Consider the following 72,089-nt stretch of genomic DNA (forward strand, 5'->3'; position numbering starts at 1 on the left):
AGGATGGGTCCCCCTTGTGAGTCTTGGTTCCTCCCAAGGCTTCTTCCTCCAGCTCTGAGGGAGTTTTTCCTTGCCACTGTCGCCGTTGGCTTGCTCACGGGGGTCTTTGACGCTTCATGTTATTTCTTCTTTCTTCTCTGTCTCTGTTCTTTATTAAGTAATAATTATGTAAAGCTGCTTTGTGACGACAACAGTTGTAAAAAGCGCTATACAAATAAATTTGACTTGACTTGACTTGACTTCATCTACCTTGCATGCTTAGGTAGGTAGTGCTGATTACATGTAGGTTCTATCTGTTCTCTTATGTGTACATTAAAATCTGAATACTAGGCCAACATTTTCAAGTGTTTCTTGAATGACGGTACTGAGCCTGACTGCCTAATTGAATGTGGTATCCAGTTCCTCAGTTTAGAAGCATCTTAGCAAAACAAGACCTCCTCAGATTTTCTGTTTTTCACTCAAGGAATTCAAAGGGGGCTGGTATTTGCCAATCATAGATCATATGTTGTAACTTAAACAGACATCCAGTGAGGTACACCGGTGCTAGATCATTTAGAACACTCAGAACAAGTAAAAGAAACTCCTAATAAGTTCTAGATAACGGAACTACAATGGGTCTCACTAGCATACTGCTTGGCTACTCTCTCAGGTCAACGGAGAGCACCACAGGGCGAGGATGAAGTAACAGAGAGAAAAAGAGAGAGAGGGAGAAAGGAGGGGGAGATGGTGTGCAGCAGTCGAAAATCAACAAATGACTGTAACATTATTCTCAGCTCCAGCCCCCCTCATTAAAACATTCCCCAAACTGCCCACGTCCCCTATAAAGTCCCCTCTTTATTTTTAGGTGCCTAATTAAGGGCCTTTGGCTCGGGCTCCTTGCGCTGTGTGTCGACTTTAAAGGGGGTAATTAGGGATATTGTGTCTAGGCCATTGCAAGAGCTTAGAGGAAACAGAGCAGAGGGGATGGAGGGATCGGGGCCGAGGGACAGAGTGTGTGTGCGGAGGAGTGTAAGGTAGCGGCCATGCTGGCAAGTGAAACCAAGCGGGCAATCTCGAAATAACTCCTTTTTCCATGACAGAGTTGTTTTGGAGGGCTGTTGGCATGAGAAGAGAACGGCTGGTGGAACTGAGATGACCTCCCCGCCTCTTTAATGAGTGCTGTTAGTATAGTAGTAATGCTTTTAAGACCGATCCAAAGTTTAGAATCAGCATATCACTTATGATCTGTGGATCACTTATGATGATGGTCTCGAAAATTGGCTATACAGAGGAAAATGAGACAGAGAGACAGCTGGCGAAGTCCAGTAGCATAATTGTAAAGTGAGACTTTATCAAGCAGAGAACTTAGTGACTACTTAAAGCGGAGAGGAAGGGGTTCAGGGTCAATGTGCTTAGTGATATTTCTAATTAAGAGTGACAGACTGTATGTTAGTATATAGATAGGAAATATTTTGAAGCACATAGCTAGCAATTATTGGTTAAGTGGGATGTTACACTGGTGTCTACAGGAAATACAGCTGCAGAGCAGCTCTCATCATTATTACCATTGTTTAAAGCAACATTATGTAGCATGTTTACCTTAAAATAACAGCTTCAAAATCATGATGATGCCCCACAGACCTGTGAGAGGGAGAGTAGCATCTTCATCATTCCTACTTCAGGCTTGGCACAGGCTTGCTTGGCACAGGCTTGCTAACTGCACAACATGTAACTTTGGTGGACCTGCACAAAACCTCTCACAGGAACTGCGTACACTGGACACTGAATTACCCCAGTCATATTAATGTAAAATCCTGTAATATTACTCTACTGCCTCAGTCCACATGCTGCTTTCACTTTCAGTGATGGGTCTGTACCTCTCAGCTTGTCCAGAAATGTGCTTAACATGTATAAAGTGTGAATAACACTTCTCTACTGCAGAGGACATTCTACCCAGGAGAAAGAAATACCAATTCTCACATAATGCTACTTTAAAGGGTTAAAAAGGTAAAAATGAATAAAAGGATAAAATATGTGCTTGGTTTTTGTACGTCATGTGATGCGTTACTCTTCATTCTACATTACATCCAAGCTTGCATTTGGATTTGCAGTTGCAGTTACATGCAACTGTGTTGAATTTTTTTAAAGTGGTGATCAAATATCCAGACAACACAAGATAATGAACTACAGCATTATGAGAGTGTTTATACCTACTGTGGTTTTCAGCTGTGAGATGTGTCCCTACTTGAGACAACAGGACAAACTGTATATCTATTACAAACATATGGCTTAAACTTATCAGGCCTCTGAATGTAAGTAGTTCTTTTCTCTAGTTAACTGGTTCAGTTGGCATATTTTGCTAGGTGGCACGAATACCATCTGAGACACTAGCAAAAGTCAACGAACACATCCATTTGTTGAAAAAAATATTATGAAGGAATGTGAAAGTTAGTTGGCTCAATTGTTCATAACCAGAAGTTTTGGAAACAAACTTCACATTTTCTTTTAAAACAAAGATGCTACATTAAAGCATAATTTTGTAGAATTTTTACCTTAAAATAGCAGCAGCTTCACTAATGTGTAAAATGGAGGATGGCATTTCCATTTCTGCCACTCCTCACTGCATCCGTCCACACGCTTCCGTCAATTTTAGTAAAGGTTCTGCCTTTCATAGCTTATCCAGAAATGCACGTGTAAAGTGTATCCCTTCTGGTGGGTCAAGTTGTGATTTAAACCTCTGGGACTGTAGGGGGAGCCCTAGAGTTAGAAATACCAATTCTCCATAATGCTGCTTTAAGCAGTCATTTTAAATAGTATACATAGTACAATTTTTTTTCTCTTCACACCTTAGAAAGGGGTCTGCCAGGCTACAGAGCCCTGAACTAAGAGGGCTCCATTCCTTGCTCAAGGGCCCAACAGTGGCATCCTATTAGACACAGGTATTAATTGTCATTAATAGGGTTCTGTATGTGTAGGCTGTTTGTGTAAAAATATCATTAATCTTGCTCAAAGGTGTTAGGCTGCGCCCCTCTCTCCCCCACACCCGTGCTGATTGCGCTTGAGCGTACATGTAGCGCTACATGTGCTGAGTATTATCAGCAGAGCATATTAGATTTAGGGATGCAACTGATGTCTTCATTCGCAGCTTAAGAATAAATCAGAGGTTTGGTTCAAGCAGCATGCATGCTGTTTTCAAACAGCCCAAGAATCCCAGGAATTTCCTTTAAATTCCCATAGGGATGTCTGTGAAGGCATTCAGTACCCTCAACCCCCTCAACACACACACACACACACACACACACACACACATTTCCAAATAAGAAATCTGAGCTTCCATGATAAATCTAATCATGACAAAAACATGTTTACCAATTTCTCCAGTGCCAGGTTTGGGTCCTCTGAGAAAGGAGCTATTCATTGTGAGTTAATGCTGGGACTGGCTTTAGGACAGAAGTGTGTGTGTGAGAGAGAGAGAGAGAGAGAGAGAGAGAGAGAGTGAGAGAGAGAGAGAGAGAGAGAGAGAGAGAGAGAGAGAGAGAAGATGATAGAGAAGCTTGGTCTAATGGACTTGGAAGTGTTCTTAATTACACATATGGCTATGAAACCATGAGGGTTAGGCAAGGGGGAGAGAGACAGACAGAGACAAAGACATGAAGAAGAAAATAATCGAGATCGATATTCCTTTGGAGAAACATCTGCATTATGACGAGTGGATATTTTGGAAAGTGATGGTCGAGAAAAGAGAGAGAAAAGGAGAGAAAGAAAGCATGGAGAAAGTAAGCTTCTTGGGTTTCACCGATCGACAGGCAGTGAAGAGAAAGCAAAGAAACCGAAACAGAGTGCAGAGAAAGAGAGAGAGAGAGAGAGAGAGAGAGAGAGAGAGAGAGAGCAGGAGAGAAGAGTGCTGTGTGGCGTTGGGCCCCGTGCTGTAAATTGCATCTGTTCCTAATTAGGGAGTGCTAATGAAGGCCCATGTTCGTCCTGATCCCACTGAGAGACGGCCTGGCACACAGCCTCTGTCACAGAGAGAGAGAGAGAGAAAAGGAGAGAGAGAGGAGAGGAGAGAGTAGGGAGAGAGATGCATAATATCATTGGGTTAGTTAACTCAATAGCACTCTTCGTATAAAACTCTATAATTGAATATGACTGTAAGCATAATTTAGGAGCGTCAACTAAAGCACAACCAACCCGTAGCAAAGTGGTGCATAGATTTTTTTACGTTGCTCATCCAAGAAAGGACACAAGCCTGTAAAAGTGATAGTTTGCACGATGCTAAATAGCACTTGTTGGGATACATTGGCCCAGACATCCCACCCTGGATTAACTCATTTTAATGAGTTTTTTTTTTTTTTTTTCTATTACAGCTTCAAGCAAGTCTACAAGACGTTTGGCCTCATATTAAAGTGCATCAATAGTGTGGCTATACAGTATATTGCATCTCCAAATGTATCCAGATACCCCTTCTACTGAGTGAATTCAGCTACTTTAAGATGCACCCATTACTGACACAGGCGTTCCTTTGACCACATCCAGCTAGTATATACTCCATATATAATTTCCAATAAAAGAGGAACACTGTAAACTTGGCCTCAAAGGAGCCCACGGTCACCATGTCTAATTCTAAGCTTTGCCTAGAGGGGTAGAAAGCCCCCCAGCACTGGGCTGTGGAACAGTCCGAATGCATTCTGTGGAGTGATGGAGCTTCTTTGAATACCCTTGGGGTGAGCTTGAGTTATCCACAACTAATCATCCACCTTCAGTAATTCCGCATGCAATCCTGAGCAATGCAGAACAGCAATGTCCCAACATCTAGTGTAAAGCCTTCTCAGAAGAGTAGAGGCTGTTATTGTAGCAAAGGGGGGGAGTCAAATTCCCTGTTAATACCCTTGATTTTGTTACAAACGTCAGAGCAGCAGGTGCAGGGAAAGTAATATGACGATTGGATCTTGTTTGGTCATACATAGCATTATGATACATCACAATACATGTATATTGTGGATTACTGGTACATCTAAAACGATGCATGTGCCATTAGAGAAGGTTGATTTAGACCTATTATAGAGAGTATGTAAACGATAACAACCTGTCCAAATGTTTGTGGACACCCCTTCTAATGAATGCGTTCAGCTACTTCACGTTGCACTCATTGTTAACACAGTTGGTATAGTCCCTGCAGAGAGGTATTGCCAATAAAACAAGACTCACTGGAGCAGATGAACATGAACCTGTTGGCACCATGCCTAATTCTCTGGAATGAAGGTGCTCCATTGGGTGTGAGGTGGTGTGGTGATTATCAAACATCCTTATCTCACTAACGCTCTTGTCAAGGAATTCAATCAAATCCTTACAGCAATGGTCCAGAATCTAGTAGAAAGCCTTCCCTGGGCTGTAGAGACTGTAGTTACCCCAACAAAAGCAGTATAAACTCCCCAATAGAAACAATGAATGAGCATATGTCCCAATAATTTTGGCCATATGATATATTTTATTCTCATTTCTTAATCAGTGGTGTTTGGATTTTTACTATTTATTAAAGTAATAATTGAATTGAATTGAAAGGTGCATTGGCTCTATCATTGGATCATAGTTGGACTCCCTAATGATGAGTTCCAAAGTGCATAATCAGCTGTACTCTCTCTGGGTACATAGGATCACTTTTCGTCACCCCCATCATTCAGCAAGATGCTAGCCAGTGTGGCCATCTGCTAGCTGATGTGACAGAACGGGTAGTTAGTGCTCTCCTCCAAGTGTGTACAGCTGTCCAGTGGTGTTGTGTTAACAGCAGGTCACAAAGAAGCTGTTGGCTTGCTTCATGCGTCTTGAAGGTGTTAGCCTTCACCCTCCCAGCACTGGTAGCTTTGTGTGATAGGGGTAATTCCTTGCTAGTGGATATAATAATAATAATAATAATAATAATAATAGCTTTTAAAAAAGTAGCACCACAGTTTTTTGATCAGTTTCAGAAAACTTGAGACAGCCTTAATATTGTGTTATATAATGTGTCTCATAAAAATGCCTTCACATATTGTGATGTTATATTTTTAGCCACTTCACAGAAAAGAGCTTAAGGATTACTTCATCTGTAATCAGTATTTTAATAAACGCTACATAAAAGTTAAAAAGGAAAACCCTCTCATGCAAATTCATGTGCACCAGTGACCCTCAGAGGAAATGTATTTATATCTAATTTGTAGCATAGACTAAAAGGCATGGGCCCTTAGTTATGTGTCTTGTGTTTGCAGTGTGTGTGTGTGGGGGGGGGGGGTTTAGTCTGTGTGTGACTAAGCAGCAGGCGTAATTAGCAGAGATTTCTCAGATAACGAGTTTTTCCTCCAGCAGTGAGGGACACAGCGAGGTCAGGCTGCGCTGGACATTCCCACACCCTGTGGCGAATACAGGTGGCCTCTCTATCCACCACACCTTTCCCAGCACAACACAGATCACACACACACACACACACAAACACTTATGGTCATTCAAATGACTGCAAACACATGTACACCCATATATTACAACCTTGCATTGCATATAATTGCATATGGTGCATTACAGTAATAGTTCAAATACACTAATTAAGGCATTTGAGTCAAATTTCAACAGTACAGCTTATGCAGTCCTAGTCAAGTGACTGTGCCTGTACAGTCATTAAGTAAGGATAGCCATTCAAAGTTGAAACATACAGATTCTGCAGTTTCTGATTCTCTTTATAACTGTCATGAAAGGAATTAGGGGTAATAATGGCTACAAAGCAAATGTTGATTACTTTGGGGACTATTTTGCCTTACAACACCTTCCATGCACCCCTTCGCCATGAATCAACTTAAACAAATACATCGGGCCAAAACCTTCTCTCAGAGTTAGTATAAAACAATGTTGTGGCCGTCAAGCAATGGATTTCATGCAATAACATCCTGTGAGGTAGCTTTTAGAGGCGTTGAGTACTTTGAACATCTGGTTCCTATCACCACCAGTCTCGCAAGCTGGACTTCTGCCTATCGTCAGAGAATGTAGTGCTTTAAAAAAAATACTTCTTAAGTTGTGCTTTCGGTTAATGAAAACAAAATGCACAGAAAAGAATATAATGAAGATAGCAGTCCTGAAAATTAGGCTACATAGGCTAGCTTACTGTACAATACAACTATTTATGTGTTGGCAGGGCTAAGCCTAAGTTTACAAACACCATGCCAATAGCAAAGACGTTTAACAGCAATAAATATGCACATGCTCCATGTTCTAAGCAGAAAATTATGTTTTTTTGTGTGACCAACATTCAGCCCAATACTGTGAGTTTCCACTTACTGAATACATTTCTAAGATGTGTTGTCTTCTTAATTAAGCAAAATTATCAATATTAAACAGTAATATGATACTGAAATTCCTCTTGTCCCACTACTAGATCCAGTATATAAAGCCTGCTTTGCCTTGTGTGAGCTCACTATAGACTGATGGTATTCAGTCAGTCATAAAAACAGCAGCATGTTCCACTCCCCTCCCAATTACTGACCCTGACAGGGGTAAACACGACCCCTCCCTCACCCCCTCAACCCCCTCCCCCCTCCCCCCACCCAACCACAGGCAGGCTTGCCTCCACAGCCCTTTGATCAGACTGGAGTTCATTAATGCTCTTATCTCTTTTAATTAGCTCCCGGGGTCGGCGGCCCCTCTAATGCTGACCTCAGGCCAGCTGTTCCAGAACTCTGCCCACATCTCCATCGACACGGCCTGAAGCTGGGGAGCGGAAGTCACTCCAGATCCGCCAGTCCAGGATCGGCTCCCCTAAGGCAATCCGATCGCAGTCTGGAGCACTGTGAGATAAGAAAGGGACCAGTGTTAGAGTCTAGGGTCACCCTTTTCCAGCATCAAGGTCTCTCTCAGCGAATCACAGACTTTATCTAATCTCTGCCATAGTTCTTCTAGATAACGTCCACTCTGCTCATTATGACTGTTGTATTACGCTGCCTTCTCTTTCTCATTAGATGGCCCTGTTTCCACTGACGAAGTTGTAATTAAAAAAGTTAACTGTTCTGAAAAAAACACTTCACTTTGCCGGCTGTGATCTGATCCCCAGTAATGCATCAGTTTCTGTTCCTCCTATTATAACAAAAAATGACCAAAAACACAAGAGGGTGCTCACAAACAAGTCCTAATAGAATGGAGTGGAGTAGGGTTGAAAGGCTAAATATGTAAATACAATTTAATACTTTCAGTTTTCAACTTTCAAATTTTCTTTCATTTTGTGAAGAAGAAACAACGTATTACATTTAAAAATCTGTACATTAAGTTTTACAAAGTTTACAACAGACAGAGGCTAGTATACTATAAGAAAGTCATATAACTGGAGTGTAAAGAAAGTCACAAATATGACAGCAGTGAGAAAACGAGATTTTGAGATTTTGCCAATTTCAGTTTTGCACAAAAGCTTCATTCCGATCCATTCATTTTAGACTTGCTTGGAAGCTCCCTTTAGTGTCTGGTATAACTGGAAGATTGGACATAATCGGTAGTTCACCTCTTGCTTACTGGCTAAACATACAATTAGAGCAGCATTATATGAGAACCAGTATTTTTTTGGCTCCTGAGCTCCCCCTACAGTTGCGGAGTATAATTTACTTTTACACCACTGCTGTGAAGATGACAGCTGATGGACAGCTGTAGACCTGCATTTGTTGACAAGCTGAGAGATACAGAACCATGAAAGAACCATGTGGACTGATGCTGTAGAGTAATATAGAGTAATGTAGAGTAGTATAGAGGAATAACCGAGGTGTCATTCTCTCTATTACAGTATTCAGTATACCATCAAAATTATGCTGAAGCCCTAATTTTAAGGTAAAATTAGCTTTAATGCAGATTTGGTATGTACTGTGTCAGTTGTAGAAATACACATAATGCAACCACTGCTTACAAAGGTCAGCAAATGCTCCTATTAGTAACTATTTGGAGCACATGACGCTAGTATCATTAATAAAAGAGGTCAGTAACAGAGGACATCATTTCCAAAGGTAGCCCTTAGATTTATAGATTTATACAATTCATACAATGAAAGCACATGAACGCAGCAGCACACCACACGAGGAGCGATTTGACAGCTCAACAGAATAATCACTTAGACCCAGATGACATCATCTTCCCACCCAAAAGCTTAGGCCTCGATGTTGGCCAGAACTTGCATTGCAAAGCATGCTATCAGGTTTAATGAGCAGTTTCACAATAGCACTAGCGCTAGCTGTAAAATCTCTCACAGTTACTCATGCATTGAGCTGGACCTCCAAAAAACAAACATGTTGCGTTGTCACTTACTGCCTACAGTACAGGACAATGGAGTGTCCTTCCATTATTGTAAACTAGGACACGACAACACCGCTTGTCTTTTACACGAGAGGCAAGTGGCGACGCATTTGTACCAAAGCAATTAATTCACAGCATGCTCTCCTGCCGTTCAGCAGGACAAACCGGCTCGGAGGTAATCGAAGGCTAACCCACACAATTAGCAGGGAGGATTAGGTCTGAAAAAAAAGCCTCCAGATGCTACCACATGAGAAAGTGAAGAGACTAGCATCATGCTCTGGTCCAGAGTGGTCTAAAGCAGGCCTGGAGTTGAACATTATAGACTAAAGAAATGGTGGGATGAACTTACCTGTTTCTTGGTTTCGAATCAATAAAATACACTATATGTCCAAATGTTTGTGGACACCCCTTCTAATAAAAGCACTCAGATGCTTTACGTCACAACCATTACTGACACAGATGTGCTCACACATACACAGCTTGAGGTGTCTCAGTACCTTTGACGATATAGTGTATGTTACCTCAGACATTTTCTCTTTGCACATCCTAGCTTCAGAAACTAACCCCTGGCACCCCTGGAGGAGAGAGGGCTAAAGGCCTTGCTCAAGGGCCCAGCAGTGGCAGTGCAGTGTATGCAGGTGACCCTGTGATCAATCACACAGCACTCTAACCTCTGTCCCCCTATAAGAAGAATAGGGTCAGCTACAGTTGACATGAAAAGGGGCCAAGAGGAGCTTGATGACTGTATCATACTGATTAGACATGATAAAGAAATAGGGCAAGTAAAGTGTAGCCTATAGTACAGTATATGATACATATACTATAGTTCAGTATTGATTCATTCATGAGCTATGCATCATATTTGTACTTATTGGTAGTAGAAAGTATGTTCCTCTTGTAATGTTAAAAAGTACTGAAAATACAGTACTGATTCGATTCAAAAGGATAATAATAATACTGTAAAATGCATATGGTTGGTTAACATAGTGGAGAACACTACCACCCTCCTTGTGGCAGATTGGGTTTCAGTTCCACAGCCAGGCAAACATTGTAATGGGTTTGACACCCATGTCCACTTAGCTGCCACTACTGGCCCCTTGAGAAAAGCTCTTAACCCTCTTTACTCTGGGGTGCTGTAGCATATCTGACCTGGCTTTCTAAGCTGGGAAATGTGAAGAGAAGAATTCCGTTGAACTGCACGTACAAGTAGATATGATAATGAAAGCACTGTATTATTATAATATGAGTCCCTGGGGAAGACTCCTAATGCTACCTTCACATACCTGTGTAATAAATGTAAGAGCATTGGCCAAATGCCATGAATGTGAAGAAGAAACAGCTGGATGGGGAAATAACCCTTTTTAAATAAGAAACTCTCCATGAATTTGTTTCCAAAAATGAGTCATTTTCAGCAATTCTCATTGGGTGGGAGGACAAGCCCCATTAGGTGGGCACTGCCTACACCCCTTCATTTATTAAGATCATAGTAGTGCTCATACTCCAGTACTTAAAGCATAGGCTACATGAACCACTGTGGAACTGTGTATAGAAATGGAGCGAGTTACACACACACAAACACACCCTCGTAGCTATCTCTAGTCTATCCAATGCTTTGCTCATTTTGTTAGCCCCTGCCACAACCCCGTGACATTGTATCAATAATGACTCATTTCATTAACAGCAGACGTGTCGGGTGGTAAGAGGTGTGCGCACGCATGTGTATCTGTGTGTGTGTGTGTGTGTGTGTGAGTAACTGAGCATACAGCATGTGTACAAAGTTATTTAGGAAGTGAGGTGGTGGGAGGTGGGGTGTAAAAAAAAAAACCTCAAGTGAAGACCCTCGATGTTGCTAATTCATTTACAGATTTAATTAGATGGATGGAGCCCCTCACAGTTATTAAAACAGGGGGGAGAAAATGTTGCCAGCACCGCAGCACTTTTTAATTATGGCTCCAGATCCCTGCTTGCTGACGTCTGGGGAACTGCTTAATTAAAATCCTCATTATTTTACTTTTAATTAGTTCCCCCCTCTTTTGTTTCCTCTCGCCATATGGCCATGTTCCGTGGTCAAATCAACTTAATTGAGCTAATTAAGCTGATCAGTTTAATTATTCAAAGCGCTCTGATTGGACGGGATTGTGGCTCCCTCTTCCCTCCTCCCTCCTCCCCCTTCCTTCTTTCATCACCCCCTCATAAAGTGTTTTTGTCACTCCCTCCTCCTCCTCCTCCTCTTCTCTCACTGCTGGCTGTATTTCTTTCCCTTCTTTTCCAGCGTTAGGCAATGACATGTATGTGCAGTCAGACCAGCTTCGCTTCTCAGCAAGCTAGACCTGAGTCACCTTCAGTCTGAGGCTCTTCTGAGGTCAGAGGTATGAATCTCCACAGCAGGATGGCATGGAAAAACTCCAGAAGATGGCTGTGATGTGACAGTCCACTATTGGCTTTGGTCTTTAGAAGTTTATAGCAATTCAAGGGTTCATTCAAAGTTGGAATTTACACACTTTACTCCAAATGTGGAGTCCTAAATTAACTTATTTAATTTTACACCTGCACACTAACGGTGTATAGCTGTCACTTTAGCCATCTGCAGGCCTAAATTACCACACACTTGCCTTAAACCACATTATTCAGAATTTTAAATCATTCTCGGATGTCTAAATAGTATGTGAGTTTGATTGAGGCGAAAAATTTTGAAAGGATGGCCTATTTAGAAGGGCTTATGGAAAAGTTGATGAGCAATGCTGTAATTGTCTGGTTCACAGCAAGACACCGCAATGGCTTACACACAAGCCACATAGCATAGCATCACATTAAATAACTTAGCATAGCTTAGTTTTTAGCACTGTAACAAGAACACTGTGATTTCTTCTGGAAAGAAAAATTAGATCAAGTGTGAACAGAATCCTAAGTAGATCCAGATACTGTCCGGTTACAAAATACATGTTAATGCCAGGTGTAAACCAGACCATCAGGTTGTGGGATCAAAACCTATGTCTTTAAAGCTGCCAGTGTTGGGCCCCTTACACAAGGCACTCAACTAGATGCATTTCATAGTTCTGTATAAGTAAAGTAGAGATAAAGGTACTTAACTGTGAGAAGTGTGTAAGCTATACTTTATCTGAGTAATTTTATATGATTTCTAATGTAAAACATGTTAAAAAGGTTGCAGAACAATATGAAGAGCAGTTAACTGTATAAATTAGTTCAAATAAACAGGACTGTACATTTCTTGCATTTTAAATTAAAAGCATTTACAGTAAAGATAAATAACTTGCATTTACACATGCCATCATTTGTATGTTTCTAAATAATAATAATAATAATAGCATTAACCTCAGCATTAGCTTTGGGTGACATCTGCCTACAGTTTTCCCTGGTTTACTGAATGTATACAACGAATTCTCTGGTTTTTTTTATTTAAATTCATCTACATTTATATTTTGTTGTTGACATGTACATTGCCATGCCAGTCAATTTGTCATGTCAGGTTATGGACATGTAAATGTTTCTTTCTACTGCTACAGATACTAGCATCTGGCCTGAGCTAAACATTTGATAAACATGGCAATAGTAATGGGCTAAGGGACCTGTTTCAATTTTACTTGCATGTTACAAAATGGCCACAACATTTGTAGCTCCAGTGCAAAATGTAAGATGCACACTTTGGACGCCCAACATGTCTTGGCTCGTAGATTATATTTACCAAAAAAAAAGGTTTTTGGTGGAACTGTCACTTTAAGACTAAGTTGCATTTATTTGGACACTGAATTTTGATGTCCTGTACTGAGCCTGATTAAGGCCAGCTGTTGGTCTCTGGCTCAGTAAAGTGGACGAGCCACAGCAGTGAGCTGTCCTAACTGCTCAGCCTCCTCTGGTCAGTCAGAGAATCCAGTAATAGAGTTACTAATGCAGACTGAGTCATCCCTTATGTTACCCAATTACACTGGACCCTTAATTCATTTCCATTTAAGAAAAGATGATTGACAGTTCATTGTTTGTATACTGTCTAGTAAGAGGTTATATAGGAGACCCTGAAAAAGACCCTAAACAGATTGCTAAATTTGGTCATTGAGGCCTTGATTTGTGAAATGCAACCCCCCAGTACTTACACACACACAGACACACATACGCTGGCAGTTTGGCAGTACTCCCTGCTGTTCTTCCGTCATTGGATAGCAACAGCTGTGGAGTTTAGAGTACTGGCGGCTGGAAAACGAAATCGAGTCATCCATGGAGGCATGGCCATCGTCAGGCTAGCGGGTGGCACACAGCCTTCTCAAACAATCAAAGGGACAAAAGTACAAGCAGCTGAAACAAAGATGGTGTTACAGAGAGTCTGTTCCAAAAGTGGGTTTGAGGTCAAAAATTACTTTAAGATGATGGATCAGATGTTCAGCTTTTCTGATTTTGCAATCTAGATCTAGTTACACAGCTTACAACATGGCAGAGCAACCAATTATTAGATTAAACAAATGATAGCAACAGATAGCCATAAGATAAATGACACCAAATATCTTGTGGCAATAAGATTCTGCTTTTCGAGGCTGTTACTGCAGCTTTTTTCAGTTGTTTGTTTTGGGGTGATTTTTCCCTTCAGTATGTACTTTATCAGGTGAAATGCATGCTCAGTTGGGTTAATGTCTGGTGATTGACTTGGCCAGTCTAAAACTGTCCACTTTGTTTCCCTGATGAAGTCCTTTGTTGTGTTGGCAGTGTGTTTTGCGTCATTGTCTTGCTGCATGATGAAGTTCCTCCTGATTAGATTGGATGTATTTTTCTATAACCTGGCAGACAGACTTCTGAATTCATTCTGTTGCTACCATCATGAGTTACATCAGCAATAAAGATTAGTGAGCCCATTCCAGGAGCAGCAATGCAAGCCCAGGCCATGACACTACCTCCACCATGCTTGACTGATGAGTATATCCTTTTGTTAGCTTTCTACTTTCTTTTGCTACACTGTGGTAGAGGTTCATCTTGGACTGGTCGACCCATTAAAAATAGTTTTATGATTCCAAGCTGGCCTTCTGATTCTTACTGCTGATGAGTGGTTTGCATCTTTTGGCATGGCCTCCATATTTCTGCTTTGTCTGCTGTTCTTCTTCAAGCAGTGGATTGTGATACCTTTACCCCTACCCTACGGAGGCCTGACAGCTCCTACAGTGTTTCTCTTATCAACTGCTGTTGTTTTCCTCATCCATCCTGTTTGCTGTCTGGATGTTAGCACACCAGTAACACACTTATGCAATGGCTTTGGCCTCTCTCAGCCTCAAACTGGCCTTCTTCTCTCTTTCATAGACAACTTAATACCCTTTATACAGTCTTCATGTTGGTTTATTCTTGTTAACTCTTTTACGAGAGTCTTCACTGCCAGACATTCAGGCTGTTCATTCATGTTCAGTAATGAAAAAACAATTGAGATTTCCATCTGTACGTTTTTGAAAGTATTTCTAGCCCTGTATGGAGTGACAGTACTTTATGAAGAGAAATATTAAAAAATATAGAAAAAGCAAGAAAACAGAGGGTAAAATTATGGATTGTATGTCTAAATAGAGCATTATATGTTTGTAATAGCAGTTTTTATATTTATTCATATGTCGAAATCTTAAGTCTACGTGTAGACATTGTAATTGAATGACTTCTAGTTCACTATATGGGGAGTATAGAGGTATTTGAGATTCAGTCAGAAACATAAATGCATTTTCAAAAATCCCCACATTTGAAAAGCTACATTTTCAATTACCAAAAGCTGCCTTTTTTGTGTGGATGGAAGGTCAAGGCGCATATTGGTGCTTTAGCACATCTAGATGTAATCATTACAATCTAAACATTAAATATCTGATCTAAAGTCTCATATTTACCTTTTATTATCTTTTTATTTATCTTTAGTCTTTTCAAACTGAAATGTCTTCTGCCGTTTCAATACTTTTAAAGGAAACTGTAAATACCTTGGATATGACACAATACCACCCCGTTGTTGTAAGATAAGATTTGTCATCAAACAAGATATTTGGACCACAATACAGATCCCATATAGACCACAGTTAAGCACATATGTGTAGACACCACATTGAGACAGTACTATACTTAATGTATATGTGATTAATTACTCACTCACTGTTTTATATATGCAAATCACTTCATGGATCAGGGAATAGGGAACCAATGAAATGTGTCTTGACTAATTTCAGTCTTTAATCCTAGCAGAACTGCATAAACTAGTATGAAAGTGTTCTATGTAAGCTCAGGAATGCAAGGCTATAGTAGGTCTGGGCTATATAACAATATATAAATATTGAAATATTCAAAACTATTTTATACAAGATATAAAGAACTACGCAGGTTATCATCTGTGTGGGATGTAATAAAAAAAGAATGTGCATGGGTTGTTTTTGTGGAAATGGCAAGGTTTCTGGAGGGATGACACCCAACAGAGTACAGTCTGGTGCAAATTACACTGTGGAAATGTTGCAGTTAAAAGAGCAGCACCATCTCAAACAACATAATTCAGTGCAGTGTGCTGAGTCAGTGAAATACCACAAACGTGCAATAGTCTTATGTTTGGTATTTAAAAAAATAATTAGGTGCACAGTTAGATTTTTACTGCTTAAATATACACCATGCTGTTGTTGGGATTACAAATAAATACTGATAGCACAATATTACACTGTGTGCAGAATTATTAGGCAAATGAGTATTTTGATCACATCACCCTTTTTATACATGTTGTCCTACTCCAAGCTCTATAGGCTTGAAAGCCAACTACCAATCAAGTAAATCAGGTGATGTGCATCTCTGTAATGAGAAGGGGTGTGGTCTAATGACATCAACACCCTATATAAGGTGTGCTTAATTATTAGGCAACTTCCTTTCCTTTGGCAGAATGAGTCAGAAGAGAGATTTGACAGACTCTGAAAAGTCAAAAATTGTGAGATGTCTTGCAGAGGGATGCAGCAGTCTTGAAATTGCCAAACTTTTGAAGCGTGATCAACGAACAATCAAGTGTTTCATGGCAAATAGCCAACAGGGTCACAAGAAACGTGTTGAAAAAAAGGCACAAAATAACTGCCCATGAATTGAGGAAAATCAAGCGTGAAGCTGCCAAGATGCCATTTGCCACCAGTTTTGCCATATTTCAGAGCTGCAACATTACTGGAGTATCAAAAAGCACAAGGTGTGTGATACTCAGGGACATGGCCAAGGTAAGGAAGGCTGAAAAACGACCACCTTTGAACAAGAAACATAAGATAAAACATCAAGACTGGGCCAAGAAATATCTTAAGACTGATTTTTCGAAGGTTTTATGGACTGATGAAAAGCGGGTGACTCTTGATGGGCCAGATGGATGGGCCCGAGGCTGGATCAGTAAAGGGCAGAGAGCTCCACTCCAACTCAGATGCCAGCAAGGTGGAGGTGGGGTACTGGTATGGGCTGGTATCATCAAAAATGAACTTGTGGGACCTTTTCGGGTTGAGGACGGAGTGAAGCTCAACTCCCAGACCTACTGCCAGTTTCTGGAAGACACCTTCTTCAAGCAGTGGTACAGAAAGAAGTCGGTATCGTTCAAGAAAAACATGATTTTCATGCAGGACAGTGCTCCATCACATGCATCCAAATACTCCACAGCGTGGCTGGCCAGTAAGGGTCTAAAAGAAGAAAAAATCATGACATGGCCCCCTTGTTCATCTGATCTAAACCCCATAGAGAACCTGTGGTACCTCATAAAATGTGAGATCTACAGGGAGGGAAAATAGTACACCTCTCTGAACAGTGTCTGGGAGGCTGTGGTGTCTGCTGCACGCAATGTTGATCGTAAACAGATAAAGCAACTGACAGAATCTATGGATGGAAGGCTTTTGTGTGTCATCGTAAAGAAAGGTGGCTGTATTGGTCACTGATTTGTTTTTGGTTTTGTTTTTGAATGTCAGAAATGTTTATTTCTAAATGTTGTGGTGTTATATTGGTTCACCTGGTGAAAATAAACAAGTGAGATGGGTATATATTTGTTTTTTATTAAGTTGCCTAATAATTCTGCACAGTAATAGTTACCTGCACAAACAGATATCCTCCTAAGATGACCAAATCTAAAAAAAACTCACTCCAACTTCCAAAAATATTAAGCTTTGATATTTATGAGTCTTTTGGGTTGATTGATAACATAGTTGTTGTTCAATAATAAAGAATCCTTTCAAATACAACTTGCCTAATAATTCTGCACACACTGTAAAATGTTATTATATCATATATCACCATTTCTCCTAAGCATATCAAGATAGGAGTTTTTAGTAATTTTGCCCAGCCCTAAATTGCATTAGGTGTAAAAACATGAAACATTTCTAATTGGTTCATACATTCAGGTGCTACAGGCATCTAATCTTCATAAACAAACACTGACAGTAGAATTAGGTCTACTTAAGAACAACAAAGTTCACCCTGTGCCACTACCATAGAATGATGCCACCTTTCCAGTAAGTTAGTTTGTCAATTGTGTGCTTTGAACATCCCTGGTCTCCTGCTGTTCCCAAGTCCAGTACCTCAGCCACAAAGTTGTAGGCTACACAGGCTCACAGAGTGGGACCACCACATAGTGTGTACAACTGTACACAAAACACAGTGAATGAAAATCTTACAGACCAGTGAGATTCTAGAGAACTTTCCGTCTCCTCTTTGGCACATTGTGGCAACAGTTTGAGAAGGTCCATAACTTGTTTTCGTGCCCCTGTGCCTCAGCTAGTTTGCCAAGCTTGGTGTGAGAGCTTGACGGACCTGCACAGAGCCCTGACTTCAACTGTCACATACCTTTGAGATGAACTGTGAGCAAGAGCTTTTTGTGAGGCCCAATATCAGTGTCCGACCCCATTCAAGCTTTTGTAGCAGAAGTCTTCACAACCATGATCCAAAAGCTAGTGGAGCACTTCATGTTACTGCCCATGGTTTTGGAATGAGATGTTCAAAAAGCACAAATAAATGTGATGTTTGGGAGTCCACATATTTTTGACCAAGTTGTGTTGCTCTGCAGTTTGTATTATTGAGTTTTAAGGGGAATTTTATTAAAGAAAGCGGCTTAGACTTTCAGTTGCAAGAAAAAGTAAGTAAAAAGGTTGGACCTACAACTAATCTAGTTGGACCTAGATTCCTGCATTGATTTATACTAATAAAATGTGTTCTGATCATTTTCTGTGTTCAAAACACAATTCCAATGAAACGCAATCAAACTAAACAGCTGTACTGTTCATTCTTTTATTGAGCACAGTGAGTAAACATCCAAAGTGCAGGCTAGAAAAAGTAAGTGACCCTACTACTTTAGACAGAAAACCATAACAACATACATTAACATACCCTTCCACCTATAACCGGCAGCAAACAAAAAGTAAATGGTCAGAGGTGATTACAGAAGAGCCTTGACTACAGAATACTAGGGAACTTTTAGCGAGAACTACCACTTAAGAATGTCTTCCAGATGTTGTCAGACACTAGAGGGTGCTACCAAGCAAGTCCAAAATGAATGGAATATGAATGAATGGGACGATGGGATTTCCTCAACACAGAACAGCACTGAATGTAGCCTCAGTGCCTCAGTGCATGATGTCGTCAGTAAGTGCGAATCTCTTTACAGCAGACAGGGGGGTGTTTACTAGAGTTTAGATTCTCTGCCCGGCTCGGGTAGGGTCGGGCTGGATTTTTTTGGGGCGCAATCTAAGTTTTAGATCTTTTTTGTTGCAAAGGTCGCATTAATCATTAACATTAAACATCCCACCTTTCAACAAAATGAGCCAATCAGCTTGCACGTTATGTCACGAACGGAGGAACCTCCCCCCCATGTGGAGATTGGTGCAAGCGTAGTAGCCAAAACAAACCGAAAAATCATGTTCTTGTGCCTTTTTGAGCCAAGCGCTACAGACTTCATAAAGAGAGAAGCCTGGTTTCGTATGAGTGGTAATAACCACCCGACAACATTGCAAAGACTTGCCTGTAAGGACTTACCACCGAAGAAAGAGGTCAGCGTCAGGTCGCCAACCAGTCAGCACTCAGTAGCAGCAATGCAAGGGTCTCTATTGTCCAAAACCTGCTTGCTGTAGAATAATTGAAATATACAGGTATGTTTTCTTCATTCCATTTTCCAAAATTCAAGGCCCTGGACAAGTGAACAAAAGGTTGCACACTTTTTAAACAATGAAATTTTAGCTGCTTAGCTCCGCCATTTACTGAGAACTCGCTCACGGGCTCCCTCTGGCATTTTGGAGTCATTTTCTGATAAAGTGGGGGAAACAGGAGGGGGCTAGGCTTTCCATAAACCAGCTCTTAGAAGATCTCTAAATTGGCACTTAGCCCACAACAATGCACATAGGTTATGTCATCTGTCAATGACTGGTTAAAAAAGTGGCCATGTGCAATATGGCCTAGTTTCTCCTTCATGCACAATTGCCACTGTTATCACAATAAAAGTCCTGCATAATCCTGCTGTTTAAGTCTAATGCAGTTATTGGAAGGTAGCGCTTAAGCCTCCTGCGTCAACTAACAGCAAAAAAAAAAAAAAACTACCTTTCCATCTTTTTTTTTCTTTCTTCACACACCATGAGGTGAGGAAACAATGCAATTACACCAATTTGCATGTGTTAATTTGTTTAATTAGTGAATTGAAAGAAGGCAGGAAAAAAATATTACACACACCTCCAGGAAGACATGGGCTTTTTGGAGTCAGCACACCTGAAAGAAAGTTTTTCTTTGCTCTGCTCGCTGGCAAAGCCGTACCACAGAGACCCGATTCCTGAGACCGTTAATTGGCTTTTGAATATGTCAAGCTAATTAGTAATGCACAGTTGAGGCTTGATTAGTCTGAATGCGAAGTGTAACTTGCATTGCCAGGGGATTTTTTTTGAGACCCTTCCACCTCCACCCTTCCCTTATCAAGATACGGAGATAATTGCAATTAAGATCATTTGCATACGTAAATGAATTTGTCTGCTGCTTGCTTTCCTCTCCCCCTCTCGTCCCCTCCTCCCACGATCCCAGGCCGTGAAATAAATCATTGATAGCGTATCAGCACACAGGCACATGTGTGGAAGCTTTTAAGCTGCCAAGCTGGGTGTGACGATCCCAGTTAAAAATAAAAACAATTCCTAGTTTCTTAAACGGACACATTCATTGCCCAAACAAAGACAGTTTAGGAACAACTGGTCATTGACAGAAGACTCCTACTCCAGTACTCCATGATCAATCTAGTTCTTAACTGTTGTCAACTCTGATTACTTTCTGGTTTCTTTTGTAGATGAACAACAAAAAAAATTTAATTAGTTTAATTAGCTAATAAAATAAACAAGATATAGGGAGAAGGTTAATGTCAAAAAGCAGTTAGAAAAAAAGCTATAGTGAGCAAACTTCTCAAACCTCAGTAAACTAACTAGTTAGAACAATATGATTGACTTGTGTGTTGGACTGGTTTTCTCTGTCTTCTAAAGTAGCTTATGCTAACATTATATTCATGCCTTATTTTGGATTAGCCACGCTAGCAAACAGGCGCCCACTCAAGGCACCAGAATCCGCCCCCATCTGGTCGTCTTGACGCTGTAAAATGTCATGCAGTCCACTTTCTGCTTTAACTTACTACTATGTTAGACATTGGTGTGTTTCATGATGAGGAGTTGCTCTTGTTTGCTTAATTATATGAATAATATTGTTGGTTTATTTTAGGACTAGATTATAATCATTTTAGCCTTACATTGAAATTTTTCTAAAATAACATATCGATATATCTTTGTAATACTTATCTTGCTTTAATGGGTGGACAATTGGATCCAAGCTACTAGTCTGAGCACAAGTTGCAATGATTACAGCTAAGATAAACCTCTATTGTGAGGGCTGTGTTGTGGTAGTACTTTGTTCGAAATGTAAACAAGTCGAAACACCCATGAAATATCTGGGGCTTCAAGGATTTATAGTTTGTAACCTGTTTACAGGTAAATGTGCTTATACCATAAACAATATAGTTGGTAATTCCAAAGTACAAAGTCGAATACAGCAGTGGTAAAAAAGATTCAGTGTTTATCGGTCAGGGTGTTTAGATCAATGTTAACAGATGACAAATAATCCAAATAACTTTGGCAGTGTCAAAGAGTTGATTGCTTCCCATCCTGGTGCATCCAAGACATTTAACCTAGCCTTCCTTTGTGAGTTTTTTCAGAGCAAACAATGACTGCATATGAAAAGGTAAGGTCAGAAAGGGCATTGGGTTGTGCTAACGAATGTCTTTCTCTGAGGACCTCATGTTTTGCATTAAGAAAATGTTTGCTGCTTTTTTAGACTTTACACCCTGCTCTTTCAACAGGACCACTCTAAAAAGAACTTTTTTAATTTAAGAAGTCGCAGCTGGCTTTTACACCCTTGCCCAACACCCCCCCCCCCCCACACACACACACGTACATACATAAAGAGGTATGCTTGTAACCCATTTATACTCCAAAGAAACGCAAGGGAGAACTTTTTTCTCCCCCTAATCATAAAATTAAATTGGAAAGGAACACCTTGTGATTGCGGGCCAAAGGTAGCAGTAAAAAAAGAAAGGAGAGTTTAATTAGCTAATTAAATAAACAAGATATAGGGAGGAGGTTAATGCCAAAAAGCAATTAGATAAAATGCCATAGTGAGCAAACTTCTCAAACCTCAGCAAACTAACTATAATGAATGAGCAGAAATAAAGGGTGGATGTTGAGAAAGTTATGGGGAGGGGTCGAGATGAAAGGAAACGTCTGGATTACGTCGTTAGCTATTGGAGCACGGTTAACAATGATGCAGGAGAGCTCTCTTTTGCAAGCGTCAGATTAAAGTCAAATTAGGTGGAAGGGGAGGGGAAAAAAAGAGGAGAAAATCCAAGCCTGGAGCACATCGCACTCTTAATTGCTTTCTGTAATGACTGAGGCTCAAGTGTTTGAATTCCATTCCCGAGGGTAATCGACCATGCTTTTCAAACCTGAGAGTTGCCCTTACCTTTCAGTGGCTCCTACTCATGTACGCGCACACAAACAGGCCTGTCTCATCACAGCAATGGTAATGGTATTTGATGATTGAAGAAAAAAAAAATAAAAAACATCCCAAACAATTTAAACTAAATGTTGGTAAGTAGCTGGAAATCTGCATGATGATGCATATTTAAAACCTCCCGCCTGTTTTTTTCTCAGAGCCTTTACAGAGGGCTTTCCCTCTGTTTTCCTCTGTTTTTATTATTTATCGTTTGATTGCATTTGGGTTTTTCTAGTAGTTGCCAAAATAATCAGTAAACTCCTAAAATAGAGGTGCTCTACAGGGTTCATAGAAGAACCACTTTTGGTTCCATCAGAACAATGTTTCTCATTTACCAGTATCTTCTCTATTGTTCACAGCTCTGCTCTTATGATTGATCCCATTGTCCTGGAACATGACCAAATCTCAAATAAGAAAACACTGGTGAACGACAAAATCTTTGAAAAACTACATTAGAATGGTTCTTCCTAAGAATAGCTGGTGAATAAGGCCTTATGATTGTAAAAGAGAAAGTGTGAAAGTAAAAGAACCTTTTCAAAAGGTCTAAAGAACCTCAACCTGATATAAATGTTTTTTAACATCTTAAAGGTTTTTCACACTCATTTCTTTTACCAACAGCACCTTTATTTAGGATGCTAGATAAAAATCTATTCTTTTTATAAAATCAACTGCCTTAGAATCAAGCCCACATTGTGTTACAAACACCACAAGACCCTTATATCCTGGTTATAGTTATTTAATAAGTACTTTTTTACTATACAGATATCTTATATCATTTTAAATGCACCTCTGCCTGCTTGATCAACAGAGGACACTGAAACACAAAAGAAATCAGCCATTGAAGCACACAATGTGAGAGCACAAGAAGGGGAATATATACATTTGGGTTCTCCTCTCCTTTGCTTCTCAAGCAGGACAAGTACATCAAACCCACCTTTGAAAGCGTGATTTCCAGTCAGTGAAACAGGCAACCACCAGCAGTACAAAACTTGAAACAACCATAAGTTACGCGAATAATGTCGTAACAGTACAAACCACAAAAAAATGAAGTCTCTTTCAGAGGGGGCGAGCGGAGGTGTTGGGAGGTGGAAGAGGCAATGTTCTGAATCATCCATGATGGAGAACGAAAGTACAGTAATGTCCACAGTGCTTCACTGTCCAGAGTGTTGCAAGAACATCCACATCCCTCAAAAAATGTCTTCATATCAAATGTAAAAATAGCACTGCTAGTGTAGATCCTTCTCATCTTCTGCGGTTAGGGCTTCTCAGCAGTCTTGGTTTACGGTTCACGATGTTTCACTTAGCAGATCTCCACCAGATGCAAACCACAGCAGTCATTAACAGTAAGTTCAGTCTTCTCTGCCCTCCCGCTCCGCTTGCTCAGCTTAGCCTGGACATTTGCGAAGGGTTTGGATAGGTTCACCTTGGAGACGTTTGCTCAGGTGACGAGGTCCTTTAAGGAGGGCTGATGCACAGAATGAGAGCGCCTTGTATATGAGTGGACGTTTCACAACGGGAAGATGAAGGAGAAGAGAGAGTGGGTTGAAGAAGGGAGGAGGACAGGGAGAAGGCACGCTATGCTGTGTGAAGTCCTTCTCCCCTCAGCACACCTACACAAAGAGAAAGAGCAGGTTTGTTTCGGTCAATAAATCAAGTCACATATGCTTCTCAATAAAACTGAATAAATCCATATATGGCTTGTCTGAGGATTTTCCTTCTAGACCATTCATTATATCACAGTGAGTATCAGTGAAAAATTGTGTGTCGCTGGTCCTAATATGAAGAACACACACCAGTCAGCCATAACAATTGCATCACCTGCCTAATATTGAGTAGGTCCCCCTTGTGTAACCACAACAGATAGACTCCACAACGAAACTACAACGAAACTACAACATAAGCTGCAGATCCTTTAAGTTCTGTAAGTTGTGAGGTAGGGCCTCCGTGGATCACATCAATGAGCCATAGATGCCCTTGACCCTGTGGCCGAATCACAGGTTGCCCTCTCGTTGACCACGTTTGGTAGGTACTGACCCCTGCATACCGGAAAACCCACAAGATCTGCCTGATGTTTTGGATCTGCTCTGACACAGTCATTTAGCCATCACAGTCTGGCCCTTGTCAAAGTGGCTTAGATCCTTATGCTCACCTATTGTTCCTGTTTTTTTAACATGTCACCTTCAACAACTGATTTTCACTTGCTGCCTAACATATCCACCCCTTGACAGATGCCACTGTAGATGTCATTAATCAAAGCAAATGCCTGTCCTGTTTGAACAGATAAATCATTTTAAACTTCAAGAAACTCCAGGTTATTGATCACAAGGTTGTGGGTTTGATACCCACTTACACCAAGCTGCCAGGCATGCCATAGCATGGCTGACCCTGCACTCTGAAGCCAGCTTTCCAAGAATTGTACTATAAAAGTATAATTACGATAAAGGTACCTAAGCAAAACACTAAAATTCAATCATTTCAAAGGTGGAAGGAACAAACTATCCTGAATATGCAAAAGCACTTCACTTCATGGTCTACTGGAAAGTCAGCAAATACATCTAGAGTTGAGTCTGCACTGGCATTCTCCATACAGGTTACTGTCAACCCTCATAGAAAAGCAAACACAGCAAGGTCATGTTACAGACAGCCATCTTTTACTCCACAGCAAGATGTAAAAATGTCTTTTTATTACTGACTTCTGTAGATTGCCAGAGTTTCACTAGTTGGAAAATGGGTGAGCCTTCTTGCATTCCAACAGAGAATTATAACAGAAGTCCATCTTAGACACAAAGTCTTCAAAGTTCCAAAGATTTTATTCAATTAGCTGAACGGTTCCCAATACTTGACTTGGACGGAAACAAAAACAACTGAATGCCATCAGTGCAGTAGATGGCAATTAGGCTTTAACCTATGGCTTTTCTTTACAAGTGACTTTGTTTAACAGACTCATTCCTTTAGGATGACAGCTCCTGCTTTTTTAAGCCATGCAACACGTGTGTCCGTATTTAGGAAAGACAGTATGTCATGCAGGTCAGAGACCACATAATCAAGCATATTTCAAACAAGAGTCTCTCACCTTCTGGTCAGGGAGGAGGGTGCTGTTCTGCAGCGGGGTCAGATGACTGCTGAGCAGGGCTCCACCAGGCCGGTCATGCTCACAAAAGATGGTGCCGTTGACATAGTGAAATCTGTCCCCAGGCATCAGACGGTTCCGACACGTGGCACACGTGAAACACTACAGTAAGGAGATGGAGCAGAGATATGTCAGGGTGATAAAGGTGAGTCAATGTACTTCTATACATTCTAGATTTGGCATTAAGACTCTAATTTTATTCAGTCTAGAGTGATTATTGTCATTTTGCTGAAAATAAATGCACAAACACAAATCTACCTCTTTACAAACCTAGAAGGTTAACGATCAATCAACTGTGTCATCTAAGCTGGTGTGAAACATTTCCCAGCTTTGTGAAACCCCCAAATTTTTAAAACATCCAGAGCCGAAATGGGCAAGTGACTCACCTTGAGGTGGTAGACGTTGCCCTGCGCCCTCATCACCATCTCACTGGCTGGAATCGACTGTCCACATGCACTGCAGGCCCCACTGTGACCAAACAGCCTGCAAAAATAAGCACAGCGTTCAGATAATGTTCTGCATACACAGATCAATCAGTGTGGAACTCCATAATGAGACAAAGAGGCAATATGGCTGTTAAGAAATGGTAACAGCTTCCTAATTATCTTACATTTCCTCTGGCTGACGCGTGATGCTCCATAAAACACTAATGTGAACTTGCTGTCCAAACAATATTGGTATTGCAAAAGAGCATTTTACGAAACCCTATTCCACACATCTTATGTAATCAACAGATTTCAGGTACCCCTTTCTAATTGGCCATATTAAATTGCATCTATTGAGACACCCTTTTCACCATTTGTGTTGCCTTTGCATTGAAACCATCCATCCAGTGAACACAGGCATACACCAGGCATACAGCAACAAACACAGTGATAGTGAGCACACATGCCCAGAGTGGTTGGCAGCCATCGCCATCGGAGAGCAGTGAGGGTTAAGGGGCCCAACAGTGGCAGCTTGCCGAGTCTGGGTATCGAGTCCACAAGTCATCAATGGCCCAGTACTCTAACCACAGAGCCACCACTGCCCCACAGATACAGGAGTCACTGATACAGGAGTCAAAGGCTTAAATAATCCCATAGAAAAGCATTCGAATGGGACATTCTGACACAATCATCCATAAGCCTAAATTCTCCTTGTCCAATGCAACGTGTCAGCTACAAGGGTATAAAGCCCCCCAGCATTGTGCCCAGCACGGATGACCTGCATTATTTAGAGTGATGGGGCAACATTGAATACCTTGAGTTTGAGTTGGAGCGGTGTTTCTGATCCAGAAGTAATCACCAATCAGTTCCTGACCTCTGAAATGCTCCAAAATCTAGTGTAAAGCCTTCCCAAACTTTCTATAAAGAAAGTTTAAGACGCAGATCCTGGGAAGCCACATTTTCGCTATAACCGGAATAGGTAATTTGAGTGTATGACGCAGTACAGGAGCCTTTCAGGCCTCCATGGCAGGGTACCAATGCCCTCCAGTCCTTGACTGCAGCCTATCAGCTAATGTGGAGTGGCAGTATAATTGGTGGCAGTGGGTGGGGGGTGGCTAAAGGGAGCCTCTGATCCACCCTTGGCTCCTAATTAGGGCGCACTTGATTACCCTGCTGCCTGGGCTTGAGGTTGTTATGGGCAATTTTGAGAGAATGCTCAAATGAGTTCAAGCCCTGCTCTTGACGATCTGAGGGAAAAAAAATATCATCTGCACACACGCACACACTTGCTCAACTTGCTCATATAATCAACATTAAAATGCCATTATGCACAAACAGCACCTGCGAGAACATCTCAATCATTCACCATATTTCATATACACTCAACAAACAAGCATAATTGTATGAAAATGATCAGTATTAAACAGAAATGATCACAGTTCCATATATGTTTAGCTACTTTTACTGCCATGACACACAATATACTATTATGCTCTCTTTGTAATGAAACAGTTGGTCAGTGTTGTAGAAGTTCTGACAATCACAATCTACACCAAAGAAAGCATTGTGCGACACGTTCATGTTACAACACTTTTCATAACACAATTCATAACGGAGTTACAGGTCTGCAGCTTGGGGCCAGCAGCCTATCAAACCTGGCACCTTATCTGCAATCCATTCAGAGACTTTTAATTATTCAAATCTGCCACAAGTGCATGAGATCACCAGTGCATGAGATCATAAGTGCATGAGGCACACGGCCACCTTTATTGTTGGATGCACTGTGATAGAGTGCATTATTATTCCCTTAGCTTTTTTATAATATATACTATATCTATAGCTATTATTTTTATAGGTCTTATTATCGTTTTTGTTTTTATTTCGTTTTTCGAGTGGCAATGAAACACACCTGCTGTTTGACTTATACAGTGCTTAGAAATTTACAGCAGAAATGTTTAGTGGAAATTGAGGCCAAAGGGGGGACTCACTTTTTCTAGCCTGCACTGGGGATGTTTACTTAATGTGCTCAATAAACGGCAGGAACAGTATAACTGTGTGTTATTAGTGTAGTTAGACTGTGTTTCTCTATATTTGTCATTTAGATATCAGACCACATTTTATTAGTAATCAATGCAAAAATGGGTAATTCCTAAGGGGTTGCTTTACTCACAACTGCATTCCTATGTATGTGTTTTCATTTTCAAAAAGTAGTTTGTGACAAATAAAAAAAAATGTATGTACAGATGTATAAATCTTCAGCTGTTTTGTTTTTAATCCTAAAATTACACCCCAGAGGACCAATCACAGTACGATATATGGTAATTAGACAAAAAGCTTGAAAAAAAAAAAAAAAACTTCATTCCACAAGTATAAGAATACATCTTTTAATAATCCAAAAATGATTTATTACACAACTAAGAATTGACCAAAATTGCACGATTGGCAAGGCCTTACTTGTATGAAACACCCAGAGACGACACTTCTAAACCACTCTTCCGCAGCTACTTTTCAATACTGGAAGCGTTTCTTCCACTCGTGGCCTTATTGTGATGGACCGCTTTGGCAGTCAGCCCATGCCATCGTCTTCTTCTCTCTTGCTTTTTCTCTCTCTGCTTTTTCTTGCCTGCTCTCTTTTGCCTCCCCCTCTGCTATCGCTGTCCTGGCACTGACTGACTCGCAGTAATGAATTTTTGATCTTAATCCAAACAGTAATTTAATAAGGGGAGGCAGAAAGCAGCGCTGTTCGTCCTAATTAATGCTCCTTTCTTTTTATCGGACCTCAGGCTCCGCACCGCGCCATTTGGCAATGAGGCTCTGCCCTTTTGATTAGCTACAGTACATTATACATATTTAATACACCGCAGATTGAATATACTTTACATCTAGCAAAGACTACCACACACACAACGTGCGAAGCCGTCACCATCTCAGCCCACGTCAGGAAAGTTAGAGAGTTGAAGGACTGACCTAGGTTTGTTTGGTATAACATACTGGAGTATGTTTTGCCAATAAATCTAATAAATAAGGGTTTGTTGTGAATTCTTCAGGTGACTTCAGGTCAATTTAAATGTTCACAGCTTTTAAAAAATAAAATCCAATTAGGAACTGGTCCATGGTCAGTCCTGCATTAGCTCTACTAATCGAGAAACAACAAACAAATGCATTATAACCCTGTAACCCTATTAGAGTTATCGTTGGCAATAACAAAGTTATGCTGTAATTTCATACTAATTACTTCTCATTAATTATAGATCACTGAAACAAGCAGAGAATGTTTGAAACCATGTTTGTTTTGTAAGTAGTAGAGGAGATAGCGCATATTATGATTTCAGCTTGGTAAAGTTGTTATTTAGGTTGGGAAAACTATGCTTTATGTTTAATTGCCATTTCTTGCCAATAAAATACAAGCAAAAAAAGTAAGTTAGTGAATTAATGTAATTACTATGTAATTAAATAAACAACTAGATAAATACTTTTCAAATGGTAGAAAAAAAACTAATGAAATAACTAAGTGCCTAAAATCTTTACTGCTTGTTTTTTACTGTATATAAGAAGTACATAATTTATAGTGTTTAAATCATTTACACTAGTCAAAAAAACCCTAATCTTAAGACTAATAACTTAATAATAGGCTTGCATTATACATGGCCCATGCACTTATACAAACGTCAAAAACTGGCCTCCCAGCTACAGGTAAAATAGCTTTTCCACTGTCAGGAGATGAAGCCATCCAGTCTAGTCAGACTGCCACCCTTTAAAAAACACATGATTATTTTTCATTAAGAGCCTCATTATAATCCTAATTAAGCTATTATTAATAACAATTTAAGGGGGTCCACATGTTGAAAGTTTATAAAAAAAAAATAAATAAATAAAATAAAAAAAAAAAAAGCCTGACAGGTACATGTAAAATAGCCTTGCCATTGGCCAAAGATGAGGTCATCCAGTCTCGTTAGACTGCCACCCTTCAAGAAAAAAACAAACAAACAAACAAAAAAAAAAACGTTTTTCATTAAGGGCCTCATTAAAATCATAATGTCAAGCTAATTATCAGTAAGCATGTGCATGAGTGTCCGGCATTCAGCCGTCAAAGCCAGTCTGGCATTAGCTTCGAGGGCTTCGTACCACTTTTGCTGTTTTTTTAGGGGTCTGCAAGACTTTTTGCCCTCGAGAACAAGTATGACCTGGCACGGAGACATCGGGCACATGCACCAAACCATCTGCGTGGCCCATGCCAAGCACTCTCAAACACGCTCTGTGCTCCGCACTTGGCACCAAGCGGGCAGTCTGGGCACCGATGCCGCATGGTCATGGGCCAACGCACCACCGCACACATCCAAACAAGCAAAGGTCAGTTTCAAAGCACCTCATAATCACAAACAAATCTAATCTGTTCACCTCTGGAACTCCTGGCATTATATACACAAAGGAGGGAGGGCCAAACACATGCAGAGAGCCGGGGCGCCACTATAGTGGCTTATAAACAAGGTGACACCGCCATTAAACAGCTAAATTCAGTACAAAAAAATTGGATTTAGAAACTATAGGTTCAAATATTTTGGAAGCGCATGCCAAGTTTTTTTTTTTTTTGGTGTAATTTTTCACTGGTTTATTGGGCAAACAGCATTTTCTATTATGCCAATTATGACTGCACAATATATTGCAAAAGGTGGCTTTCTGTGATTGTGTGTTTGGATGAATCAAGATCAAAATTAAGAAAGCCAAACTTCACCCACGTCTTCAGATGGTCACTAATATGTTCTGCCACAGTGTAACTAATCATAATCGCAATACACTGCAGTGTAATTGTGATTTGGTGTTTTGTATTGATGCACCGATCCATCTTTTTCTGTTCCGATACAGATACAGATACCGATACATTAATTTTGTGTATTGGCTGATACCCCATACCGATCTGATACCATTGTTAAATTAAAACTCCATATACCTGACCATCTTGGAGAGACTTAAGGTCTCAGGATTTTTATTCTGAAGTTCAAACTGTGAGACTAAAGCTAGCTGCTTCTCCCTTCTCGGTTCTCCTTATATGGAAGACAAGCTGGATTACTCGCTGATAGTTGAGGACAGGCCAAGGTTACTCTAATCTTGGGTTATAGAGCCTAGAATACAGACGGTGCGAGAATCGGTTTCCGGGAATGGAACGGCCCTTTGGGTCAGACTAATTATCCGATACCCGAGCCAGCTAATTTTGTTAGTATTGGGACCGATAGCAGAACCGCGGATCAGATTGGTGCATTCCCAGTATTTTTTATATATTGTAAAACCCTAACGCCATTCACTGCTTTAAACCCGTTCCTTAAGGGGAAAAAACACATGAAAGGCATGTGGAAGGCCTTTGAGGGATATGGCTGTTCCCAGTCCCATGTCACACACACCCACACAGTTCCTGTCATGACCGTGGTATTTTATACCCTCTTGTCCTGGCTACTGTATGCTCACACAGCTTGCTTCCCAACAGGCAAATAAGCTACAGATGGCTTTAGAAAGGCTACGCTCCTCTGCGTGCTACAACAGGGATGTCCAAGTTAGACATTCTTGTAAAACATCTGCAGACAATAAAAGTTTAAGAAGAAAATTCTTCTCATTTTAGTTTTATACAGTAATGAAATTAGAAGAGTTTACATTGTTCAAAGGTAGTATTAACTTTTTATCAGACATTTAAAACAAAGCATAATAGCATGATTATAGACTGGTCTGGGCAATAACTGTATGAACTACACCTTAGCCATTTTAATAGGGACATATTTTCTAAAAAACATGAATTTTACAGTACATTATAGAGTATAGGCCCTCCCTTTAACATTGTATTAGGCTAAGAATGTCGTAGCTCTACGTAGTATTAACTGAGGAAACATCATGGTCACTAATGGCACAGTTTGGAAATATACAGTACATAATCTCTGTGTATATATATATATATATATATATATATATATATATATATATATATATATATATATATATATATATATATATATATTTATTAGTTTAAAGAGGGTCACTGCCCGTACCTGATGTAGTCGGTCCTGCAGAGGATCATGCCCCCTTTGCTGTAGCAGGTGGTGCCGATCTCGCCCAGCTGGGCCTGGCAGCACGAGCACTTCAGGCAGCGTGTGTGCCAGTAGCGCTCCATGGAGAAGAGCAGGAAGCGGTCAGAAATGCGGCCACCGCAGCCAGCACACGAGCGTACAGCCCCACCATTGCCTCCTGTCACGGCCACGGCCGAGGACTCCACGCGGCTGTTCACCATTGCAGCCCTGTGACAGACGGTAGAGGAGCTATTTAAAAAGGAAATTTAAAAAAGCACATCTGTAAGAAAACCTGTGAGAATAAGGCATGTTTGGCACTGCCATTAAAGGAACAGCTTGATAAAAAAAAAATCTAATTTACACATTGCCTAACCCAAAATATGTGGTGCCTTAAGTTTTGCTCAAGCTAGAGAGAAGACATACTTTTAGTCACAAGTTAGCATTATACAAACATATCACTGGGCGATATGGTACAAATACTATATCATGATATTTAAAGACATTTTTTGGATACACAATATTTATTGCAATACTATTCAGCTATACTAAATGCAATACTAAATGTACTATTCAGATATTCTTCCGTACTAAGTAGTGATTTTTAATCTAATTTTATCTATTTACACTGTTTGTAAAGTATATTGTGTATCACAATAGCAAAATTGATCATGATACAAGCTACCTAAATCAGTAATAGAATCCACAGTAGACACAGTGTAATGTGTCTCCCATCTCTAAAATGGACAAATGTACTCAAGCATCAATAGAAGTCTGAATTTTACTCCAAATCCACTCAAACATGTATTTAAACTGTACACGATTATGATATTTATGTGATTCTTATGACCACCCTGAGGAGATCAAAAGTAAAAAGCAGCATATTTAGGCAAACCTCAAACCTCATCAAAAGACAGAATTCGTCCTGGGGGGCAAATTAGATAGATCCCTAGTTATGTAATCAAAGACATTTTGAGGCGTTCTAAACTAAGACTAGAGGATGGAAAAGAGGGGAATGTAAAGTGTGCTTTTATCTGCTTTTCTCGCTATGCTGACTATGCACTCAGCTGCTGTCCTAAACTATGCTCATTCTGGGTAAAGAAAAAGGCCTTGAGAGATATTTAATAAACAACTGTCAATGACAATAAATGGGTGACCAGGACGGACTGGGATGTTGATCAATTAAAAAAAAAAAAAGAAGATAACCAATATTAAATCAAATAGTCCAGTCAATAAACTCTAATAATTAATTGTCAAACTATTGTTTTAGGCCTAAATTGTGCTCATGGTTAGGCACTAGAGCTGGCAAACAACCAGAGAATCAGCTCTGATTGCCTGTTTTATTTATTGGCAGAGCTTCATCTCAGTAGGCTTACCATGCAGAGCTGGCTCGGTTTACCCAAGAAAACACAGAGCCATTTCAGGAAAAACACAAATACAAACATTTCCCTAAGGCTAACTTGCACAACTAAACGGTTTCAACTGTATCAACAGAACATGACCATAATGGTGCTTTAAGCCCCCAGTAAATATCCCTTTACCATGACTTAATGCCTTCGAAATGAGTTTCTACAAACTCTTAAAAAATAAATGTTACACAAGAATGTCCAAGGAAGTTCCTGCAATGTGAAATTAATGGCACAGTCTTGGGGGGGGGATAACTAGTGCACACACACAAACACAACATGCTGGTGGCAATGTGACCGACAGTGTCCAGCGAGATTGGTATATCGGTCTTGATGTTATCGGATCTGGAGCTCATTTCCAGGATTTTCCATTGCAAATGAGGGAGCAGTTCAAGTCCGACTTGAGGCGGTACAGCCTTCGAATGCCTGTAACTAGAACCATACGAGCTCCGATGAACCTGTTCCGTACATCTCAAAGATCAGTAGCAGCTCTGCTACGTGTAAGGACAGCTTCAGCTCATATCATCAACCCATCATCTTCAGCCCAGCGAAACACATCCAACAGAATCAGGCATCATCTATCATACTAGAACTAGAACTCAGGAGAAATTTCACATGCACATGCAATAAAATAATAGGCTCAGTTCACCAACCGTTCTGAAGAGGAAAGATCTATTTTAAAACTCAGTTTGCAAGTTTTCTGACGTTTTCCATTTAGGTCTTGCTTAATTACGAGGACACTGGGATTCATCATTATGAGATCAGAGCTGTGAACAATTCTGCTTTTTACAAACACATCATAAATATGACCTAGACCTTGTGTCAGCACTTTTTTCAATAACATATTCATTTTCATTCAACATATGATCCATGTTTTCTCACGTGTAACAATCAATGTTCAAACTATGCAGGCTTTAGACTACTTTTAAAAATGATAATACAATACATAATAGATGCAGAGTCATTAGGCACACAGAGCCGTTTGATTTTTTTGCCACGTGTAATATCATACAATATTCAGCAGTGAAATTCAAGTGCTTGATGTCACAGAGGTGTCAAATCGTACATGTGATCCACTATTGGTGCCATCACAGTCTAGAAAAAAACAACAGAAAACATGATCATGCACAAGGCTATCCAGCGTTAAGCTTTGATGCTGTGGGTAAACATCAGGGATGATTGAGTAGTACGCATAGGGTGCGTGAGTAGTATATTACTGTATTCAAAAGCAACAACAAATCACTATTCTAGTATCTCTTAGGTATGGTCACAAGAAGACTTAGAAAATGCCCAAGCCAAATACAGATATTACGTTTCCGAAGGATTGTAAAACGTGATGGCTTTGCTCGTATACTTATAATTAAGTAAGTTTAGCATTTTACACTTCGCACCCTTGAAACACGGGTGATTTAACATGAGCATGTTACCAAGGATGTTTAGGATGTTAATGGATGGCAGAGATAGCGCAGCAGAGACTACTCTAACTTAGAGCTGGTTATTGTTAGCTAGGTGTTAACTACTCAAGCCGACCCTAGCTAGGTTCGCTGCTGAGCTGCAGCATCAGCTCTCGGTTTCACTGACTAAACAGTTGTTGTTTTTTTTATGTATTCTTCTGTGATCTGCAAACTTGTGCTAATAAACGTTTCTGCCATTATATATCAGTGTCATAACCCAAAAATAAAGTCTATAGGCCCACATTCGCTTATTCCTTACCAACAGCTAATTGATCACCTGCTAACTTTTTATGGTTATTTGAATGTTGACCTTTGTCGAAATGCAAATCCATAGTGAAAAACTTTTAAAATGTCCCATCTCAACTGACTGTTTCTTAATTCACTGTTTTATTCAGCCTACAGTAGTTTATCCCCCTTTTTAAATATTGAAGTTAATAGGAGAGTTTCTACCTAAACTCCTTTTGGAAATGCACCACACAACCAAGCAGCCAATCAGGTGCGATCATACTTATGAATACCTTATCAATATCTTAAAGGCACAGTTACAAAAACAGCCTGTTTAATAACAAATACCTTAAACAAAGGTTAGAAAAACAGTCTCGTAAGTACACTGTAGCATTCTGGCTCTTTAAAAGTTGTGTATGGAGTTGTGTGTAAATGGTGCATTGTAACAGCACGTGTCAAGCGATCTACCAAGACATCAAGATGCATCAAGACGGGATTCCTGATGCATCAAGATTCTACAGGGTGTGTTAGACAGAGCTGAGGATGGCTGGGTTGGGGGTCATGGGCTGCTCAAGAGAATAAGCTTTAGCAAGTGTGAGCCACCTGATCTTATTTTGGAGACTAAGGATGACCTCTTTGCATTTCCTGTAATAAAGCAGCATCTTGACAAGTTTTATCTTGAGTGATGCTTTGTCTCTTCTGCTGGCTGCGGAAAGTGAGCCTATGTGCTGAGGCCATGCAGTTTTCCACAACAAGAAGCGCCGACATGAACCAGAAAACTGCAGGAAGGGAGCCAGGATCAACGTCTATCTGAGGTTCTTTCACATGTTATTTCCTCTCTCTGTTCTCCTGAAGGAAAGGTCAGCCGGCAGCAGACGGGAGATACTGAAGCCAGGTCAGGGGTCACGACTGGGCCACTCTGATTGGAAGGGTCGAGCGGGGGTCAGCAGGATGACGAAAGGCAGCAGGAAAGCCTGAAGTGTATGCGTCCTACTCCAAAAGAAAGGCCATTCTTTTCAGTTAGAATTCTCTTTTCACTTCGTCCTATAATAAGAGTTAAACGCTCACATTTGCTTGTTTTTTCAAAAATCAGAGTGCATTTCTGAATTACAACCACCAGCGGGTAAATTACTTTTGACTTGAGTGACCTACCACTTCATTACGGGGGAATCAACACCACTGGAAAACCAGAATACTACCATTTTGACAGGGAATCATTAAGAACATTAACCTACATGACTCCTCGCATGGGTCACAAAAAGCCCAACTAACCTGCTAACCAGGGATGAACTGGTCATTGAGAGAATCGAGCCCATGACATATCCATTCACCCATGTGCCTGAAAAACACCGTTTACTGACAAAGCGTCGACCGCAGTGGAGGGGGTGGAGTGGTATTTAAGAACTTGCTGTGCTGTGCTACCTGCTGTGGTCTCATGGCAGTGAAGGTAAATCTCACTCAAAAAGGTTTCACCACGTCATGTGCAGCTTCATCTCAGCTTATTTCACAGGGCTATTTGCCAACATCGCTCCATAAAATTAAAAAAGTAAAAAAAAAGGATGTTGATTTTGCACAAAGACAATTAAACCAGCTACAAAGCCAGTAACAGCTGCACCATTTAGGGTGGAACAGAAAAATTAAATAAGAAGCCAACTTCAGCTTCATAGCTGTGGTAGTGGTAGTTTGATATGTATTTGAACATAGGCTTCCTTTTAGTTATCCATTTATTCAGTGTCTGTTATGAGTTTTCATTGTGTTTACACCTAAAAGCAAGAAATGCAATTGGCACATTTTCTGGGTCAATTCTGAGACTAACTTGATAGTTACACAGATTCCTGGGATATATGGACTTTGCACTCCTCTAAATTGTCTTGGTCTTCCCATTGATATAGTCCTAGAATCACTACTGCTGACTAGCGGGATTTAAAAAGGAGTGAATAAAGAAGTTCAGATCATGTGCTTACAGATTGCTCTGTGTTCTTCTGTCTATTTCATATCAGGAGCACCAATGGTGCCTTGACCTAAAGCTTACTTTGAAACCCTGCTCCAGACTCATGCTGTGCACAAGGTTTCAGCTGGCCACATGCATTCCCACGACCACAGGCAACGAAAACCCATCAGACACACACACACACACACACACACACACACACACACACACACACACACACACACACACACACGTACTTGTACACTGCAAAACACTTCCATACACCCACAAGACATGTTACATCTACATATCTTTCAAAACAGTCAGAGTAGCATGCTGATCTAAAACTTTCTTTAACAATTACGAATCCCACTAATCTTTTTTCCCCTCAACTTTTCCTACACTTGTTTCCTGTGTTTCACAGGCCAAAATGCATCAAGTTCCTGGAGTGAAACGGATTGCCTTACCCAGAAATATTAGCACCATCCCCTTCCATCTTCAAACAACAGTCCACCAGACCAAGAAATCTGATCAAAATCAGATCAAATAATCGTTTTTTCTTTCTATATAGCTCGGATTTCTATCCCGTAGGTCTGTAAGTCTTCTTCAGTGGTGTGGGACTTAGCTTCCCTCACTTTCCACTGGTAAAACTGGCCAAACAGGTCTAATATCACTTCACAGTAGGGCTACGTAAGCGCTTCCTTTGCAAATAGGGCAACACGTTCTGAATATCCTAAACCTGACATGAAGCTACACGCCTGTGTTCCTGTTAGAGAACTGGCGAGCTGCCCGTTCCAGCCAATTCCGACACTCATGACTCCAAGGCGGAATCTGGCACGTCTGCTGAGGACCACATGAGCAGGCTGAATAGTATATTTGAAATAAGAATAATAATAATAAAATAATAAACATCTACCTTCATAAGATTATAAATGTTTAAGAGTGTGAGTTATTCTACGCAAGTTCATACGGCGATGAGCAATCAAAAGGATTTACTCTGTATAAGCCCTGTTCCTTTACATTGTGCCCCCCCCCCCTCCATACAGTCCTTTCAATGCACCTTTCAATAAACGCCCAAAAACTCTTACAGAGTGCCTTTCTAAATTTATTCAAGGCATAAACAGAATTTGCTTTAACACCCTTTTTCTGCAGCTGCCAACAGCAGCGAGCACGCTGCCATTTGCGCACACCTGCGCGCACCATTGAAAAGCAGGTTGCCAAATAACTTTGCCGCAGCTAATTTCATGAAAATGCAAATCCCCCTTCTTTTTAATCATCCTCTGCTGCAGACCTGAGAGTGAGAGACAATGCTAGTGAATAGGACCCTGGGGGAATATCACATGCTGTCGACTAGGCTGGGCTATTTCAATACAGAACAATTATATTATCCCTCTGAGAACTTAGGTAAGCTAATCCCCCTCTGAAAACGCTTGGCAACAACCTTTTTCGGGCTACGGCGCTCAATGTGGTGTCTTATCACCCCCTCACAGAACTTTGTGTGGCTTCCTATCTTAGGCATACGGGCGCTCACGACCAATTGCTGACACACACACACGCACACAAAAAAGAATGGTGTGGTACGCAAAAACCATGGCGCTTAAGCAGCAGTGATGACTTGGATTAACAGACAAAAGTCTTTAAAAGTCAGAGTAAACTTGGATACAGCCGTACATTGAAGTCATTTTAGTAGGGCTTAGGAGGCAGCGTTGAACACTTGGGACATAAATCAATCCGGACAGCTGGTAGGCTGTGTGGCATCGTTATTCAAATAAGGGTTGCAACTAGTTACGCTTAGTCAGTTTAGCACGCTTCAATGAGAAGCCCACAGATTTATCAACATTCCAGCATAATCTAATGGAGGAGATGGAAAAGTCAATCAGTGCAGTTTGATGACGTTTGAAATGGTTTATTATGGAGAAACGTATCGACTCAGATGTGGCGGAGGCGATAGGAACCAGGGGTCACAACGTCTCAAACCACAGATGAACATACATGTGTCTAAGCTTGAATGTAATTTGATAATAGTCAAAGGATGAGTAATTGAGGGGAAGAACTGAGGGGGGGGGGGGGGGGGTCTTGGGTGCTACTTTGCCAAACAACCCCCTACATGTCCCACTCTGACCTTAATGGGTTTTAAAACTCAGAAATCCTCTTAGAACTTGAAAGACGACATCCCAACTTTCTGTGACGTAGCTGTTAGAGGCATTACTACACGTTAGACGTCTGGTTCCCGTTACCACCACTGTTCTCAAATCTGACTCTGTAGATCAGAGGATTGCACACCAAACCACTCCTAACGACATCGTTTACATGTTAATTGTGCAGAAATGTGAAAAAATACAAGGAAAAGTTACATTTTGATGCTCTAATTCTGATTGATTGTGTTTATTTGGTAGAACATACCTCAGTTTTCTTTTTTTTTCATTTTAGACTATGCTGCTGGTTTTACACCTGGACTACTACTAGAAATGACAGATAATCATATGAGCTTCTACCCCAATTCTGTAGAAACTCTGTGGCCTCTTTGAGGAGTTGTTTGAGGGTTGAAGCTAGTTTTGGTTGCGTCTTGGACAGTTACTCAAGTCATTTTTCCACTCATCAGTGTATAAGGACAAACAGTTACCTGAGGATGGTTTTAGGCTAGTAATTCAATTTTGTTGTGGGGGAAACTCTGTGGCCTTTTTGCAGAGTGAAGATTTTTGGTAGCTCCTTTACCAGTTACTCAAGTCCTCATTTCACACAAGTACAAATCCAGTTACCTGAGGATGCTTTTAAGACTATTATTATACCACAAAAACTTATACACAAAAAAAGAAGAAATGAATGCTGTTAGTGAATATACAGAGGCTCCACTCCAGTTTCATTTACCTGAGGGTGGTTTCAGGCTACTCTAAAGTTTGACCGACCAACTCCCTGAAATCCTGAAGAGTCAACGCGCGCGCGCCTCGAAAAGTGACTCAAACTCTCTCTCGTGATTTAAAAGATGCCTTCAGTCTGGAAGGTCAGTGAGGGGGTGAGCCCTGCCTCGGTCCCTGCCGGCCAGCGCACTGATGGATGAACTAAGCAGGCGAAAACCTGGGGCTAATGAAGAGAAACACAATGCCGTCCCTGTCCGCGCGCCGCTCTCCAAGACAAATCACATTACAGTGATTGCAGCGCTAATGACGTCCGCTGCGCCTGAAACTTTTACCCTCGCACTGAAAGCCTTCTTCCGTCTGCTGGTGGACTGGATTATGCACGCACGCTGCAAATCGCTGGTCTTTTAACAGCCGGCGTGAGAGCGTTAGTCGACGTTTTCCCGAAACAGGTCTTTGCAAATCGCACTTCAAGGCGTAACGAGGGCTTGTTCTGAACGAGCATTAACCTCCCGTGGCAAGGAACGAACGCACGAACACCACCACCCCCTAAACCCTGTGCATGTGCAGGAGTGAAGTGACGCGTAATTAAAATAAATTAGCCTGCCCGCTCCGTGCACGCTCGCTATAAATAGCAGCAAGGCCGGCGTACAATGACCAGACCCTGTTGGCACCAAAGCAGTTTAGTAATATATCCTTCCCTTTTAATAATGCGCTCCGGGGCCATAACTGCACGCTTTGCCGTTTCATTAAAACGGCTCACTCTCGCGCGCTCCTTTTTTTTAATTAACACTCCGGCGCAGGGCTGTAGCTCCCTGTTGTGCACAAAAACAGAAATGCTCTCTGACAGAAGTGAAGTCTGCAAAACATCCGAAGTGGGTCACTCCGGTGCCGAGTTGCAAATGCACGAAAGACAAGTTGGGCTTTAGTTGTGAGGACTGGATACTAAAGTGATACTATAGAACCTTAGAGTCTATGGGAGTTTCTGGGACTTGCAGGTATAGACGTAGACGGGTCTGGATACATGCATGCATGCATCTGTATAGCAAAAGCTTCAACTTAAGCTAAAAGAAGTGAAATCGCAGTGTGATTTGGTTGGAAGTATATGTACGTATGTGTGTATGTGTGTGTATATATATATATATATATATATATATATATATATATATATATATATATATATATATATATGTGTGTGTGTGTGTGTGTGTGTGTGTGTGTGTGTGAATGCAATCACAAAACTCACCTTTTTCGCTTTTTCGAAACGCGTCTGGATGTCTAGTCTGGCACTAGACAAAACAAAAAAAACACAAACCAAACAAAACCAAAACGAGACGCTCCTCAAACTATCAGTAACTGATGTCAATAATCCCAGTTGTCGAGCTGTGAGCTTCACAGTGAGCTTCAGATGAACTGTCCCTCTTTGGCAGCGTGCTCGACCACAAACGACACACTCATGACTCTGGTGTCCGCACTGGTCTTCCTCTGCGACGGTATCTGAGACTGATCGCGCCGTTTGACACCTTTACAGGAAGTGAAAATGTACCTTTTTGTTCTTCCCTCGTCACTTCGCGCTTAAATCACGCAACAACGAGGAGAGAGTACGTTTCGAACGCCACGCCTATTGTGACGCCACAATCGCCGCGGCTAATGAGATTCGAAGGGGGCGTGGCACATGACAGCATGATGGATGGGTGCTGGAGGAACTTCTGCCTGCTGGAGACCGATTTCAATGGTCCGTAATCGCGTTAAGAAGACAATTTAATAACTTTCCCTTTCGGCCGCTTCAAAGTGAATCGGCCAACTGTCTCCTCTCCTCATTTCAGCCCAGCTTTCACGCAGATATTATTGGGACAGTCAGCGATACGCATTCTTTCTGTAATAGGCTGGTTTAGCAGATGTGAAAAGAAGAAAGCCCCTCGTGTTTTTAAGTGCGGCTGTAAACTGAAAACTGCACTGCTAGTGCTGGAGCTCCATCAGCATGGCGAACATCTGGCCTGGATGGCAAAGTCATTAGAGAGAGAGGGAGAGCAGTAAAGCTCCGTTTTAACTAACGCGAAGCTGTCACATTGGCCTTGATTTACAATAATGACCTGACAAAGGGGGGGAACTGTTTAATTTAGATATAGTCCCGTTGTCAGTATTGGTCACAACTTACACCTTATCGTACCACTCAGTTCTGGCCTCAGATTTGTTCACGCATTCGGATTTGGTCTGGTGTGGCCATGTTGACCACATGGTATGGGTTCCCATTCCTGGGGCTCAACATTGTGCACATGTTGTGCTGCTCATTATTCATGCCAGTACATTGCTGGGTCAAATGTTGGATGGGGAGAACTAGGTCTACAGAGCATGATTTGGGAACCCCTGGTCTACTGGGTCTACTTTGTTGATTATGTGGTTGATCGTAGGTCACTTTCTATAGAAGAACAACCTGGAAATGGTGTAGAAGTTCTAAGTTAAAAAAGCCAATAGTCTCGACTGACCTCTAGTGGTCGGTTTATAGAAGTGCAATGCTGTAAAAATGGGATAACCCCTGCTTCATCAAACCATCGTTAATTTACCCCACTTTAATGAACACAAATGTCACACATGCTGCGTTTGTTTTAGCTTGTGGTTTATGTATTCTTATTTTTAATAATAAATAATAATTGAACAATCGATTTGAAGGATCCCACTACAGCAGCAGTAGCATTTTGCTAACAAATACTTACCCTTTATTAAAATAATTGTAAAACTATGAGAATCAATAACATTCATAGTGCTACAATATCCTTTTCAATATCTTTCTCAGTCACTTTATTATTATATTACTGCTATGGACACCAACCAACTTTATTACTACCGTAAATGACTGTACTTACTGTAGCATTAAAGTGGATTGGTGTCCATAGCAGTATTTTTATTATTATTATTATGCACATCCACCTAGTTTACAAGCATCAATTTTTATATCTATAATTTTACAAAGTAAATAGTTACATACAAATGACCCTTACTCTGTAAATAAATGTAGTCTATTTGATGTATCCTGCTGTAAGCATTTCAATGCAAATAAACATTGACTTGACTTTTAACACTTCTATAATAATCTACAGCGCTTTCACATGCAACTTGCAAATTCAGGATTTTATCATGCTTGACAAACTAGTCATTCATATGACAAAAAGCTTTTGAATCCTGAATCCATCAATAACCCAGTAGTGCTGTTTTGTAGAGATCATATATGTGTAAAGCAGTAGTTTTCTGTAGTAAACTATAATGCTATAATATTATATAGGATAACTGTTAAACGTGAACAAGGGGTTAACTTCCTGATAAAGTCACTGATATAGTTCCTAATTAAAGTTTTGGTAAAGTTTTGTTCTGACAACTACAGTATATTTATATAACATATGTATATGTTTCTACGGTCTTATGCAAAAGTTTGGGCACCCCTGTTCATATGGCATATATCTTCTAAGTGAAATGAATGAATAAGTCCTCTGCAGGAAAAATTAGACACAATTTCATTTTATTTTCTCAATTTAACAAGGTGGAAACAAAAAAACACAATGGATTTATTGTGCCATTACATTTGCACACATATTTATTTATTTATTATTTTAATGTGTTTTGTTGAGCTACTAAACTTTGTAAAGAATTATTTTCTCTGTAGAGAATGTGAACATATTTCCACACATATTATTTAACCAGAAGTGCTCTGGGTAATTTGACTGTATTACTTACAGTCTTATTCCTATATATTTACTATATTCAACAGACAGTATTGTGCCATCATAGTTTTACAAGGTACATTTAATGTCTTCTAATTATTTGTTTATTTGTTTGTTTGTTCTTTTGCTCATTTTCCTTTAGAGAATCAACAATGCTTGTCATTTGTCCAGGGTAGGCCAAACGTTGTATAAATTATATATAGGAGAGAGGAAAGGCTTCTTAACTTTTCAGTGGAAGTCAACAGTAGCATCAAACATGTTATTCCAATATATTTTGGTGCATTTCTGATTTCTGATGGTTCTTTCATCATGACATTTTGACACAATATACAGTAAAACTGCCAGATGCACATTATGTCAGACAGTAAAAAATAGAGATACAGGGCTGTATTTTGTCTGACAGTGACGACACATGTACACTCCTTACTAAAGGACACTATTGTCTCAGTCACTGAGTTATGCAAATTTTGAAAATCAGTCAAGTTGCCCTTTGAGTACGTCTTTAGTGAAAGTGTAACCATCTTTGTCGTGCTCTTCTATTCTAACAGTGTGTGGCACATCACATATGTCAGTTGACCTCAACTGCCCTTATAAATCCCCCAGAAGACAGTAGAGCATAGCCATCCCACCATTTACATTTTGATCAGCATGCTGGTTTCTAATGCACCACCAACAGAGAGAACAGTGTTTTCCTCTGGTGGGACAATGGTGTTCGTTTCAAAGGGAGGAAAGGGGATAAAAAAGTGTTGTGTGATTATATTCAAATCAAGGTTCTGCATACAAAGGCTTCAAAAAAGGGCCCATCCCCCAGACACACACACAGCCTTAGGGTTCTTCCCAATAGAGCTCCTCTTTGATGAGATAGCAAGGAGCCCCCTACTATCTCTATCAAGCATGCCCCCCCCCCCCCCCCCCGCCATCCACACACATGTCTCCTCCCTCCTTCACCCTTGCTCCCCAGTACCCTATTGTCCCATAGACCTCCATACCTTTGCATAAGAGAGAGAGAGGAAATGGACAGAAGAGAGGAGATGAAAGAGGGGCAGTGTTCAGCAGAGAGAGTGTGAAAATATCCCAGAGAGAGAGAGAGGAAGCGAGAGAGAGAGAGAGAGAGGCCATGAAAAAAGCGAGGGTGTCTTATAAAAAGAGCCTCTTCCCCTCACACTGGGTTTCCCCCCACAGTATTACCGTTACTTGCCAGTAAAGGGCGCTAATGTTCAAGTCACATGCTACAGACTTATCCATTGACTATGAAATATTTCCTATCAATGATAGTGTGCGATTATACAGTGACCACGCCCCCTTTTATATAGTTCAAAGTACCAAACTCACCTTCTTAGCACTCCCTGTAGCACCTGAGCTGTCTGCGATGCGTTTCCAACAAGTTTGAAGAAGGTCCTACATGTGCTGAGAATTTTGTTTTAATTTAGTTGAAAATTGTAAGCATTTAAAAGGAAATAAATTCATGTCTACACATTTCAGTCACTGAACATTCAGAGTGGTCTGATGTGAAACCCGGGGTCACATTTTATTTGTTATCAAGTGAAATAGTGTCAAATTTAAATGATACCTTATCTTTGGGGACTATTTTGCCTTATAACGCCCTGCATGTACCACTCCGCCATGTTATCACCACCACAGTAAACAAATCAGAATCAGTGGGTCACCCTAGACCTGAGCATTTCACACCAAACCACTATGAATCTTTTAATACATTTTTTTATTTAATTGTGAAGAATTATAGGCCTCATTGTGCTAATTTATGATGTAGCAGCAAAGAATATGTTGAAAACACACTGTATCCTGAAAAGTTTGTGGACACTCCTTCAAACCAGCATTCAGTTACTTTAAGTTGCACCTATTGCTGACACAGATGTGCAAATGCATCCTAGTCTAGTTCCTGTAAAGCAGTATTGCCAATAGAATAGGATTCTCTGGAGCGTTAAACATTTTTTCTATTGGCACCATGCCTAATGCCAGGTGTGAGCTAGAGAGGTATAAACCCCCCAGCATTCAGCTGTGGAGCAGTGAAAGAACTGTGCTCTCTGGAATGATGGACCATGCTCCATCCAGTACTTTTAGAATGAGTTGGGGAGTTGGGGATGAGGTGGGGGTGGTGATCATCATCCAACATCCTGACCTCACTAGCGCTCTTGTCGCTGAATGCCATTAAATCCTCACAGCAATGCTCCAGAAATCTAGTAGAAAGCCTTTCCTAAACAGTAGAGGCAGTTACTCCAAAAAGGATAAGTGCTTTTTAAATAACCAATACTCAATAATAGAAACAATGAATAAGCAGTTGTCCCAATACTTTTGTCCGTACAGTAGCTGTCTGGATATGTGTTGATGTGCTTTTTATGTGAGGTGTGTGGTATAGTGTGTAAGTGTGTTCATGACAATGTACAACCATCACATCCTTCTTTCTGCTGTCCTGCGCACTTCCGACACATTAACACATTTCCTGTTCTTTTGTCACATTCGTGCGGAAACTCTCAGCTTGATGAGAGATAGCGAGAGAGAGAGAGAGAAAGAGAGAGAGAGAGAGAGATAGAGGGAGAGAAAGAGAGAGAGAGAGAGAGAGAGAGATAGAGGGAGAGAAAGAGAGAGAGAGAGAGAGAGAGATAGTAGGTCGATACAGTGGTAGAGAGGAGGGATTGAAAGAGACAAGAAATGGAAATAAAGAGGATAGAAGGGAGGGATAAAATGATAGAGAGAGTACAGAGAGCGAGTCCATCGAGTGAAAAAGAGGAAGAGAGAAGGGAGAGAAAGCAATAAAATAGAGACACACACCGGGTGAGAGACGAGAAAAAAGTCAGCAGAGAGAAAGAAAGAGACAAGATAGAGAGAGAATAGAAAGAAACCGAGAAAGAGAGATAAGAAGGCAGATAAGGAGAGAGGACAGAGAGGGGATAAGAAACAGAGAGAGAGAGGGAGAGAGAGAGAGATGAAAAAAAGGAAGGTGTATCAACACTGTGGAGTCATTTCCATTCCACAGGAGTGCTCCCACTCTGGTGTGTGAAGTTTTAGCTGAACATCGTAATATTCCAGTGCTCTAATCCCTCTGCCAGGCCATTACCTCAACCTGTTTGCCCTTTCTCACTGACACTCTTCTACAAGTAATACTGGGCTGGTAGACTTGGACTTGGACTTTCCGTGTAGGCCATGGACTTCACTCCCAGACGCAAAGAGTGTGATATGATCTTCCATTCATTGGGACAATTTCCAGCTCATTTTCAGTCAAAATGTCGTACTTATTCTTTAGCCTCAGTAACAAAACAGAAAACATACAGCATATTTAACAGAAAATTTCAAAGAAGCCTCAACAGCTACATTTAATATCCATTGGTTCAGTATTTATTGTGTCTACCAATTGCCTTTATTACAGCTTCCATTCTTTTCATATAAATAATCAGCAGGAACTGCGGCAAATTAACCCACACACTCAGTGATGCTGAGGTATGGCTCTAGGGTGATTCTGACAACAGCAATTTTTGAAATTCAAAATGTTCTTTCTATTTCTCAGTAAGGGTTTTTTGACCCCATTTACACCTGGATACTTCACGTGACTAGTATCTGGACTGTATGCTGGTAATATTTCAGTCATCACTCTCAAATGTCAAATGTGTCCCCAGTTAGTCAGACTGAAACATGGAATATGCGGAATATGCAGATTCGCTTGTTGCACAGTAATTGTTACTGGTGTTTAAGTTGTATTGGGGGGGTTTAGTTGTTTAGTTGTTACATAATAGTCAAATAGTGTTTTTAACAGCTCTTTATTACTTTTAGTATGTATAATTCTTATTTTATTTATTGTTTAGTGTATTATGCTCTCTTAGTGTAATACTTGTTAACAGTCTTGTTGCAGTCTGTTACATGTCATACTTGTGTTGCTCTCACCAAGTAAAATCCCTTGTATGTGTAACATACTTTTATAGATTCTGATTCTGATTCTGATATAGTTACCCCTGTTACATGAAGAGTATTTCAACTGTAAAGTATGATACAGAGGGAATAATAAGCAACCGATAAATAATCCTGATTCTAAATATGGAGACCAACATTTGTCACATGTGATAAATGCTTCTCCTTTGGCTTTACACCCCTTGGAACAAAGGCAGCATTTTTGTCAGCTGTATTTATACAGTTTAGCTGGCAATTTATGAAAGCAGTGCGGCAACAGCAAAACCAAACAGGCTTTCCTTTTAAAGAAATGGTTTGACAAAAAAATGTCTACATTTTTCTTCTATGATAAAAGTAATTAATCCACTAAGACATGTTTAGTGTCTAAAGATAGCTTCTTCTTACGTTTGGCACTAAAGACCCAAAGCTTATGCAGATCACAAGAGCACAAGATTCTGCACCCTCAAACTGTTTTGACACTGTATAACAATGTTAAATGGACAGAAAATGGACAAAAAAAATAGCAGATCAAGTCTAATTTAGATTACTTAACAACTGAGTTGAAGCAAGTGTGTGATGATTTGACATATTTTCACAGTGCTAGATATCATAAGTATCTATAAAGTATTATTTTAGCTTATTTTCAGTGTAAAACTAAACAGGCAAATTACAGTAGCTAGAAAGTATTTAAAAAAAACAAGACATTTTTAATCTCAAATTGATATAACTGAAGTACAGTTGAGGACAAAATGTCAAGTAATCAAGTGTGTGTGATTTGTGTGTGTGTGTGTTTTAGGGGTACACTATCTGGAACAGAAATGTATGTGAGGGCTGTATTAGCATGGGGATAAACTCTGAAGGACACTGAGGTATTTGAGAGGCTGCTGTTATGTTTGCAGTGCAGCGGTGGCCTCCGAAGCTGCATGCAATCCCACCGGCACATGAACCCGGGCCTTCGCCCAAAACCTCAACTTCACACTCGGGCAGCCAAAATGGAGTCCTAAGCTGCCGGCGCAAGAAAGCGCCTCAGTACCTCTATTCACAAAGTGACTGAGAGAAATGATGTTGATCCAGCATGTTTTTTTTCTTTCTGCCGGCATTGCACCAGATGACCAGCTTCTCCAGCCCTCGGCTGTCTTTACCTATGCGGTGGTCAGTATTTTCATCAAACCTAAATGCCTGTCTTTTGCTATGATGAAAGCATGCTAGCCTTCTTGAAGCATCAGATGATGACTTCTGTATTACAGATGAAATGTACACCAAAGTGCCTTGGCCATTGACCTTGCTCAAGCCAACTTAATTACCATTATTTATCTAGTAACGTCATAACATTAGCATTATTGAAACAAAGGGCCTGGTTGGCATTTAGTGTTTCAGTGGTGGCTTAGTGGTTAAAGCACTGGGTTATTGATCTCAGGTTGGTGGGATTGATTCCCAAGTCACTGTTAGGCCTGTAATCGAGGCACTTAACCCCCTCTCTACTTCAGGGTTGCTGTAGCATGTCTGACTCTGTGCTCTGACCACGGCTTTCCAACCTGGGGTATGTAAAGGGAGAAGTTCACTATGGATACTATATGTGCACATCCCCATTCTTATGATACATTCAGCTGCTTTAAGTTGTGCCAATTGCTGACACAGACAGCTTGTCTAGGCCATGTAGAGCAGGATGACCAGAACAGGACTCTCTGCAGCAGATCAGCATGAACCTATTGCCAGGCATATGCTATAAGAGTATAGAGTTCCGCAACATTGAGCTAAAGAACATTGGAGCTGTGTTCTCTGAAATGATGGTTGAAGGTGCTCCATCCAATACTTTTGGGTTGAGCTTGGGACTTGGGGAGGTATGGTGGTGAACTTCCGAAATCCTGACCTAACTAACACTCTTGTTGCTGAATACAATCAAATCTTTGCAGCAATGCTCCAAAATCTTGTAGAAAGCCTTCCCTGGACATTAAAAACAGGATCAACTCTTTTTAATACCCTTAGTTACAAAAGAAACAATCAATGAGCAGGTGTCCCAATACCTTTGCCCATATAGTGTATATAGGTATAAAAATGTGCTATGTTTATTGTTCTTCCTCTTCCAATTAACATTATCATTATTATGAATATAAATAATAATAATAATAATAATAATAATAATAATAATAATAAAGGATTAGAAACTACTGCACTTTAGATGTTACTTATTTCATTAGTTCAATATTAATAATGTTTATGATGCAAGCAAGCTGTTGTACATCATACACTTTTACAAAAGATGACACACAAAGCAAAGATATAACAAGTTTATTTATCAAAATTAAAGTCTATAAATATGCATACAAAACAATACGATTGATTATACTGTATATTCACCTCAGAAATCGAGGTGGTTTTAAGAGGGGACACTCCACCTCGGGTGAAGTCTGTACAAACACAAAATAAGGCCCTAAGAATCTGTACAAGGCATATTTACAGTTTTTACATTCAATGTCTGAAAGGATGCTGATCTCACTTACTTCCTGTAATAACACATGTATAAATAAGTTACATTACTTTTAATGCAATACAATTGTCTCATATTGTCTCTTATAGCGTATTAAATATACAGATATAATACATGAAGATTACACTTCTTTTACCACAACCTGCCAAAAAAAAACGTTTAATATATGGATTATGATGTGACCCTGTTTTAAAGACTTAATTGTTATCAGTCCAGAAATTCAGTATCTGTGAATCCCAACTAATGAATGAGTGAATTTTGCTCTTTTAAGGACACCCAAAAAAAAAAAAGCTCAGCAGATTTAAAGGTGCATCTGGGCGTGCATGTGTTTACATTGGTCTCTGAATGAAGAGACAGTCAGTCAGACAGTTAGTGTGTGAATGTGTGTATGTCATTGGGCAAGCTGTGAGATTCTGGGTTCCATGCTAGCCCCCGACTGCTGCAGTTCCGGGTGCAGCTGCACTGCTGGATCCACATGAAGTTGCGGACGAAGGTGTCTCCCTGCGGGCAGTAGAAGCGCAGCTGGACGGTGTGAGTCAGTGATGGGGTGCAGCAGCGGCCATCCACACAGGAACCACAAGAACGTGGACGGTAGCGGCGCACCGTGGAGCAGCCAGCAAACGTGATGGGGACAGGCCTGTGTGGCCTCGTCGTCCGCTGACACTTCTTTCCTTTCTGCGGAGGACAAACGGGAGTTAAAGCAACATTATGTAGAATCTTTATCTTAACATAACAGCTTCAAAATCATTGTGATGCTACACTGCCGTGGAGTAGGATGAACAGCGTTCCTGTTGATGCTACTCTGTGCTTGGTAACTTTGGTGAAGGCAGGACAACGCTTGAAAGAGTCATATTAATGTAAAATCCTGTAGTATTACTTTACAGCGTTAGTTCACATGCTTCTTTCACTTTTAGTGATGGTTCTGTATCTCTCAGCTTGTCCAGAAATACAGTGTAATGCATGTCCTTAAGTGAAAAATTGAAGCACAAATTGTACTTCTCAACTGTTGAGGGAACCCATTTCTCCATAATGCAGCTTTAAAGCTCACATATAATCACCAATAGTGTATTAGACACTGCCCTCCACTCACTAACCACGTTATGACACTTAGGAACATGGTATATATTGAAATATGTTAATGCAGTCATTCAACACTGCTAATGCTTATTACAGCTTATTAGAACATAATCAGGATAAATGCATATATAAACAACAACAAACAACAGGACTACTGTTGCAGTTACACTGACATGGTAGCATAGTGGTGGTTGGTGTAGCGTAGTGGATTACGACACTGCTTTCCCCAGGGTTTGATTCCCTGGTCGGGCTGGCAAGACTCCTAACACTACATTCCCCAACCTGTGTAACATGATTAAAATGCCATTCGCTCTGGATCAGACTGTTAGCCAAATGCCATAAATGTATGTTATTTTGGTAAGAGTGTACATAAGGTACATGGGTATCCAGTACAACAGTGTTGCTTAGCTGCAAGCAGTTCACCACTTCAAAATATCAACCCCAGTGTGGCTCTATGGCCAGTAACTGAAGGGCTACAGTCTCTAAATGTACACCAAAAAAGGTGAAGTAAGGTTGGTAAATAAGTAACACAATTTCGTAAATAAAAATAAAATAAAATTAATAATCATACATAAAGGTAAACTTCACTTTTATTTACCTTGGGTGCTGGCGTTAGACTTTCACTGCAATCTCGTATCTGGCACAGCCGTGTCTCCCTAACAAGCCGACACTCTGGGTTGCTATTGGTTACTCTGCTGGACACGCCCATCCCACAGGTTGCCGAGCAGGTGGACCAATCAGTGGTCTGCAGAAAGCAGGTGGATGGAACGAGGGCGTGGGACTGGGAGGTGGAAATCCACTCTGAAAGGGATAACAGAGGCATAAAATTACAGTAGATATCATCATAGCAAAATGCACCCATTTCCTCCCTGGTCCTCAGTCCTATCTTTGTTCATCAAGGTGATGGAGATAAAGCTTGCAGGAAGAACTGGACTTGGGAATGTTTTTGAGATGGTATCAGTGTTTATATACTACATCAAACCCTTTTTTTAACTGTTTCTATTTCTATTCTATAACTACTGCTCTACTTTGCTCAAACTTCTTCTTAATTGCTATATGGATGGGATGTCAAGTCATAAGAACTCCTACACAAGACTGCTGGAGATCTAACTTCCATCAATATTGCGACCTCTAACAGTTCAAAAATAAAATCGCAGAAACAGACTATACAGAGCAATGCCATATATCAGTGGTTCTCAAACTGGTCCTCAGGGCCACAGATGGTCCACATTTTTGTTTGCATGAGTTGGGACTTTGAATGAAGGAAGAACACGGACTGTCTGGGGGCTCCTGAGAACTAATTTGAAAACTACTGGCACAGAAGAACCTCATATGATCCGCCAAGGAACCACTCTATGCATCATTCTGTAATGAATTTTGTAAATTTTTCAAATCTGAAAACTTGAGCGTGAAGAACATTTGCAGCATTCACAGTTTGAAGAACCTACACATAATGTAGAGATTCTAAACCAGATAATGTGTTTCCTACAACAGTACACCAAACTGAAGAACCATTAAGGAACCTTTGATTGTAATCAGTGTTTTTTTCCGTATGTTTTGGAGATCTGAAGCTGGAGCTAAGAGTGTACACTCTTAAAACTCAAGACACCATAAAGTGTTCTTTGAAGCAATTCCTTTGAAGAATAACCTTTGATTTCCTAAAGAGCTTTTCTATAGATTGAGAACATTCAGGGTTCTATACCAGTGTTTTCGTAGAACCAAATGACCAAACTACCACCCATGTAGAAATGTTTACCTTTATGAGTTGGTGACCACTGCAATGCAACATATAGGCTTGTATGACTGGAACTATGTATGCTTTTATGATTGAAACTATGATAAGAGGCCAGTTCTGTATCCAGAAACTTTCATTCTGCACCTGAGCTCCTCCTCCTTTCCTATTGCTTCCTTCCTATCATGGAAGAACATGGCGGACACGAGTTAAGGAGAAGAGCATGAGGAACATAGAGAACCAGCAGTAGCTGGGAAACGGGAAACGGGAGAGCTAATGTACTTCAGGATCATGAAACTCAATGAGCCAATCGCAAGGCTTCACTTGAGGGAAAGCTTCTAGTCTGCTGTCAGCCAATCAAATTTGCTGCACAGGTCCAGCCTACTTACATTCCTGTGACTGTTTTGTTGTTGTCTGTTTTGTATTCTATTTTACAGCCTGTTGTCTTCCTTTCTTCTGCGGTTGTCCTGACCTTGTCTCCTCTGCATTCTTCCAGGGTAGGAAGAACGGAGTAGGAAAAGAGGGAGAGGACAGGAGCAATAGTTTAAAAAAAAAGTTCCTGGACGCAACCTAGTTCTCTTGTTGGCCCACTGCTTTATGGCCTTGTTTTGATTTTTTGATAGGACTTTTCTCAACATCAAATTAAAGAAAGTCTTGATAAGACTTTGGGGAATGAGGCCCATTGTTTTTGAACAGTAGCGTACCTTGATAGGGTGCTCCTGCGCTGCTGTCCCAAGGTGTTGGCGCAACCAGCAGCTCATTGCCTGTGAGGTCAGTTTGCTCGTAAGGTGTGGGATCAGCTGTCAGGTCCTCCTCATCGATACGGTTGTCATCATCACAAACCCACTCCTGACAGCAGTGACCAGGCAGAGTGGTCAGTCTGGGTCGGGTGCAGCGCCAGTCAGGCAGTGGAACGTGGTGTGGACAGAGAGGGATGCAGCCCACAACTCCATCCATGCAGCTGCAGCGGTGCTCACAGCTGGGCTGGAAGTCTTCCCCGTGCTGGTAGACCCGACCGTCCAGTTCACAGGGCCGGCCTTGAGCCTCCGCTACAAAGTGGAATTAGTGGAGTGGCGTTAAAGGAATAGTTTTGGGGGGGGGGGGGGGGGGGGTTTCTTGATGCATATTTGTAATAAATTTGAATCTTTTTTGTTGACCAATAATGCTAATGTAGCTACCCAGCAATTAAAGCGTATCCACCACTGATTAGCACTGTGAAAACTAAAGGCCTAAATTGTCCCACACTTGAACCTCGTAGAGAGGTTTATGTGATTTCTTGCACTGTATGTCCTACTGTTATCTATTACGATGGACTAAGGTGTAAATACAGTCAAGGCAATTAAACAAGATTGACATGAATTCAGTATGTGATCATTCAGTCATGGGTATCAAACAATGGCATTTTAACAGGTGCTAAAGCTACACTGCCTCCTCACCTCGACACAGGCCTCTCTGGGGGTCTCCTCCAGCCCCTAGGTGGCAGCGCAGCCCCTTGATGTGGTCGCAGGGCTGTGTGGGGCTGCAGTCCTGGTTGAACTGCCTGGCGCATAGCCTGCAGCAGCCGCAGGAATCTAGCACTGAGCTAATGCCAGGCGGGCAGGATGGTGGGGAGGAGGCGCACGAGCATTTCAACGGACATTCACCCTGGACCTGAGACAGATGGGCAGAGAGGCGGAATAAGAAATAGACAGAATACAGAAGAGTTGCTTTAAAAAATGTGAGAAACAGTACAATCACAAGGCTTTCGCAAAGATATTTTTTTTCCCTTTTACATTTATTTTTTTTATTTTAATGCTCATTTGATAATTACACCCTTAAGGTTTTTAGTGAAGTGGTTATATAAGGAACCAAAACATGGCATTTCGTGGCATGGTTAAATGAGTCTTTTCCATTATGGAGAATACAACAATAAGGGTTCGGCAAACTGATTTACATAGAGCCATTTATATAGAGCCATTGTGCTAATAGTGTGGTGGAAATGACAGAGATGCTACATACTATGGTATGTAGTTATGAGAGTGGTGAATGGAGACCTGGACCAACCAACAGGTCTTTAGAGTTTAAAGGGCAGTTTAAAGACAGCAGAGAACTATCCAGCACTGAGACAGTTAAAGCAGAAGAATTTTCTTCTGTAGTGGCTAAGAATTAGGAACTTCTGACAAACACCTTACATTTTTCCAATCATAGAAAAGCATTATGAGTCTTTTATGGACTAAGCAGACAACACAGACTCAATTCCACACTAATGTAATTTCATTAGAACAGAATTTAGGCCATACATTATATTCAATATTCAATATGTTGTATATTATATATTTCATATATTATATTCAATATATCACATATTATAGTTAATTTATTAGATATTATATTACATTTATTACATTTTCAACATGTTGCTGTCACACAGAAAACAAAAATCTTCAAAATGGCAACTTTACAGAAGCAGGAAACCTCTTCACTTTTAATGGAATAAAAATATTTCACTCCCGGTTATTTTCAATAATGTCTTTTAATCCATCAGAAATTTAAATGGCGACAACTAAAAAATGAAAAAACTAAAAAATGAAAAAACTAAAAAATGAAAAAAGGCTAAAATAAAGATTTTTAGCGTGACATTGATATACTCCCAATTCCATCCAGAACTGACTCTGTCACTCTAACTAATTCCTCAAGCTCCTGCTTGTCTGTCTCAATTTGTTAGCATTGGGTGATTTGCAATGATAGCAATGGGTGTTTACATTTTTGTCAATCCCAATCAATTATTAATTAGTCAGATTTCCTCATAGAATTTATATAGACAATACTTTCTTTAGACACATCTTTTAGGATAGTTACGCTTCAGTTATGCTTCAGTGCGAGGTGATTCAAATGCATCAGTTAATGTTTATATCAAAGTATGTGCTGTTTTCAATGGCCAAAATAAAGGTTTCAAACATAAATAATAATAATAATAATAATAATAATAATAACTTCTTGTTGCAGTGTTTTTGTTATTGTATATACTATGTTTGTTTTAAAATCATTTTGAATCATATTGAATCAAATTGTGCTACAAATCGAGACTGAGACTGAATCATTTGCTATAGAAACTCAGTTATTGCGAGGTCTGGGATTGAAACCCCTCTTAAATGCAATGAAAAACAGCAAACTATGCGCTCACCTTTAAAGCAGACCAGGACAGAAGCACCAGTGTGAGAAGATTTGCTTGCTGTAAAATCTTTCTCAAAGTCGACATTTCAGCCAGGAGGTGAGGACAGAAAAATGGAGTGTTGGAGTCGAGCTGTCAAAGCCTGAAGTTGCCAACGATGAGACGAGTTACAAATGAAGGAAAAAAGGAACTCTGAAGAACATAAAGAGAAAAGCTCTGTCAGCTTCGGCTTCTGCCTGCCTGGTTTGTTTTATTACGTTTACTGCAATCCGAAGCTTGTCTCTTGGTGTGTGTGTGTGTGTGTGTGTCTGTGTATGTGTGTAAGTGTGTGAAAGCCCAGCAGCAGTGTGGAGCTCAGTAGCTCTTGATGAAGAGATTCCTTCAGTGGCTGCAGCTTTTATAGAGCACCCAACGGCACAGCCCCCTCTGATATCACACACACACATACACACACACACATACACATACACAGCATGGGGTGGCAAGGCGAGTCACTATGGAATCATTTTCAATACATGAGAAATAAGGGAAGCAATTGTGACTAATTAGTGCTATTTCACTGCAAAGGAATCTTGGCCTTTTCACTTTAGACTGGTTGTGCCATGTGTGTGCAGAGCAAATATTTGGATGCATAGTTTAAGCAAACACACACACTTTTCAGTTGGATAGCCCTATTTTCCATCTGCGCGCTTCCAAGCCCCATCACCTTCAAAACACATTCCGAAACCAGCCTGAAAATGTGTGTCCGTGCCGATAAACTGAGGACAGAGGGAAAAATATGAAGGAAGAAACTTGTTTGTAGATTTGAGAGTTGAGTCTCGGGTTGGACTGTTGTGAAAGCCTAAGACTTCAGGTATTAACTAATAAAAAAGTGATGATTTAACCAATGATCAAATTAACACATTTGACCTATACTCTAAATGTAGCATACCAGCCAAGGCCCATGTGGTTATGCGCACTAATTAGCATCATCAAAACTTCACACTTCAGTTCTTATTCCGAGCAACTAGAGGTAGGAGTAGGCGGTGTTGTTATCCACTGCACTACACTACACTAACTGCTACAACATGCACAGTTGTTGAATTATCTCAAATACACTTGCTTATGTAGCATCCAATATCCATTAAATTGACAAAAGTATCGGGACACCTGCTCATTTACTGTTTATTCCAAAATTAAGGGTAATTAAAAGAGCTTATCCAGCTTTTGTTGGAGCAACTGTCTCTACTGTCAAGGTAAGGCCTTGGGTAAGAATGTGATTGCGACAAGTGCATTAGTGAGGTCAGGATGTTGGATGATCACCACCCGACTTTATCCCTAACTCCACACCTCATCCCCAAAATATTGGATAGAGCACCATCAACCATCATTCTGGAGAGCACAGTTCCACTGCAACACAGCTCAATGCTGGGGGGCTTTATACGCCTCCAGCCCATCGCTTGGCATTAATTATGGTGCCTGTATATTAGTTATGTTAAACTGTTCCAGAGACAGTATTGACAGTACTTCTCTACAGGGACTAGACAAGCTGCATGTGTGTGCATTTGCACATCTGTGTCAGCAATGGGCAACTCATACTTAGTAGCTGAATACATTTATGAGAAGGGGTGTCCACAAACATTTGGACATATAAATTGTGATTTTAACAAAACAACTCTTTACAGCTGGAAGCGAGACAAGCAGTTTGCAATATGGTAGTTAGAGTGCAGAAAGCATGCCTTGTTAGCTCCAACAGATAAATCCTCCAGCTCAAAACTACAGAAGAAAACTTCAGACGCTAAACATGTCTTAACTGATTGAGTACACACACATTGTTGGAGTTGGACAGCCCTATTTTCCACCTATGAGCTTCCAAGTCCTGACAACTTCAAAACACAGTCTGAAACCAGCCTGAAAAATGTGTCAGTACCGATCAACTGCAGATATAGGAGCCACAAGGTTGATTGCTAGGAAACATTAAAAAGCTTTTTTTAACCTGTAACACAGTAAAAGTCTTTTTATTCAGTTACCAGTTTATTCAATACCTTCAGTTATTCAGTTTATTCAATACCACTGATCAACTTGACACTGTTTTACTGTTATCCTAAACACAGTCAATCAGGAAAATGCATGAATGTTCTGCACACCATAGCATCATCACACATTTGTCTAAAATCACATCAGGCTGTGTAGTAATCTTAAACAGATTTGCTAATGTAATTTTTGATATTGTATGATATGCTTTTATCTGTGGAAACACACAAAATGTAATATTCATGATGGCTGCTGTTGCTGTTTTTAGCTATACATACACGGGTATTTGTCCCTATTAGCCTGTCAGAAGCAAGTCTATTTGGGATTGCTTAAATCAACACAGTTTAAATTGCAATAAGTGCATAAAATGCAATTACTTGTTAGCATAATTAGCTTGTTAGCTCTGGCTAATTTGCTAATATGCTTAAGTCAGACACCAAACATGCCTCAGCTGATTAACTGCATTTGTGGTAAAGGTGTATATTTAATTTTTTGTATTTATTTATTTATTTATTTATTTATTTATGAGGCCCTATCTTACACCCTACGCAAGGCGCATTATGATGCTCATTGCTATCTAACACCCCGCCAACAGCCGCCATGCCTTCCATCTGTGACGTCTAAACAGCAGCGGTGCTTGTGAATATATCTACGCTGATGGGCGTGGTGGTCACGAAATGAGGTTCAGGTACTTTTCTGGCGTATTGCTATCTTGGCAATGGAAAACACGGCTGCACCACTGACTGAAAACAACCTAGGCAGGCGTCAACAGTGAGATGTTCATTGCTATCTTGGCAGTGACAGGCGCGTGCCCAACGTGCGTGCACCCCCCCCCTTTGCGGCATTGAAATAGCAAAACCCGCCACAGTCAGACCACACCTGGCTCGCTGATTGGTTTATTGCACATTACGTCCAAAACACACTCATAATTAATTAAAAGACTTAGTAACTAGACAAGCTGTGTGTGTGCATTTGTACATCTGTGACAGCAAAGGGCACAACATAAAGTAGCTGAATGCATTCTTTGGACATAAAATGTATGTATGTGTGTGTATGTATGAGAGTGAAGACCCTAACAGTTCAAGGGGTTAACACAAACAAACACACACACACACACACACACACACACACACATAACCACTGAGCAATTGCCTCTCACCTACTCATGCAGACAGGGCAGGCAGTGTGTCAGACGAGGCCCACTTTCCACGAGATCACCGAGACATCACACACACATGGCACATAGCTGCCAGCCGGTCAGTGACGTGCAACGCCCACTCTCGGAATGAAGAGGGAGAGAGAGAGAATGAGAGAGAGACTGACGGAGGAAGGAAGAGACAGCAGTATGTGTGTGAGAGTGTGTGAGATTGAAAGCCAGTGAGAGAATAAATCTGACTCTCTAAAGCTTTTCATTCATGAATCCAGCGGAATGTTTAGATCCAAACAGTCAGAGTGTCTGTGAGTCTGCTGTGGTGCGTATTATTCACCATCTCTGGACAGGCATGGATAGGAACTTTATCCCAGCGGTGACGTAAAAAGACTGAGGAAAAATGTTTTAGAATGTAGGCCGAGAACGTAAATCACAAAGACCTTTAACATCACTAAATATTTTTCATACCTTTTATTTAAACCCACCATCCAGCACGTCTTTGGTGTCTGAAGTTTGAGATTTGAGTTTGACAAATGATCTCACATTTGCCTCAAACCACACGAAGATGTTCAGTAAGCTGAAATAGATGGTTTCTGACACTGTATGACATGATTTCTCAAATGTTTCCCTTTTTTTCCAGTTTGGTACTGCCAATAATCCCACCTGTTCATAGCTCCTCTTAGCACTAGCAATGCTCCCAACATTATGTGGGTAAGGACTGCAATACATGCGAATCCAGCCATGGCCTCTTTTTGAGCTAATATCCATGCTGCTTTGCCAGGCAACTAACATGCTCAGAGGAAAGCATCGGGTCCCCAGCTCCACCACACCAGCTAACAGACACCTGTGGCAGCCTACATCGCTTTGGTCATTGGTTTGCTATGGGTACCGGCCTGCGTACTCTGGCCATGCACATACGGACCAGCTGTGACTGACTAGCTAGTTAGCATGCTGTCTTTTACTCCTTCTCAATGACTGTAGAAAAAATGCACAGCCTAACATCTCTCAAAAGTGAAACGACCTCAGGTGTAGCATCTGTATAGCTCCACCTATCCCCTATTCCATATTTTTTTCTCCTCAAATCCATCTCCAGTGTCAAATTTGTTACTTCTCCCTGTGCTAATATTGCCACATTGTTTATTTCCCCCCAGAAATCAGTTTTTACATTGTCACTGCTATATCGTTAGAAGGTAGGGTTACATTTAGGAAATAAGTGATTGACAGCCTTGGCTGATGGGTTGTGCCCATCTGTTTATTACATGGAGTAGCTGAGTTACTGCACTTTGACTGATAAAGCATCACACGTACTGGACAAACTGGGCATCCAGGGGGAAAATGCTTCTGGGCTTTAAGCTTAATGAAGGCGGTCTGAGACACACCAGGTCTGGGGAAAAAAGGGGGTGGGTCTACCAAGTGAGTAGGCGAGTCTGGTCTTCACCTTTGGTCTAGACTGGCATAGACTCTGGTTGCAAATGTCACAACACGGCGTCCATGTTTTCTCAGTCATTGATTCTTCTGAAGTCTACTGTTGAAAGTCCAGAATGTTTAAAATTAGTAAAAATGTGGAGCTGCAAACCACTACTAGAGATTGTTTAGAAGGAAACAAGGTGTCATTAAAAATGTGTGAAACGCAGGGTGAGAATGTGAGATTACAGCTGATTGCACTGCTAGTTGTGAGATATGGCAGCCTGGGTATATGTACAGTATATGTATATGTTGATAACTGTACATTCAATATGTAGAATGTAATTTTACACCATTAGTATGACACTGGACATTTTCTACTTTATGTGTTTTATACATTTGCCCCAAAAATTACCCCTTTAAAACCCCCTGAGGTGGTCTCAGTACGGTTTCTTTTTGGTTTTATTTATTTGAGCATTGTGAGAACAATTAAACGTTGTACTTTTACAGTTAAGGAACTTTGGGACTCAGTGTACATACACAGCAGCAGTCTTCTTCACTTATCAGGTAAACACACACTGTTGAGGAGAACAGCTGCCAAGAGATTTGTGTGATACTAGGAAGAGACAGCAGCGATTACATGTTACAGTATTTAGCCATGAGAGACTGTGTGCTACAATCTATCATGGTTAAAAGGTGAGCCACTATATGGACAAAAGTATTGGGACACCTGCTCGTTCATTGTTTCTTCCAAAGTAAACGGTATTAAACTTTACTGTCCAGGGAAGGCTTATTTTAGACCATTGCGGTGAGTAATTTAATTGCATTCAGTGACAAGGAGTGTTAAGAAGATCAGGATGTTGGATGATCATCTCCCCACTTTATCCCCATCTCCCTAACTCATTCCAAAAGTACTGGATGGAGCACCATCATTCCAGAGATCACAGTTCCACTGAACCACAGTTCAATGCTAGCCCCCCTGGCATTATGCATGGAGCCAATAGGTTCATGTCAATAGGTTCATACAGGGACCAGACAAGCTGTGTGTGCAACTGCACATCTATTACAGACTCTATGATCATTTTATACATAATATTTTCCAATATGGGTCTGGAAGACACAGAAAACTTAGCACCAGAAGTTTAGTTTAAGGACCAAACTAAATATAGATTATGGGGGGCTTATCTTGTTATTCTGAAACAATAAAAGAGGGAAAAAAAGTCAACTTTTCTACCATTGCCCTTTTTTCACTATATCACCATATTGAAGCGCAAACCCCTCTTCTATTGATGGCACCTTTTGCATTTTTTTTGTTCAGCAGGTTGACATGGAAAATATGCGGCTTTTGGCCAAAGCAACCAAAACCCGCCTCGATGAGTCAGAGTTTGAAGGGGGGTGAAAATGTCAGTGAATACCAGGGATGGTTTGAAGAGCTGCTAGCAGATACAAAAATGCCTTTGGGATATTCACAAGGAGGTTTACAGGATTTGAGGTTTCAGTGAAGCATCCGTAAGCACTCGTAAATCATTAAAGCGGTGAAATATGAGTGTGCTTGGTTATGAATTATTTTTGCAGCTGAGATCTGGCAGGCAGTGTGCACGATGGACTTTCAGAAGTCTAGAAACAAGTAGAGTAGACTCAACAGGAACTCAAAAAAAAATCCTGTACAAATGTTTGTGCACATGCTTGTCTTAGGTTTTAGGAGATTCCATCGTTTCTCATTTCTCTGGAAGCACTTTGCGAGCATCCCAAAGCAAAGAGTAATGAGTGAATCAGAGTATTGATCATATATTTCCAGATATTTAGACTAAGCCTATGTTTATGTGTAGCTGTCTGTGTACGTTGGGGTGCCAGAACTAGACTGCTTGTGTTAATGTGTATGTATTTTGGGGGTTTGGAAGGGGTTGAGAGAAAGCTTAATAAGGCCAAACTGTATATGTTTACAGACACCTGCTATTGTAATGTTTCTTCTAAAATAATCTGCATTAAAGGAACATTTAGTAGCAATTTAACACAAAAAAGCAGTTTCACAATTACTGATTCATAAGAGAATGGCAATGGCTCTGGCATTGTCACTCTTGGCCAGGAACTAGGTCTGGCTACTGCACAATATAACTCTTACCATACTATATAAGTCTTGCGCACATCAATAACACACCAACAACTACACTCTAAAAAATAACAGTGCTACAAAAGGTTCCACTTTTGGTTCCATAAAGAACCTTTTTGTAATGGAGATGTGACCTTTAAATTGATAAAGCCCCTTTACATCAAGAGCAGGTTTTTTTTTTTGGGAGGGGGGGGGGTCTTTTAAAGGTTCTTCACACTCACACATCTCCATAATAAACGTGGTTCTTTATGGAACCAAATATGGTTCTTCTATGGCATCGCTCAAAGAACCGTTTGTAGCACCTTTATTTTTAGGAGTGTGCAGGGCTTCGACTAGCTCAGTATTTCCAGTAGGACATCATGGCTAGAACAAATCTTTTACTCGTTGGCGAAAGCTAGAAGCGATTAAAGGAAAGAAAACAAATGCAGAGCTGGCCTTGTTCTTGGTGGATTAGTTAGTAAGAACTTGGCTTGTGTTGTTGTACTTGCTTGATGTTTTGCTGTGTCAGCAAAGTAGTCCACTTCAACAGATGTTTAGCTATTAGTTAGATATCTTGATGCGATTTTAGCAAACTTGCTAGATAACACACCTCGACATTTAAACTGATAATATGTGCTTTTGCATCGACTGCTGTCTAGTTATGTAAAAACATCTAATATTATATTAACATATAATATGGGGAACAAGTAAATACAGCTTTGTTCCATTTAGGTTCTTGTCGGAAGATCCACCCCTTAAGCATGGAGGTCCATAGGATACCTCTTTATTGGCTGTTTGATTGCAATTTATCAGTGGAATAAATGCTGCTCTACATTGTTAATTGCGTTAATTGTTCAATATACAGCTCATTGTTTATGTCAGTTATTAAAGTAAATATCACTCTGCAGGGGGGTAATAAAAAAATAACTGATGCATGCACAATAACTGCATTAATTGGGAGATTGTTCCCCCTTTTAACTGTCTCTACTTTTATGGGTACGTTACACTCGATATTGGAGGTGAAAATTTGATTGAATAGATACAGGAGCATAGTAAGGTCTGGTACCAAAGTTGAAGGATTAGTTCTAAATCGTAAATGCCACTCAAAATCACAATAAAAATATCCGATGGGGCTTCATCTCAGCAGAGAACCATTTTAGTTCCATGCATGGCTTCTCCAGAGCACCAGCACCCCATTCTATCAGCAGTGAATAGGAAATCATATGAATAGATCAATCTACAGTATATGGTAATAAAAATACATGGAATGGGATGTTGCATCAACCATTAAACAGGCAATCACACTGTAGAGCTTGCAATCAAACTCGGCAAAACCTATCTTTGGCTGTTTGACTTTATTTCCCTTATTGTATTAAATACAGTGTGAAATGCCTGTCATATCCACTGGTGATGTTGTGAAAGGACATCATCAAGTTTTCAAGTTAGGATGTAATTAAGACTAGTTAACCATAGTAAAATCATTTTATTTTTAGTGAACAGTTCATATTAAGACTTTCCAAACAATTTTTTTGTTTGGTAGCAACTTTTGTATAGTGTGCAATATCTTACAATCCAGCCTGACTGACCTAACTGACCATTCAGCTCCCAGCTCCTTTAAAATGCTGCAGTCAAATCACTTTGCATGTGTGTGTATGTATGTATGTATATGTGTGTGTGTGTGTGTGTGTATAGTGGTACACACTTGGAACCTTGCAACTGATAGCTGTTGCTGTTCGTTAGTTATTTACGTGTAAAACTGAATGAGTTATGACTAGCTTTTCTAGTGTGTTTACATTTAACAGCAAAAACAGCAAAACAAGAAAATGAACAAAACATGAACAAAACATAACTAATAAGTGCAGTGGCAAAAAAAAAGAGTTGGAAGTGGATTGGGTTTTAAAATCTGATACTTGGATTGTCCCTGGATTGGATCGGGACATCCCTACTATAATTATGACATTTAAGATGTACATGAGGTTGTAATTAATGGGACAAATATTTCATTAAATTTTATTTAGCAGAGCAAATATAATTGTATTACAATGACTGATCTGTAATACTTGTTAGTTCCTGCCTAGAATTTCTTTAACTGGGCAAGTCAACCAGCTGGTTGACTTGTTTATCCACTTTCTTAATGGGTCATCTGAGAAAAAAAATGTGCTAAATGTGTACCCAAAAACAAAGTATTACCAATAAATAATGTTTTTGTTAATTTATTTCTTAGTGTGACTGTTATAGTGTACATTAAGGTTTTTATTTATTCAATCTAATAAAAATTACCATTCTGGAAATGCCTTGACAATAACTAAATATAATATGTATTTAGTAAACTAAATAAAATATATATTTTAGACAGAGAGACAGAGAGAGAGATGTGTCAACACCAAACCACACATGCATGCATCATTTGATGGTTAACATTAGAGAGAGAAAACAGGAGCACACCCTGTTCTTTAGTTCATTTTTTTATGTTTTATCTGCTGCTTGCATCATTGTGGGCTTGCATCAATTTGCTCTTTCTCCAAGTACTGTGTACAAAACAACTCTTAACACACTGCAAAAGCACATCCTTCAAAGAACGCTTGATAGTGTTCCACTTTAAAAATCACAAACTGTTCACAGAACTTCAGTCTGTTGCACTGTCCATTAACAGCGCTGTGATTTTTGCATATTTCTCACACTTGATTTGTTTCAGATCTACAAGAAATGTATAATGTAGGACTAAGATAATCACAGTAAACACACAAAAACATGTATGTATCAACCAGTTAAATTAAATCTTTCCAAAATGACATGTAAGCTAAAATTTCGTACTGTTGTATGCATATCACAAAATGATACCAAAAGCATAACAGAGGCATTACGTTAAAATGGCAAATATTCCTAGAAGTTACTAAAATCCCCCAAGAGCGCAGCAACAACTCATCCAGACAATCTCAAAAGAACCTAGTTGAACATCTAAGGAACTGCTGGTTTTACTTGCCTCAGATAAGGTCAGTGATCATGAATCCATAAGAAATAGACTGGAAATGGTGTCCATGAGAGATTTGCCTTAAAACACCTCCACAGCCCCCAAGTCATTGAGAATGATGTTCCCGGAAACTGATCATTTAAAACTGTTCATTCTGTCATAAAGCTAACACAGTGTTCCACCATAAAAACGTGCAACATGGGGGTGGTAGTGTAATTTTGTTGCTTCAGCCCTGCTCAAAATTTACATTACTAGCAGCAGTTAAGTGAGTAAAAGATCATTTGATCTCCAGGAAACATTAAGTTTAACACACTTTAAGCAAGATGAGTGTATTTCTTTGTTTTGTACAATTTGAAAAAAGAAAAGGAGAACCTTGCAAAACCACAAACTTTCACCAAGGTCTCATACCTTGACTGGCTTGTTAGGTCTATGGCTTTTTCACAGTCACCATGAGGAATGTCCAGGTGATGCAAGGTTTAAAGCTTTATAAATACTCTGACTCATTAAATCTTGTCCAAACAATCAGCAACCATCAGTTCAATCAAAGTTCAAACAATCAAACATTCTAACCTTACTGATGCTCTTGTTCCTCATAGCAATGCTTCAAAATAGTGTAGAAAGCCTTCTTCTCTGGACAGTAGAGACACTTGCTCCAACAAAAGTAGAATAAACTCTTTTTAATATTGTTTGAATTAGAAGGTGCCCCAATCCATTTAGTGTATGACCTTCAAGGAAGAGTCATCAGAAAGAAAAAAAAAAACTTTTTGTCCCAGTTTTGCAAATTTTCAAACGAACATCTCAACACACCTGATGCCTTTTTGAAAACAAGTCTGGTGGATTTATGAAGTTAAAGTAGAGCATTTTGGCTTGGAGAAAAAGTTTGCAAAACTTCATAAAAAGAACACCTCTCCAACTGTTAAGCATAGGTGTAGATCGATCATGCTTTGGGCTTGTGTTGCAGCCAGTGACAGGGAACATTTCACTGGTAGAGGGAAGAAAGGATTCAATTAAATTCCAGGGAATTCTGGAAGTAAACATCACACTGACTTACAGAAAGAAGGCCTGATGGCTCTGTTATGTCGTTGGGAGGTGGGGTGTGTGTGTGGGGGGGGGTGTATTATGCCAGCATGGTTTGGGTCCACATTTGCCCTTAGAAGGAAGGGTCCATGTTATAGAATTCCTGTTAAAATAATTTCAGCTCACATCTGCTTAGCTTCTCCTCATGTCCTCATATACAGGTCAGGAGTTCACCAGGTGAAGCTTGTGTCCCACACAGGTGTGTTACAAAGAGCGTTCAGACAGCATCTCATCACTCGCGTGAGCTGCGAGAGTTGCTCCACATTCCTTCAGCATCTTTAATGGAGGTGTTGACAGCGGAGAGAGGGAGGAATCACCTTCCACCCTCACAGACACTTCAACAACAAAACTCCCCGCTGTACGGGACGAAACGTCCAGGTGCGCCGCAGATATGAAGCGTATCAGAGTGAGCACTGAAGGCTAGCTTCCAGCTTAGGAGAAAACGGGGAGCTCTGGTGATGTGTTTTGTCCATGGCCTGTGGGAACAGCTTTGGATGCAGAAGTATTTTGTTATGATAATGAAGAGTTATGGCTGGATAATAGTCTAGGTCTGGGCATAAAAACCTTCTTAATCATTGTACGGCAACAAACATTAAAAATGTTCCTTTGCTGGAACAGAGTGGGATGACAAACAGAATGACAAACATTTGCATTTTGAATAAACAAAAACCAAACTAAGGAACAAGCGAAGATTTTCTCTTATTTCCATGCCTGTCTGTGTGTTTTTTCATTGCTAAAATATGGTAAGAGCTTATGTTGCACTCATTAATTTTCATGCAATGGCAGAAAATAAAGTCTCCAGCAAGTGAACTCAGCAAGTTTATCATCATTGCCTAGCAGCAAATACATCTTAAAAACTCTTAAAAGTCTTGGAAAGAAGAACAATGGGGGAGTAGTACGGAAATTGTAGGAAAAGCAGGAAATTGGCGCAATCACTCATGAAGTTCAGCCTTTCATTCTCACTAACTTTTTTGTGCCCTAGATGTATACATGTACAGAAGAAACACATGTGCAAATTTGCTCTGTAGGATCTGCTACTTCAGGCCTTCCACTGACGTTTACCCCTCTAACAAGGAGTCTTTCAAGCCTTGTAAAGTGGTAAGCCGGGAGAGGCGTGGCAGGTTTTACAGAGCACTGCCTGTATTTTCATGAAAAACCTTAGCCTTGGTGGTCTAAAAACATGTACCCATACCCAAATTCAGAGCCCATGACATTATAATAAAAAAATATGAGAAGCATCTGAGAATTTTATAGGTCGTTATGGCGGGATAAACGTCTAGGAAGGAATGTGCTTTCAAATTCAAATGTGGAGGCGACATAATTTCCACATGAATTATATAATATATATTACATATTACACTTGAACTAGACTAGTGCTCCATACACAAAAGCAAAATGTTGTCATAGCAACTGGCAGACACAGTTATGTATAACAAATTCAATTAAATATTTCAAGCATATGTCAAGAACAGTTGGCCTACATAGGATAAATACTCAATATCACCAACCCCACTCAGAAACACTAATGTTATCAGTGACAATGTTATTTCTGCCATTAAAATTTAAAATTAATGAGTGCAACATAAGCTCTTACCATATTTTAGCGAGTGAAAAAACACACAGACAGGCATGGAAATAAGAGAAAATCTTCGCTTGTTCCTTAATTTGGTTTTTGTTTATCATCACTGTCCAATGAAAAACATGTATCTACCAAAATGATGACTTTACAGGAGAAGGCAAAAATGGTCTTAACTTTGAATGGAAGTCAGTGTAAAATAAAAGTTCAATCTATGTAATTTGGAACATTTCTATGGTCTGTTCATCCAGAAATATTACACAGTGTTCAATGACGGAGAAAACTAAAAACGGACAAAAATGGAGATACATGGTTTTCATTGTACAGCAGCGATATTTACTTCCATGCATATTGTCACTCTACTGCAAAAATCTACATTTTTCATAACATCAATATCAATATTTTATAGTGAACGGACCAATCAAAATGCTTCAAAATGACATGATCTTTTTACATTAACTTCCATTGAAATTAGAAAGGTCAATTCCCTCTCCTGTAAAGTCGCCAAACAAAGGATAGAAAATGTGGCAAATATTTTGGCTTATTATTTTACAATTGTGTTTTTAATAAGCTGTTGAGAAATAAAGGCTTGTGTTAGGTAAAAACAGACAGTGGTAAACCGTGACTATTACAGTGCTGTTTATTTTAGCTAGTGCACCAATGGGAATTACGTCAGTACTAAGCTAAGCCAGTTACAGATACAGTTGTCTAACAACTACCACTGATATTTAATGTCGGTGGAAGATTTACAGTCAGTTTAAATCAATGAAATAAATGTAATACTGACAATAAGAATATACACAACTTGAACTATTATAAACATATTATTTTTTGTTCTCTGAAATGATTAGGCCTTCTCTGAAGCTCCTCCATTGACCAGACACACCACTGGAAGTCAACATCAGCATTTCTTAAAGATTGTTATTCCCAAACTGTCCAGATGTAAGCAATCTCCACATTTTAGGAAGATATAACTGGAAGATGTCACAGAGATGTAATCACTACACCTGATGTTAAACATCACGTGACGTTCGTTAGCTGGTGGGCCACGGACAAAGTTCAAAGTGAGAGTTTAGGCGACGGCTTTAATGAGGTAAAGTGAAACACGCAGAGACACCAAATGCCTGCGTAAACACTGGCTTCAAAGGCTTCAAACAAATAGAGAAGCAGACTGTAAACACATACAGGCAACCTTGTGGTGTCTCATATGTGACAGAGTGTCATTTTAAGCTGCTCACACTGGATGCCTTGATTTCTGCCTCAATGCAGACTCAGGCCTCAGTAGGGCACGGGCCACAATTCAGGTTTTGGAAGGTAGCACAATAGACCACGATACACCTGGTCACCTGGAAGCGGGATTTTTTAATACTGCACCTCTGTTAGATTAAAGCTGAAGTTGGGCTCACTCAAAAATAACAAAAATAAGTTTGCTGCTTCTCTAAAAAAACTTGTGTGTCGTTTTGAGCACAAGTCACATTTCTCAAAGTTGATCTTTCATTCTATCTTGGTCCTTAAAATCTATGTAATTTTAAAAACATAGAGTGGTGCAACTGCCCAAGTTTAAATTCTGATAACGCCACAGCCCTCCATGGTCAGCAACTGGAGTGTAGGAAACATTCAAATCCCTCTAGCATCCTAAAAACATCATGCAATAGAGTTGTAACCTGCTCATGAGAATTAGTAATTGACACACTAAGTGGGTTGGGAGTGAAAATCAGTCAAAGTTAATTTTACACTCTAAAATAATGTTAAAAGTACCACTGATTTGGTATGGGAAACTTAAGTACATGTGTACATGTATTTGGGACACATTTTTTGTCCTAATATGTGAAACTAACCCTAACCCTGACCAGTTTACGTGGTTCTTAATGTACATTAATTGTCATACATTACATTAAGATGCTTTTTTGGTGGACAATTATTTGTGATTATGCATCAATTCAACACTTTTTAGGAGTCAAAACCACACACTCTTCTCTCTGATTCAGGATTGCTTAAGGTACAAAATCACTTATATCTTTCCCAAACACAAAAGGCACAAAAGAAAAACAGGAACTACATTACATGAAAAGAACACCTTGCCAACTGTGAAGAATGGGAGCGAATCTGCAATGCTTTAGGGTCGTGTGGCTGCCAGTGACTTTAACAATATTACACATGTGGAGGGAAGGAGGGAAGGATGGATTCCACAAAATACTACCAACCCCTGGATGCAACACCATGTCAAATCATCTGTTTAAAGTGCAGAAGCAGAAAAGAGGATGGCTTCTACTACAGGATAAACAAATACATATGATACACATCAAAAATCCACCATGAACTGATACTGTTCATGGAATGTCAGTCAGAGTCCTTAAACAAGCTGTGCAAGATGACCTGAGAATATACCTGAACTAGAGGCCTTCTGCAAAGAGTGGGAACCATTCTTACTGAAAGACTTTGGCCTGGCTACAGAAAGGGGTTTGCAAGCTGTGATTTCAGACTCTGACTCTGTAAAGTCTCCAAATTTGACTTATTTGAATTATTTTACACTATTATTTTGATTATTTATTTGTTATATGTTATGAATGACATTTGACTGGGCATTAAGATTTACTGGTTGTATTGTAACACCAAATGAGTGCAGTATCAACACACACTTCCCCTAAATCCATGCATGAGTGCCTGGCTGAATTTAGTGCTGTAGGTGGGCTTTACCTACAGCAGAGAGAACAGTCTTATTTGCATATGATTCTAATTTGATATTCAACATATTTGCACTGCAGATTCAGGTCCACAAGCATTAGCAAAAAAGGGACTGAACAGAGCAATGTATGACTTGGACTCATATATGCACACAAACACACACAAACACACACACACACACACACACACACACACACGCACACACATACAGGTTTTACTTGGCCACTTGTCCAAGCACACACCACCGGGCCCTGATGATTTGTCAGACCCTGAGCAATGTCAGGCACAGGTGTTAGGCAATTCAGCCAATCAAAAGTGACTCTTCAAGGTCAACTTCCTGTAAAACAGGAAAAAATGAGGTTGCGCTTTTCCTGAACAACAACAAATGCCTCAGAGCATGCATTTACAAATGGAAAAATATGAATTAAATAACATTAACTAGGAAATAGATATTTTCTCAGTTATCCCACAGCATCCACTAGTATTCTCAGACCCAGCTTTACCAGCCAACCCTACCATTACACAGGCTGTGTTGTCTTTGTTACTGTGCTTTAAAGACTGGTGTGTACATGATTTCTGTTTAAATCAGATGTACTATGTCCAGCCTCATTCAAATTGAGGTTGAACAAAACACACATTATAACTTCAGCTGTGGTGGGCAGGGCTATACTCATTTAGGCTGAATAAGTAGATCTACTGTATGTAAATGCATTGTTTTTTTTTCTTGACAAAAACAGTTCATTCAAGAGCATTTTTTGTAGCTTTCTTTTCAAATATGGACTGGACTGGGGAGTGAAAGGCACCTTTAGAAAAATTGTTTATGCGGTATCTGTTTTATTACAAAAGGAGCTTATGACAGACAGGAGCTAAAAAAAAAAAAAAAGCTCAGCTTTCTCTCTTATTAATTCCAATATATTAGCAATAAAGTCCATAGAGTTGAACAAAAGTGTGGTTTAGTAGTTTAGTTTATGTTGGAAGAGTTGCTGATCATACAGTATCTATGTAATTAACAATTCCAATGTGGTAGAACGTAAGTAGGGCTATTTAAGTACTTAAGCATTTGCGCAATTTGTACTTTTAATGTACGCTGTACATTTCGATGAGTTTACCTCCACTCTAGTATATTTATTTTTATTCTGTTCTGTTGGACTACCTTGATGTTTTTCATGTCTCATTATGGAGGTTTAGCATTTTTATGCTAGGCCAAATCCCCAGTTCCTATGCTGATAGATTATACTATGACCTACCACTGCAGCCAGGCCTGCTCTTGGCCTTAGGATGACCCCTTCTGAGATGGTCTTATG

At 40.2% G+C, this 72,089-nt stretch overlaps 2 protein-coding genes across 3 annotated transcripts; both read right to left on the reverse strand.

The window, feature by feature from the left end:
• Positions 1 to 23,010: 23,010 nt before the first annotated feature.
• lmo4a (LIM domain only 4a) lies at positions 23,011 to 41,335 on the reverse strand. 2 transcript variants are annotated; one of them, XM_072692803.1, is made up of 5 exons: positions 41,003 to 41,335; positions 31,872 to 32,117; positions 25,801 to 25,897; positions 25,358 to 25,516; positions 23,011 to 23,894 (listed from the first exon to the last, which is right to left on the reverse strand). In XM_072692803.1, exons 2-5 carry the CDS (start codon positions 32,108 to 32,110, stop codon positions 23,886 to 23,888), a joined length of 504 nt encoding a protein of 167 aa, XP_072548904.1. In that variant the 5' UTR covers positions 32,111 to 32,117; positions 41,003 to 41,335; the 3' UTR covers positions 23,011 to 23,885. The 2 variants fall into 2 exon arrangements, with proteins under 2 accessions (XP_072548904.1, XP_072548905.1); XM_072692804.1 differs by having other exon boundaries at positions 31,872 to 32,138.
• Positions 41,336 to 50,229: 8,894 nt separating this feature from the next.
• Positions 50,230 to 55,930, reverse strand: ccn1l1 (cellular communication network factor 1, like 1). The gene is made up of 5 exons (XM_072692805.1): positions 55,833 to 55,930; positions 54,106 to 54,319; positions 53,374 to 53,718; positions 51,536 to 51,738; positions 50,230 to 50,535 (listed from the first exon to the last, which is right to left on the reverse strand). The coding sequence occupies exons 1-5, from the start codon at positions 55,905 to 55,907 to the stop codon at positions 50,230 to 50,232; spliced, it is 1,143 nt and encodes a 380-aa protein (XP_072548906.1). The 5' UTR covers positions 55,908 to 55,930.
• Between the last annotated feature and the right edge of the window lie 16,159 nt (positions 55,931 to 72,089).

The sequence above is a fragment of the Salminus brasiliensis genome, chromosome 1 (assembly GCF_030463535.1).
Source record: "Salminus brasiliensis chromosome 1, fSalBra1.hap2, whole genome shotgun sequence".
NCBI lineage: Eukaryota > Metazoa > Chordata > Actinopteri > Characiformes > Bryconidae > Salminus > Salminus brasiliensis.

Coding starts and splice junctions, on each gene's coding strand:
- lmo4a (XM_072692803.1), bottom strand. CDS start 32,110: ATGGTGAACAGCCGCGTGGAGTCCTCGGCCGTGGCCGTGACAGGAGGC. Junction 25,898..31,871: donor TGCAGGACCGACTACATCAG/GTACGGGCAGTG, acceptor TTATTTTTGCAG/GCTGTTTGGTCACAGTGGGG. Junction 25,517..25,800: donor GCAACGTCTACCACCTCAAG/GTGAGTCACTTG, acceptor TCCTTACTGTAG/TGTTTCACGTGTGCCACGTG.
- ccn1l1 (XM_072692805.1), bottom strand. CDS start 55,907: ATGTCGACTTTGAGAAAGATTTTACAGCAAGCAAATCTTCTCACACTG. Junction 54,320..55,832: donor TGTCCTGGTCTGCTTTAAAG/GTGAGCGCATAG, acceptor CATCTGTCTCAG/GTCCAGGGTGAATGTCCGTT. Junction 53,719..54,105: donor CCAGAGAGGCCTGTGTCGAG/GTGAGGAGGCAG, acceptor TCCACTTTGTAG/CGGAGGCTCAAGGCCGGCCC.